At 45.6% G+C, this 59,218-nt stretch overlaps 1 protein-coding gene across 2 annotated transcripts; it reads left to right on the top strand.

Moving 5' to 3' along the window:
* Nucleotides 1–27,587: 27,587 nt before the first annotated feature.
* LOC129204861 (estradiol 17-beta-dehydrogenase 2-like) lies at nt 27,588–41,428 on the top strand. Of its 2 annotated transcripts, XM_054821577.1 has the most exons (4): nt 27,588–28,007; nt 38,472–38,591; nt 39,974–40,077; nt 41,326–41,428. In XM_054821577.1, exons 1-3 carry the CDS (start codon nt 27,611–27,613, stop codon nt 40,072–40,074), a joined length of 618 nt encoding a protein of 205 aa, XP_054677552.1. In that variant the 5' UTR covers nt 27,588–27,610; the 3' UTR covers nt 40,075–40,077; nt 41,326–41,428. The 2 variants fall into 2 exon arrangements, with proteins under 2 accessions (XP_054677552.1, XP_054677551.1); XM_054821576.1 differs by lacking the exons at nt 38,472–38,591; nt 39,974–40,077; nt 41,326–41,428 and adding an exon at nt 29,082–30,015.
* The last annotated feature ends 17,790 nt before the right edge of the window (nt 41,429–59,218 follow it).

Genomic DNA, 59,218 nt, shown 5'->3' with positions numbered 1-59,218 from the left:
ACCCACGCACCCACCCACCCATGCATGCACCAACACACCCACGCACCCACCCACCCATGCATGCACCAACCAATGCACCTCGACACACACACCCCCATGCACGCACCAACACACCCACGCACCCACCCACCCATGCATGCACCAACCAATGCACCTAGACACACACCCACCCATGCATGCACCAACACACCCACGCACCCACCCACCCATGCATGCACCAACCAATGCACCTCGACACACACACCCCCATGCATGCACCAACACACCCACGCACCCACCCACCCATGCATGCACCAACCAATGCACCTAGACACACACACACCCATGCACGCACCAACACACCCACGCACCCACCCACCCATGCATGCACTGGCCCATGCACCCACCCATCCGTGCACGCACCCGCCCATTCCTGCATCAGCCAATGCACCTAGACACACCCATGCACCCACCCACGCATGCAGCAATGTGTGCACCCACCCATGCACTCGTACACCCACGCATCGCCCACCCATGCATGTACCAACCCACGCTCCCATACCCCCAGCCACCCACACCCCAATTTATGCACCCATCCACCCACACGCCCACCCATATATCCATATACCCACCCACCCACGCACCCACATGCCCATACAGCTATCCACCCACTTCCTTCTGCACTTGGACCTCGGTCATTACACATACATACATATATATGTGTGTGTGTATATTTTACGCAAACAACCGTGCCGACGTGGCGTGTTACCTGTCAGCCCAACAGCCAGAGCCCGTATACCCCGTGTAATTCAGGTGTATTACCGCCGGCAATCTGTGCCTGCCTCCGAAAGCTGCTCTAAGCCTACATTTTATGTAAAGTTCCAGAAGAAAGATGAAGATTGCCTTTATTAAAGGTACATATCGGTCCTTCCACGTGCTAAATCAGGAGGGAGATGATGGCGCGTGCTCACGGGTGACCATAAACCGTCCCTGCCAGGAAACGCCGCACGGATGGCAAAGTGTTTCTCGGAGACACCTGCGGCAGAAGATCCCTGGGAAGAAAAAACCTGAAGCCGGCTTGATTGATACAGCCCTGCATGGGAGAGGGGCGATCTCATACCTAATGGTGTCAAATTAAATGTCATTTCTAGTTTCTTTGATGCGCACTCGCATTAAAACGCGCTCCGTACGGCGGGAGCAGAGCGGATGCAACGGGAACGGCTTGAAGGAAAGGGTCTGCCTCGGAGCTTGCATGGGAAGGCCGTGCTGGGATGGGCAAAGTGGCACCCGGCCACTCACCCGAGGTCTAAACAGGTTTCTGCGCGTACAAAACCCCCTACATTAACAACAAAACTCCCCAAATGTGCCCTTCCGTTACCCATCATCTTTGCTTCTCCCTTATTTTCTTTACTTTCCCCGCAATCACTGCTCTACCTAACGCTGCAAGGTGAAAGAAGCTCCCTTTGGTCTTGACAGCACACGGTGTCGAAACCAAACACAAACAAACAAAAAAAAGCCCCAGCAAAAACCAAACCAGGATAAAACTTCAACGTAAAAAAAAAAAAGTTAAAAAAACTTGGGCTTAGACCTCACCGCAAAGCTGAAGCCTTGCGGCGTCGCACTAGAAATAACGTGGGATGAGGCAGCGAAGGTTTCCCTGCTCTGAGTCAGCATGAATGACATGCGTCTGTAACGCAAGGTGCCGCGTGTCGCATCTTGGCATTGTACATGTGGCTTCTGGCAGGGGGAACAAAGAAATCAAGCCTTTGTTCTTTCCTCTTTAGTCTCCGGTGCGATTCGGAGGAAATTGGCTCAGTGAATTGGCAAAACGGGCTGCCGACTGCCAAACTGCGGTGCTGGGAGAGGCGCTGCACCGCTGCAAGAGCGCCGAGGGAGGGAGGGAGCGATAGTCCCCCCGCACCCCGCGTGGTGCTGGGAGAAGGGGTGGCAGAGAGGTTTGGTAACGCAAACCTGCCGAGACTCACACCGAAGGGAGGCGGACGCGTCGATCGGCACTGGAAAACCCCATCCTGGGTATCCCCAGAGAGCTCCGCGCTCTGTTGTGATGGTTGAAGCCAACAAGAAATCTAATTTAGAACCACATAATCACAGAATGGTTTGGGTTGGAAGGGACCTCAAAGCCCATCTAGTTCCAACCCCCCTGCCATGGGCAGGGACACCCTCCACTAGACCACGTTGCCCAAAGCCCCATCCAACCTGGCCTTGAACACTTCCAGGGATGGGGCATCCACAGCTTCTCTGGGCAACCTGTTCCAGTGCCTCACCACCCTCACAGTAAAGAATTTCTTTCTAACATCTAATCCAAATCGACCCTCCTTCAGCTTGAACCCATTACCCCTTGTCCTGTCACTACACTCCCTGATAAACAGCCCCTCACCATCTTTCCTGTAGGCCCCTTCAGGTACTGGTAAGCCGCAATTAGGTCTCCCTGGAGCCTTCTCTTCTCCAGGCTGAACAACCCCAACTCTCTCAGCCTGTCCTCACAGGAGAGGTGCTCCAGCCCTCTGATCAGCTTCGTGGCCTCCTCTGGACTTGCTCCGACAGTATTTCTTGTACTGGGGCCCCCAGAGCTGGATGCAGAACTCCAGGTGGGGTACTTGGACATTAGTTTCTCCAATAAAGTCACCTGAAGGATGAACTTGAAGGATTTAATTCCTTCAATCTGAAAAACAGATGTATATATGCATATGCATACCCCAAAGCCCAAAGCTTTTCAAAATAGGTTCATTTTGGGGTTGGACTAGATAATCTCTAGAGGTTCCTTCCAACCCCTAACAATCTGTGAATCTGTGAATCTATGAATTTTGCTTTTGGCTTATTCTTACACACGATAGTATGAATCAGAAACGTGGACCCTCAACTCATGGTGGCTGCGCTGAGCTAGAGTTGATGCAAACAAAAGGAGGATGAAAAAGGCAAAACATTCTTTTTCCCCAGAAAAATCGGAGCCTAGGATTATTAATTTTTTAAACTTATCTACATTATTTGTTTAAAATTCAATAATTTAAAATTAAAACTGAATTGATGGCACCGAACATTATGGCCTAAGTTTCACTGTAATATTATAATAAATAGAAATAAAGCCCCTACAGATTTTAGATGAAGTCAGGCCGCTGCAGTGACCGAAGTATTTGCCGAACCACCTGGATCAGGAGGTTCTTGGGACTCTGAGTCCATTACGTACAGACCTGTTTCTCCTCGGGATGCACAGAAAAATCTTCCCTTCGGATCGCTCCAAATTGAGAAAACCATCGGGGATTGAAACCAAAAAGAGAAGAGGCTCTTGCACTTTCCCCAGTACGAGACTTTATAAGGATACGGTGATTAGAAATAGCCCAGCCTGCTGTCAAGGGGTAATAATTCCCACGTTCAAAATGTCCATTTCAAATGCAGAATAAGTTTTGATAACTGTACTCTCCCCCTTACCCCGTCTGTCCGTCATATCGAAGATTATAATGTGATTTAAATTAGAGCACGGTAACTAATGTATATTTCTTACTCTGCTCTGCAGTGCACCTTGACACAAATTAACATTAAAATTAAGTCATGTAGTAGAGGCGTCAGTCATCAGTTCGGCACATAAAATGAAAGATGTTAAGTAACTTTAGACTTAACGTGCGGATTCTTAAATAAATATGGTAATAGCATATCCTGATCATAAGCGAAAAAAGAGCACTAGGCTCCAGTGAGGAAATGTCAGTCGTTCCTTAGGAAAATAATTAAAAAGTACAAATGAAGAACAAGATTAATTTAAATAATCAATTTTGTGTTTCCTGTTAGCTGATTTAAATCATGATGAAAATTGTTGATTAAAGCCCCTCATTTAAATCAGTGCCCCTTAATGAGAGTGCAAGCCTATGAACATAAGCCCATAATAGCAATAAAAGACTCTTCAGAGAAGAAATAGCTTTCACGAGAATACTTCCAGGGCTGGAAGAACATCGTCCTTCCTTTGCAAAAAGAAATACGTCTCACCAAGCTAAGTAATTATTCTCCCCTAAGCTCTTAACCCTGTAAAAATAGCAGGAATGGGGCAGTAAGGCACAGAAATTCACAGACACATTCTGTTAGTACGACCAAACTTGTGATCCTTTTCACTGACTGTTGGAGAGGACGATGAAGTATTGCTGGAATAATTTAAAAGATGGGTTTGAATTCCCTAAATATTGCAGACAGACGTCCCGTCCAGCTATCCATCTTGGTGGCCAGCAGCCCTCGTAGGGCTGCGAGGTGTTGCATGGGGAGGACGGCCGAAGGGTGCTGGGTGGAGCGGGACTGTGCCGCCCTGAGAACCACGGTGCTCCCGTCCAGCCCCTGGGATCTTTCCAAAACGCTGTTTTAACGGCCACATCTCTGGCACCAGAGCAGTTATTCTCATAGCTCCACCTTAGATCTTCTCTAAACCGAAGATGTCTTTGCTTTCCTTATCCAAGTCTGAGCACGAAAGCATTCATTTATAGTAAACGTAGAAAACTGGATGTCACTGCGGGCTGTACGCCTGTCATCAGCCTGTACGGGCATTTCCACGTCCACTCAAACGGGCTCTTCCCGGTGGTCATACAATCCACATCGCTTCCTAGTCCTCTTGACTTCAGGGAATTTGGGGTTGCTCCCTGCAGAGCGCATCACTAACTACAGCCCCACAGCCCCTCTATGTGCAGGGGCGGCAGTAACCTCCATTTCTGTGCTGCACTCCCAGCTCCCGGGCTCAAGTTGTGCGTCTCCCGGATGGAGATTTCCGCCCTTTCTGGAAGTCTGCTGTGGGATGAAGGCTTGAAGGTACAACCTTCACTGCATCAAGATGAGACACCAGAAGACAGCTAAAGAGAGCAGGTTTTAAACCTCATAAAGGTAGTTTTAAAGTTATTGTGCATTTTTGAGGCGTGATTTCTGGAATGCCTGGTATACCCACTGCCAATATCCTTATTGTTCAACTACCACAATATACGCAAAGATCTATAACTAGGGATGTTTCTTGTAGATTTACACAGATTTATCCTCACACATCTATGATTCCTCTCCTTCAACTTTTATTTCCGAGGGCAGCAATGGGGCGGTAACCCTGCAACGCAGAGCCCGAGACACCCTGCGGGTTGCATCCTCCCAGGACACCGGTCGCAGGATGTTGCTGCTCCAACACCAGGGATAACCCCACGATGTGCAGGGGCTTCAGTCCTGCAACGTGCCTTGAGCATGGTGCTGTCCTGACCGAAATGACGGCGGTGCCGGAGCTATATCGGGCTCCCATCCCTGTTACCACCCACCGGGGCACAGAGCCCGCAGGTCCCGGCATCCACACGCAGGAGCTGTGCTGTGTCTGATGAGCGGGTGCTGAGCAGATACTGTTTCAGGGACTTCTTGGCCTCTGTGGTAAAGCTAGGGGGATCCAAGAACACATTTAGTTGCTCCTTTTCTTCCCCCAGCATTTTGCAAAAGCAGTATTACACCTTTGTGTCATGCTGCCCAGCAAATCTGCTTCCAAAAGGCTGCCTTGTTTCTTCAAAGAATGTTTCCTGTGCTTAGCAAGATCTCTCGGAGCCCTTGACTTTGCAGCTGGCAAAGTTTACAACATGTTTACAATACCCTGCATAATTTGGCTATGAGATAATGTATAGTATCGTCCTTCAGTGGTGCACAGTGGGAGAAGAACAAGTGGAAAAAAAAACAAAACCAAAAAGGTGATGGAAAGCCAAGAAAAACAGATGGTAGCGAGCTCTCCAAGGGGCAAGAATGAATAAATAACTGCAGATTTTTTTTTTCCCGAGGAAAAACGTATTGTCATATCAATAACACAGTTTTTAGGAAATGCAAACTAGATCAAATGTGCATTTTTTCAGTATTAAACAATGGCACTTCATCAGGACCGATGGTCTGTACTGCACGTGTTTGCCTAAATGAAACAGAGAGAAGTGAAAACAGCATCGCTCCAAAAAGCTCTTGTTTGACCTTAAGATTAAATTTCACACTTCTTGGGAAGTTCTGCTATAGGTAATGGGCCAAATCTTTCAGGTGTAAATCAGAGTGGCCCAGAATTTACCATGCCATTTAGGAGTGTTATATCTTTGACAGTCTAAGTCAGGGCTGCAATTCTTAGAGAGCAGAACTTTGTGATTTTTGTGGGAACTTTCCTGTGGTTGCTATTAGGGCCACAGGAAAATACATTTGCTTAATACATCTGTGCACGCTTCTAAAATGATTAATCGATGCCCTTTTTCTTTTTTAACCACATCAGGTCAAGTTAGAGGGGGAGAAAGAGATGCTTAAAAATAGCGAAGTATACAAATACTCTCACTTTCATCCAGCAAAAGATTTTTTTTCCCCTCTATTTAAGTCACCCACAGGAACATATGCAACATATGGGACGCATGAAAGTTGCTCTCTGCAAATCTGTCAATCGGTTTTAGCGAGGCCGTGCATCAACCCCAACTCTGCTCTTAACGCAGGCCTCCCTGCGCAGGGGCTGCCAACTGGCCCGCAGTCAGCTATTCACCCCGAGACAGACCATCTCCCGCTACGCTCATCTACGGGCCCGAAGAGCAAAAAGCTGCGAGGCATCAAATCTCACGTGCTCTCGCTCTGTAGCCGCGGCGCAAAACCATTCTCTGCAGCGTTGCCGATGCTCGCTTGGTCACGCGTTGATGGTGGCGGGTCAGAGAGCAGAAGGCATTGCAGGCTGGAAGGAGCTGCAGTCTCTGATAGCGGGCAACAACCTCTTGGCCCGACGGCTGTGGAAGAGGGCAGTGTGCCCAAGCCTTCCATGCTGGGTCCTCTGGGCTATGCCTGGGGATGGTGGGTTTGGGGACTAACCCAGACCGAACCCTGCGGTTGTGGAGATCTCCTGGTGAAGCTCCTCAAGGAGTTACATCTGCTTCAGCCCTTTGGGTAGAGGCAGCCACAACCCCGAAGTGGAGAATGAGCAACCACAAGGTCAGAAGTCCTGGAGTGCTTTGAAAATATCGGTCCTTCCTCGCACACATGAAATGGGGAGGCTCCCTTTTAATTTCTGTTTCAGAAGATCTGGACTCATAGGGTTGGCTGACTGTAAAACTTGACAGCCTTTTTCCAGCACGTCAATAAATCAAAGTGCTTGGGGTATTTCTTGGAAGCTAGACGCCAACAGAGGCAACGGGAAGGAAATGCTCAGTTATCATGCTTACAACACTGATGATAATATTTTCATCCAAGCTCCATTTTCTATTCTGCCCATGCAAATTTGAACAGCAAAGTCACTGCTATTACCTCAGTTTTTAACTCTTTCTGCTGAGAGCAGAACCTGAGCTCCTTCTCAAACCCATGAACTCCTATGATCTGGCACAGATTGCTTTTGCTATGTAAAGGGTATCCTCTCTCTAAAAATCAGTTTTTCTTATGAAGCAATGAGCCCGCAGGCGAGCCTCCCAGCTGCCAGGAGCCCTTGCTCCCCACCCAGCAGGTACCAAGTACTCCTCCCTCCCTCAGCGACTCCAAAAGAAAACTAGACCCCAGGGATTTCCAGGGAGCAACCCAGAATTTAGAGCAGCGCAGTAGGGTTCATACATCTGTGCAAGCCGCCATGAAGTCGGCAGAGTCGGAGGCGGCTCCTTTCGAAACTGGACAGGTTTCAAAGGGACGTGAGCTGTCAGAAGAGGCAATCGCTGGGAACGCCTCCAGCTCCAGCCCCAAGCTGCAAACTAAAATACTTCCTTTTGTTCGAGCATATGGCCAAATCCTGAGACCTACACGTGTTTTAATGCCAAGAGTGACTATTAGTTTGGCATCCTACGCAGCAAAGAAGCCAGCAGGAGTTTTGCCCAATGGAGAAGAGGGGTGAAAGCAGGCAGTTTATCTCACTGCCATTTCAGCTTGTTCTGCATTTCCTGGCCACCATCGCGTCCCTGGATTAGTCCGGCTCTCGCCGTTCTTTGCTCTCACCAGTCCCTTCCTCCAGAGAACATCTTTCTGTACCTGACCCTTATATTGCAGGGTACAAGAGACTGCACTAAAAGTACTTTGTAACCCAAAGCATTTTTTGATTACAAACAATTATTTGCAGCAAATTCTAGGTAGGCTCATATTGTAGTAATGTAATTGCAGTCACCTGGTAGGATATTTTTCTATAGCTCCTTTACGAGTATCAGTGCCCGGCCTATATTCTCTCTCTTAAACTTAAGCCTCCAAAATTATACTGATCAAAGCAACCTGCATTTATATACTGATGTGCTCCTGCATTCAAGAGATTTGCCAAGTACTAAATATAAGCTTTCTCACTGTAGTCAAAATCAAATCCAAATTCCAGCTGCCTCTCTGCTAATATGCAGCAAAGGTTTAGCAGTACAAAGCTGTGTTTGTAGAATCAGACACTGAAGATGATTAAATTAAACTGAAAGGGGAATTGGTACAAGCCTGAAATTAGTTTGCTGAAGATACCAGTGTTCATTTCCTTTCTCTGACACAAGGAACCACCTCGTGACCTTTAGCGATCAGAGCAAACAGGATCACAGCTTTGCCAAGGCTCCCCTCCCCTTCTTCCCCAACAACATGCTGACTTAAAACTCAGCTTCAGCCCATGCTGACCAGGGTGGAGGAACTACAGGATGCTCAAACCGGAGAGACCCCTCACGTGGGCTGTGATCCATCTCCTCCCTCTCAGTGGGATGCTCTCCAGTAGACCAGGCACCCGTTGGGACCTGAAGAAAAACTCTTGAGCTTATCTTGGTGATCTGTTTTCAAAGCAAAGGACTGTCCAGTCTTTGGGACTGATTTGATCAAGATGGACAAACCAGGAAGGTGCCCACAGTCAGCAGGGTGCATTGATGAGCTCTTGAGTGCAGGCAGGAGCAGGAAGACATCCCAGGGATGGGCAGGTGGTTTCTTCCTTGGCATTGCTAATCTTTCAAAGCAGCACTAAAATTCCCAATGTAAAAAAATTCCTGACTACGACTATTGCAAGAGAGATGAAGGGATTTAAAGCATATGGGAGCAATAAAAAGTTGTTCATCTTCTCTCTCCCATGCTTCCCCATTAGCTATTATTCTTGGGCATTACCTCCTCTGACCAACCCGAATGCTACAATCATGTGCTGACGGCCACATGCAAGAGATGGAAAAACAATCTGCTGCAAACAGGGATTTCTCTTGGCTGTTACATACCTGTGCACAGGTTTGCCAAGACACCTTGTTCTCTCCCTGCAGCCCTTCTGCTGATACCGTTCTGGGTCGCCTCTGAGCACAGATGGAGAATAGCACCAGGTTGTTTGCTGCTCTTGCCTCGCTAACATCAACCGACCTGATTTAGAAACCAGACTGAGACCACTGCTCCTATTTGGTGTATGATACAAACCACTGCTGGTCCTCAGAGACTTGCACACAGTCAGTTTTCAACAACGGAAAGGATTTTCACCCTTTAAGAGGTTAACACAGCTCCTTGCCAACGTTTAAATTGAAAGGATAAATTGTAGGAGCAGGCATCCCAGAGCAGTGGCACAGTCTCTAGCGAAAAAGCTACCATCCAAATCTGAGTCAATACGACACAGCCCAGGCGGGAGAGAAAAAGGAGCATGTGGCACCTCAGCCCAGCAGCATCAAAGCACGGGAGGGGGTGTCCTGCTGATGGACCATCCTCTGCCAGACAGTACCTGGGGTGTTCCTCTGCCGCGCTCCATGGGTAGATGTCTCCACACTGTCTTGGCAGAGCAGAGTCCCTCAAGACCGGCCATTGATGGCACGCTAACAGAAATCACCCTCTGCATCAGTGTGGCTGAGCAGGTGCAATGGAGGGAGAAGAGAAAACATCAACCCTCAATTCAGCAAGGAATGGCAAAGGCAGAGTTCAAGGATCAGATCTGGAGAGACATTTATTTAATTCCTTTTGAAATCAGGCAATGAATGCCATAAAGATGATCTGGGCTGAAAGAGTTTGTCCAGTGCAAAGTCACACTGGAAATTATTAGAAAATCAGGATCGGTCCCTACCCTTCTGCAGTCTGTTTCGGTGACTTCAGCAAAAGGGCATCAGGCGCTTGGTAGCTCTGATGTTACACAGCTTTCCTCTCCACCGCGCTGTTTATATGTACTCCAGCAGCGAGGTCTCTCAGGACAGATTCGTACAGAAGCAGGAAAGGGCTTTAAACTGAACCACCCCCAGCCAGGAGGGCGTGATGGGGACGAGAAAGACCTGCAAGAGGATCCAGAGGGTCTAAAAACTGAAAGCAAAGGCCTGTACAAAGGGGACTGGTCTGACTGTAGGAGATGGTCGTATCAGATGTGAGAGCGAAGGTGACTGATGAGCCGCACTTGCAAGGGATAGAGCAGCACCAGCCCCGTCACAGGGCAGCGTGCCGAGAGGTGACTCATTATTGCCCAAAGGGAACATTTAAAGAATGCAACCAAGAAGGCAACGTGCAGGCGGGCTCAAAACTCCAGCTCCCAAGCCTGAGGTGGGTGGGCTGGCGCTTGCCCATCTCTGCTGACCTCACCACCCAGCTCAGCTGAGCCCGGCCGTCACCACAGGGTGCAGGGCACACTCTGGGGAGCATCTAGCATGCCACCATCTTCCCTCGTTACTACAGAGGATGCAAAAAAGCATGCAAGGTTTGCTGCCAGAAAATCCTGTCTGAATAAATAATGCAGCTTTAAATTTGAAATGGTGAACCTGTCGGGGAGCTGATCCTCACTTGGTTTGAGGCAACTGCCTCCTGCCAGATAAACACGCGCACCACTGGGTTTGCGTGCCGCTGCAACGATACCTGAGGCCAGTTGGAAAAGCCAGCATGGTCCATTTCTCCTGCACAATATCCTGGGGGCAAAATCCCTCGATCGGAATAAATGCTTCACTTGCACTATATATGTGCAGAAGTCCCATGGTTTAGGGATTTGGTTTCAAATAAATAAACAAGAAAGAGGTTGCATCTTGCTGAAAAGGCTGGGTTTGGCATACGTGGGGAAAAGCAGAGCGCAGTCCGGCTCCCTGACAGCACGAGCGGCAGGGAGTAAAATGAGGGCCACGCTGCCACAAACTCTGCTTTCAGGGCTACCCACACAACCAAGGCAGTTACTACGGGTTTCCTCACGTGGCTGAAGACCAACATGCCTGCAGGCAGCATGGGGATGGCCCTACATCAGTGAGCTTCTGTCAAGTGACAAGCATCTCCTTCTTTTCTTCTTCTGGCTAAAGGATAACACAGTTTGTGGTGGCAGGAGCCTTGCAAAAGCAATAGTAGAGGCATTTGTAAAAAAACAAACACCCCCCCACCTTTGACATTTGTCACCTGCCCCAGGAAACCACCCATGATTTCAGTAAGGAAATTCTCTTTTTAACGTCTTTTTTTCCATGGATTTTGTGTTTTCAAGTGCCCAAGTGCATCTAAGACACAGACCTGGGAAAAGAAGCTGCAAACAAGGGTGAGGACCAGCCTCAGAGTTGGCAGTGCCACGCTGCCCTCTTCTGCCAGGCTCCCCATCAGAAGCTAATCCGGCTGGCTGTGATTACTCTCTCCAGGATCTTTAAATCCGAGCTTTGGGGATTAAGGAGTCCCCCCTTCCCAAATGAGGGAATCCTCCGTTAATCCACTCCTGCTGGCAAAACAACACCAAGGAAAAAACAGCGTTTTCTGAGGAGTGTGGTCCTGGGTCTTTGTATTTCAAGGCCTTTTCAGAACACCACATCCAACTGTCCGTGGCTTGAGAGCCCTTCAGCATCACGTCAGACTCTTGTTACAGATGACACCTTATAGCCAAAACCCTTTTCATTCTCCACTCAGCGCTGTCACGGGGTTCTCTTGGGTCTCCCAGCCCAGGTACAAGCACTATAAACCCTTCTCAGCCTCACTGCCCCGGGTGCTCTGGGGACATCCCCTCCACAAAGGATGGAGCCTTTGGGCTTGACCATCACCGCCCAGTGCCCAACAGTTGAACCAAGTAGAAATAAGAACTGAGGAAAAGTACCAAAACACAAATAATCTTTAACCAGCACAAGAATGATATGGTCTTACTTGACCTTTGGCTGCATTCACCTCGCGGAGGTTTTCACCAGTTTCAACCCGTTTCAATGGCTGCTAAAAGCTGCGCAAAGCGAGGATGTTTGTTTCTGTATTTGTAATTGTCCACAGCCCCTCGCTCACTCATCCTAACTTTTCACTCTATTTTTAGGTCAACAGGGCTGGCTGAAAGGGCCCCCCCAGACTGTGCCTGTGCCAGCCATGGTTCGTGGGACAGATGATGGGGGGAAAGAGAATTGACAGAGCAAAGCTGTGTCACCCTCAACCTGGGAATTCACTCCCCCAGCTCCCAAGGTCACGTGGCTCCAAGAAAGTCAGATTCTGTATGTAAAAAGTTAAAAAAAAAAAGAAAAGTTGAAGACCTATATAAGACTGTTTACAACCTACATAAGACTTATTTACACAGGGGAAAAAACCTAATTCTTTGTAGATCTAAAAGCTAAAAAGAAACAACCTGTCTTCCAACATCAGCTATTAAAAGCATCCTGAAGTATAACCTGCTTTCATCGTTTTGGGGTCTGACTTGTGAGGGCTGGGCCACAACGTAGCACTTTTGCTGTCTCAGGAGCTCCCTCCAGCATGGCGAGACGCAGCTCTGGCTCGTCCCGCGCTCCTGGACTCTCACACCCGCAGCATATTTGGCCACTGCCCTTCTCGGCCCGTTGGCGTTACAGGTGCAGAACACAGAGGAGGGCTCAGCAGATACCCCAGGTCCCCCCGATCATATTGATTTAAGCCCCTCGTTAGCAGTGGTGAGTACCAGCCCTGGGGCAGAGCACCCTCCATCTCGCTGATTTATACCCTCTTCATCTGCTGCCACAAGGATGATTTTTCTTTTTAATCCGTTTTCGCTCTGGCGTGCTCCAGCTTAGTGTGAGCTTTGCTGGGGGAAGGGAGGCTTGATTTGATTTGTGCCGGAGCTGGGAACAAAGAGGCAGAAAGCAATCGCTCTCCCCACTGCTCGAAGCCCGAGCGGGGAAGGGACCGCAGCACCAGCTGGCTCTCCCCCCACCCCGCCCCTTTATTTTCCCAAGGCTTTGCCCAGCTCTGTTTGCACGTGGCATTACGAAGCATTGGGAGGCAGCAGCATCGCTTTCAGCTTTGAATTGCCGTTCGCAGAAATGTTCATCCCGACAGGCTCGTTGTCACGGCAACAAGAGATTCTGTCCCCACCTCTTGTAAGGGTACCGCTGCTGGAGAGGCGATGCGCGACGTGGCTTGTCCCGGGGGATTTAGCCCCGCTGAGGGCAGGTGTGCTGGCAGCCTGCGGTGGGAGGTGGATGGAGGCAACAGGAGAGGCACGTTCCGCCCAAGGAGCATCTCTAGGGCAGGGTGTCTCCATCATACCACCGACCCAAAGAAAAGATGGGGATGGCTGAAGTTTTGCTAGCTCTGACAGCAGTACATAGCAAAAGGGGGATGATGGCAGTTACACCTTTGGATAATCCTAGGTAATACCTGCTGACTTTAAAGAGTGACTTGGATTGATAATGTTTTCCTCTGAATTACGTTTTCATCTAGCCCATGCTGCCCAGGCACAGTGATGCTGCATCACTTGCACACTCTGGCACAGGGTAAAGCCTGTGCTAGGAGATCATAGCAGCGCCATAAAATTAATGCATTTTCTCTTCCAGTCAACAGTGGAGAGCCAAGGCTGGGCCAATTTGGTTATTTAGCTTGCAGAGAAAGTCTCTGGAGCCCTGTAGGGGTTGCAGGCTGCAAAGGTACGATTTTACAAAGGTAAAATTTTGGAGAGCTCAAACGTTTCTGACTACTAAGAAATTATTTGCTAGGACTTTTTACCCCCCCTGCTGTGATGACAATAAGCAAGCAAACATGATTATCACCTTCTACAGCAAGTGATTCTCCCCTCTGCCACATGCCAAGGCATTCATCAGAGCAACGTGGACCTCATTAATCACGAGGTGGAAGTGTGAAAAGCATTACAGAAGAGTTTGAGCGCTGTGGCTCCCACCACGAATGCCACCCACTGTCCCCAGGCAATGCTCAAGAGAACCCCAAAGTGCATCTTTTAAGGATGCTGGTGGTATTACTTATTAGCGCTTCAGTACCTGGAGGACTTGTCTCTCCAGAGCACAGGGTGCCAAGGGTACAGCTTTGCTGATTTACCTGCTGATTTGTGGCATGTAGGTGTCCTTGAGAAGCTCATGCAGAGGAAAGCCATCATATAGAGAATGCACAGACAGCAATTCTTGCTCTCAGGAGCTTCTTGCTCAAAATTTGGATCATTTTCATGAGGAAGCCAGACAAGGGCCTAGAAGCAAGTTGGGAGCAAATGCTACAGCAATGTTCTGCCTGGAAAACACCATTAATGCTGGAAAATACACAAATACTCCTGGCAATGCCAAACATTAAATGGAATCAGTCACAAGTTAAAGTCTACCATGGCCAGCTCTGAATCAGCCCCATGGAGAACACAATGCAATAGGCATCTACTTCCTCCATCTAGTCGTCTTGGCAGTGATAGTCAATTTTTCCTGGCCACCAGCTTTCAGCTGGAGCAGGATCCTCCGTTCCCAGGGCTGCTCAAGCCTGTCAGCGAGCAGGTAAGAGCCAAGGTGACAAATTCTTGATAAATTAGAGAAGAGCCATCACTTGCTGCATTGATTTTGGATGGCAGAAGCTCACCTGACCCAATATAGACCCAAAAGGTCCTTTTCTTTTGGAAAACCATGCAAAATTAACATGTCCTCTTCTTTAGTGGATAGGCTGCTGGTGTCTGCTCTTCATTGTGGAGATCCTTGCAATACCGCTTCCATGCCAATAGTGGGAAGGGAAGAGCCACGTTTTCTGCTCTTGGCTTGTTTTCTATCACAACATGTATCATCAAACAAGCACTGAAATGCTGCCTATTTCACACAGAATTATTGCCTGTGGTAAGATTTCAGTAACTGCAAATGAGAGTGGGATTTGGCCCACACAGTGGAGGTAATAGATGGTCCCTACAATTGAAAATTAAATGCACGTCCATTGGTTTACCCACAGTATTAGAAAATAATTAGGCTGGCACAATATGCCTTAGTCTCTGTGAATTTAATATCCCAGTAAGCATTTAAAGTTTTTCTGGTTTTACCTGCTTTGTGAAATGCTGTGTTTCTCCTGCGATTCACTGCTAATGCAACGGTGATTTAGTAAAATCCAGTGAGGTATGCATTGCATGCTAAAGTACACATTTTTTTTTTTTCCTGTTTCCCAGGTGAACAGTTTTCAGTGTTAGACCAGTTCTTTTTCCATATGGCTCCTCAGATTTACTTTCCTAAAGAATTTTTATTCATCCTTTGAAAAGTCATTAAGATGTCATAAGCAAGAGGGGAAGCTTTCAGGAAGACCGAACAAAAAGTTTTCAAGAACACTTAAAGCACCATGGAAAGTCAACATGAATTTCCTTGGTCTCCATTCCAAGGCTATTAAATACAGAGCCACTGTGAATGGTTAACCTTTACTGAATGTATCTGATTTCTGCCTTTATAAAGCCAGCCTTTAAGAATTCTGCCTCAAGGAGGAAAAAATAGAGAGGCATCTGATAAGCCTCTAGCACCGGAGCTTGCTGAAGTACAAGGAACTTGCAGCGTTTTCTTACTTTGCTGGTTTAGCTTTGAATGAACAAGTTAATCTGGAGTTAGAAAAACAGGACACATTTCCAGTAAATAAAATGAGAGACAAGGAAAAGAGCTGCTGGTTATAAAATCAGAACATGGAGACTATAAAACAGTTCAATTTGCTGGCTTCAGGTAACATGTCCTTTGCTTGATAAACCAGCACTGAATGCAAAACATGCTCTGATAAGCCTGGGGTTTTTTAATGTATCCAGCACACTTAATATTATGTCACTCAACTAAGGTCCACTTCTTCGCATGTTTAATTGCATTCTTGTTTCTACCCAAGAGCTATTTGACTCAAGTTGCCAGGAAAACAAAATGGAAACAAAACACCCAACCCAACTAAATCTTATAGTTAGAGCATCAGACAATGAAAAGGCAACATGAATAAATACCTACTCAGCTCTAATTGCTTACGTGTACGTGGTATGTCCTAATATTTAGTGGAAAGGTTATATTTAATTACACGTGGACATGTTTGAAAGGTTAGCAAATAAAAACCAGCTTTTTCATTAGACAAATGGTAAATTCAGCCAAAGAATCTTGGTTTAATTTCACCCACAACAGAGTAACCCTCCTGTGAAGTCCACTGCTTACAAATCCATTGATGAAACTGAGCCTCTGGCATCTAGGTCATTTTGCGAAGCTTGCTGAGGCTGCTGGAGTTCAAAAATGAACAAATTCTTACGTAGTGGAACATGGCCACTGGTTATGGCCTGGGCAAAGGGCTGGAAAATGCAATGTAGTGATTTTGCATGGTTTTCAGGCATAAACATTACCAAGAAATTTTGGATCACACCTAAACAATCTTCAGGGAACATGAGAAGTTCTAAAAGAAGAGCCAAGAGAGCCCAGTCACTTCCTTGGCTCTGCTCACGCTTCGTACACATTGCTAAGACTGGCCCTAAACAAATGTCCACTTACGTACTGGCTCCTCCGTGAGCAACTATAATTATCTTTCACTGATGCTCAGCTCAATATTAGCCATGGTAATTAGGAAAGGCAGAAGTTACCAGCTCAGTACTTATTAAAACAAGGGCTTTGAGGTGTGTCTCCAGGAGGAGCAACCCAGAATTAACTGGGGACAGAGCCTGAATTCAGTTTGCCTTTCCGCACTACGACTAAGGCCAAGAAGGACCGAGATATGCTGGCTCATGGAGAGGCTTACCGTGCCGTCACCTCCGTAGCGTTACAAAGCACGGACACAGCCTGGTCTGGGCCATACCACCTTGCTAAAGCAGAGCCCTGCTGCCAGGTGGGGTAAATAGGAGGGGGTGGGAAGGGCTCAGCTTTTCCTGGCTCTGTCATCCCAACAGCTCTGGCTCTCTCAATGCCCCGACGCCCATCCCTGCCCTGACACAGATTCTGCTTGTGCTACCACAACCCCAAGCTTCTTCCTGAAATTGCTGCAATTAAAGCACCCCGGTGCAGGCTGCCCGCGGAGGATGTATGGGCTGCAGCACTTTGGGACCCTCTGCACTAGAGGTTGTTCGCTCCCAGCCCAGCTGTAGCAGTCCTCTCTAGTATTTCCATAGCACCAAGCCAGCTGGGTTACCTCAAACCCCCTTTGCTGGGGGTGTGAAGTCGCTGGTGCTTTCTCTGAAATCCTTGATGTAGGCCAGATCCAATATCTTTTGATATCAATAGGAGCCTGCCCGCTGACTTCTACATACTTTGAATTAAGCGTTGTTTACATAGATTTTTCAATTAGGGCAACTAAGCACTTGGGCATTCTGTGCTTATTAACACTGATGGGATTTGGGCATCCAGATTGTTTGGGTAACTTTGGAAATGTCAGCCATAAAGCACAAAACACTCACGCTCAGCATACATGTCCTTTTCTTTGCTGGGATGTAGCAGGAGCTATTTCTGGTTATAAAAAACAGTTATTGGTGGAAACAGCCCTCACCCCAAAGCAATGATGAGACAGTGGAATTTATTCCGTCGCATAGACCTGTTGATTAACACCATCATTCATATCACTGAAAAATGAACTGCCATAGAGACAAACTACCCTGGAGCTTGCTCTTTTATTCTATAGTAATCATTTCACACAACATAATTATCTTGAAAAGTTGCTGATGACAAGGCTAAAATACAAAAATATTCAAGAGTATCTCCATGAACAGTTTATTGATGTGCTTGCTAAATTTTCAGCACATGCAGAGATTGGGAGAGGTCTTTGTCTGCTTGTCTACATTAACATTTGCATTTGCTGTTCATAAGAAAATATGGGCTTGCTCGTGTTAATTGCAGCTCTTTCATCTTTTCTTTCTGCTTCAAGCTGTATTATAACTGACCTAGCTTAAATATGCAGTGCTAAATGGATCCAGAAACAGAGGGATACACATGCCACAATCCTGTCTACTATTTCATGTGATGTTCCAGAAGATGACCTCCAATTTGGGCTGCAAGGCAGCTAAAAGACACCAACGCCCAAGCTCTCCTATGTAAAGGCAGTGCTGGGTTAGCTCGAGTAATCTGGGAAGAAAAGGGGCACGGGGACGTATTTTAGTGTCATTCTCCTGTGAATGGCACACTCACAAGAAAAGCAAAACTTGTGATAGATTCTGGGGGCACTGAAAATGCCCACGTACATCGTACCACAGCCGCACGTTTGCAGCAATTAAGGTCTGAATCCAGCTACTGTGGTTTACAGTTAATGGCATAATATCGTGGCATAACATCATGCACCGTCTCAATAGGCAGGGAAGGTTTGCTTTGAAGGTAAGCCAGGTAACAGAGCAAAGTTGAGCTACTCAGTTTGGTTGCAGTGCAATGAAAGATGTTTTAGGAACTACCCAGGTGCTGGTTGAGCAAAGCCTGTCGGCCGTAGAGCCTGGAGAGCAGATTTGCCTCTGGGAGTGCGCTGAACACTGCAGTAATGTGAACTCTGAAAAGATGTTGAGAGGAGGAACGGAGCAGATAAAAGGCTGACGAGAGCTGCATCCTTATAAAAACGTGAAGGACAGCTAGAGACAACTTCAGCAGCACTTTACCTGGGAGCAGACCCACAGAGAAGGGAAGGACGGCAGCATCAGTGCGATTAAAGGCTTCTCAGCATGTTCTGCTTTACACTTCACCCCTTCTATCAAACGGATACCAGAAAGAGAGGAAGGCAGATAGAGAGGCCTTATTTCTGGCTTTGCGGCAGCTCAGGAGATGCGTGCCAGGCAGGAGTGGGATTTGTGCTCCCTGCAAGAAGGAGGCAATAGAGCAATATGTTTTTAGACAGAAAGTATAAAAACAAAATGAAAATACAGAAGCGTTTGTAACTTATCCGAGGCTACGAGCTGTATCTTGCAGATTCAGGAAGGCAGCTTGGCTGGTCCCTCTGGAGGCGCCAAACCCTGACTGGGAGCTGGGCCAGAAAACTCAGCACTCAGGAAAACACTGCTGGAAGATCACAATTCATCCATACAGGAGCAATTAGGATTTTCCAAGTGAAATAATTAAGTCCAGGCAAGTATATATGGAAAACACACAGTACTCTGATGCCTCCTCCTTGTATGGCGGAATCCTTTGCAGCAGCTTATCCAAAGCAGAGCGTTTATGTTACCTGCTCAGTTCACTGCAGGGGGCTTCCTTTGTTTTCCTGCATAGACAAGCCTCTGTAACAAACAGACACCACCAAATATTTCTGATATACGCTGGTATATATAACTAGAGAATGTGTTGACAGGCAGAAGCAATTTAATTTCAGTCAGGTTTCATTTTTAAATCCTCAGCCCCTGACCTTCGAGAAAAGCTTGGCTATGGTGAGCACAGAAAGCACATCTGTCATCGTGCTGGGGAAAAAAATGGGAAGCCAAAAACCAGAGCGTGCCCATTTTGAAAATTAGCTGTTTGTACTTTTTGCTCTGTGTTTAATAAGCTTCTGATTAAAGAAGATTTTCAGAGTTTCCCAAATATGGTTTCTTCTCCAGCTTAAGTCAATTTGGCATCTGTACACTCAAGAAAAGCCGTGTGCTTAAGTCAGAAAATCTGCATTGATATTAACGTTGAACAAGAAAGAAATTTGGGAGTTGGACTATTTGGCAGTTTTAAGAAATGTATTTAAAGGTGTGCTTAACCCAAGAGATAACCCATTATTGCCATCACCCAGCATTTTCAAATGACAAAAAGAATTGATGCTACTGGCTTTTTCCAGTGTGGGAAGGATGCAGCAAACATCCGGACGTGACTGATTATCCCTGGGCTCCTCCACCTTAATCGTCACTCTGAAACAGACTTCCCTGGTGGCCTCCATCAAGTCATTTCTCCTGTCTGACCTAATTTTGTCAGCTGCAGAAGTGAGATAATACTGAGTCATATAGGATTGATGAATAGATGAGGATGTATGGGTTTTGTACATTTTTTTTCCTTACAAATATACCCATTTTGTTCCACTCTGTAAACTGGCAATTGATGACAGGGTTACCTAAAACTTGGAAAACGTTTACGGGTGGGACTTGTTCTACTGCTCAGGTTTCCCAAACAAGACAGATCTGCCAGGTAATAAGGTCACCTTAAAAATGTGAAAGGATTTCTGCCTGTAGCATTCCCGCTGCTCTCAAGACCTGTGCAAAGTCTTCTAGTTTTCTAGAAAGAATCATTAATGTCGTGTCAAGTGAAACTTGATAAATCTCCACTGGGGGTCTCTGTTCTTCAGAGTTTTCAGTTTTTAATGCCAACTCTATGTCCTGAGACTGACTCAAGGTTCTTCAACAGGAAGGAGCCCTGATAGCCTCCATGAAGCGTAGGAGGGTTGTAGATAAAACCTGTGCTGACTACCCAAAGGGATGTCCTGATTGACCATCCAAATAAGGTGGTTTACAGAGAGCACTGAAAAGCATATTTAATTTTCCCAAATAATCTCCCATTGGATAATTTCCAGTAATTGAAAAAGAGCTCTTTCACTCACACGCGGAGAATACTTGATAGCCACGAACACGATCCTTAAAGAATCACAGAATGGTTGAGATTTGAAAGGACCTCTTGAGATTATCTGGTCCAACCCACCTGGTCAAGCACAGTCTGCATCCAGTTGAGTTTTGAATATCTCTACAGATGGAGGGCTTCCGAGACCCACAGCATTGCCACTGTAGTAAATTCATTGTGAAACTCCTGATAATTAGACCAGCTCCAATCAGGAGATTGGACTAGATGCCCAGCAAAGATTCCTTCCAACCCAAATTATTTTACAAGACCATAACAGCTGCGATCATAATTCTGGCAAGATGTCTTCTGTTTCAGAAGAGCTTTCACAGCTATAAGGAAACACTTGAAACACTGACTCCTTAACGCATGGATCAAACCTAGAGCTGCAGTTCAGAGAAAGGGAAAAATGCAGATCTACAGGTCATCAGGGGACTGCAGAGGACGCTCCAGAGGAAGCCAGGGGTGGATGCCAGAACATCTGAGGCATATTGAGTCTCTGGATGGAGGGAGTCCCCTGGAGTATGGATCAGCCTATGGCTCTGTCCTGAGGAGCTCTCTGTCTAGAGCAGGTCTTGGAGGCCAGCGTAAACCTCGGCTGGGTGTTCATGTCAGGGTACGGCCCAGGGCTGAGACACTGAGAAAGGCCAGAGCTACAGCCGGGTTGTGAGAATGCCGGCAATCAACAGAGACCGTTTCTGCCAGCAATAGTGTTTCAGGAGTAGCTGACCTTTTAAAGGATTTGAGATCCAATTCAGAGAAGCATTTAAGGAAAGGCACCAACGCGCAAGATCTACCATTAAAACATTACCACAAGTCCTCAGTGGCTAGGAAACCCGCTGCCAAAATCTGAGACAAGAGTTTTCTATTGCTGGCAATCTATTAGTCAAGTTAATTAACACAGGACTTTGTTTTAACTTAAGGATCCCAAGCTGGCTGATTATGTTTGTGAAGATTTCAAAAAAATTCTATAGATCGTACTTTTTTATAAAGCTTAAGAAATTATATGCATTTAAGACATAAAAGAATATTTTAACTGGAAAGGTCAATGCTTACAAGTTAACAAATTAATAATTTAATGTTGTCTGTGGCATATAAGTTTGACCCTGTGATACACGTGCCTTATAATTACGTGCTCACGCACTGGTTTTCAGACCTTGAGGACTACGTGTCCTTAAATTTCTCTTAGTGCAGCTGCATGTGACACAGACACACTGCCCATACATTATAGCTGGGTACTGCACCGCTCGTTATTAGTTGCCTTTTTCATTTTCTCCTCTCTGCTCCCGCTCAACTCAATTAGCAGGCTACAACTGAACAATATTTAACAGCGAGCAAGAAGCCTCAAGTCAAAGACAGGAAATTCGCCTTTAGAAAAGAAAAATGGGAAGAGTACCAGAGCATCGAGTGAGATATATAAATAAATAGGTCAGTATTTTATTGAATCGCAACGGAATATCTGATAGTTTTCTTCTTTAAGTTCATGACCAGAATAGCAAAGTGGTGTCAAACATCACAGGACATTTGGGTGCCTCCATTAATAAGAAACTGGGACCTGCCAGGTAAGAAGTGAAGGAATTATATTATTACCATCAACTCTTGCTACTGGTACCAAACTGGAAAAAAAATGCATTGGATAGTCACTGTTTTCACTTCACTTTAGGAAGTCTGAGGGATGAGGTAAAAATCACATCAGAGCACTGCAAGAGACACAAATATTTGCGTATAGGTTCACTACTTAATGCACAATTCTCCAGACTAACTGAACTGGGATCAAAACAGCATCTGAACTTTTCTAGCAATAAAAGATTTCAAGAAAGGAACTGGAAGAAATAACAACTTTTTTTCTCCCCCCTTCTTATTCTTTCCATCTTTTTTCTCCTTTCAAGTCTAAATTTTCCTCTTTTCGTGTTGCTACCCGAAAAGAGAGAAAGAAGGAAAAGCAAACACGAAGGAATAAAGCAAAAATTAGACTCTGTTCCCACACTTGGGAACAAAACAATGCTTTGTGGCTTTAAACACAATTTGCATTCAGTGAGGAACTGAATTCAATTTTAATCTCGTGAAAACTGAATTTTCTGGTTATCTTTCATGCAGGTATAATGCTTTGCGGTAAGGATTTCAATTCAAACAGAAGGAAAAAAAAAAAAAAGCAGCAGCTTCAATAGTTGTTTCCTGACAGCTCCCAAAGGCCGCTGGAGTGCCTGCAAAAAGCTGCTGACCACCGAAGGGACTCTGGTGGCTCTCACTGCACTTGTCTTTTAGCTCTCATTTCTCTGAAACTCTCCTGAGCGCAGTCCAAATCACAAAAACTAAATTTGTACCTCCGCTTCCTCAGCAGAATAAACCCAAAGTGTAGGGAAACCATTGTAAAGCTAACATAAAATTTAACATTATTGAAATGATTTCATTTATAAAATTGAAATGCATGCTTCCTACTCGGGTATTACCTTTTCAAAGAGAGAAAAATAGGCCAAGCCCAGCATAGAGCACAGCTCAACCAACACTCACGACTAGCAGCAGAATAAACCTGCCCCAGTAGCAATGCTGCCAGGTGCTGAGGGCACTTAGCCCCTCAACTCCTGCTTTCCAGCTCCAATTTCTCCGGCCTTAAGATGCCCATCATTCTGTCCGCAGTAATGCAGGCAGCAAAAGGAAGACCAAAAGACGACTGTGCTGGCCTAAACCCCTGGTCCCAGCAAGTGCCTCAAAGCCCCGTGGTGCCCCTGTAAAGCTTCCAAGTCTTTTGGTGATCTGACTTCAGGATATAGTTTTCAGGAAAAACATTACTTTTTATCGCTTGGCTAGTAGCGTCAGGACCACAACGGTAGTATTGATCAGAAAATAAGCAGAGCTTTAGGATCTGCTTAAAAGTGGTTTAAGATAAGTCTTTCTAATTATACAGAGTTTAGCTGCCCTCTCAAGATTTTAGGAAAATACATAGCTCACTATAACAGGCATTTTGAACCACGTGGCCAAATCAAGTCACAGTTGACAGGCACTGAACCTCCACAAAGGTGTTGTCCGCTCTTCTGGTGGCCAGCAATTTTGGCAAGCCCCAAATAAAGTCTAATCTAACCTTTCTGAAAGATCACTGTTTATATTCCTAAAGAAGCATCGAGCCCAGCAGCAAAAGCAGATGCCCGTTCTCCCACGACAACAATTTCCAATCATCCTGCAAGGAGAGCGAGCAGAAGTCAATTTTTGTCTGGAAACCTTTGGCAAAGCAAAGAGCCTACCTTGCATCAGAGCCTGTCTCTCCCTGCAGCTCTCCCGGTGCTGTGGTCACCACCACACTGGCAGGAACCCCTTGTCCAGCACCAGTAGAAAGGCCAAGCTTGCTGCACGGTGGAGTGCTACAGCAGCAATATTGCCCGAAATCACTGCTCCTCTGCATGGGTCTCCCTTTCCTTCTCAAGCAGCTGCCATTGAATTCACCTGACCCAAAGACAGACTGTTTGGTTGACTTACTCTCCACTTCTTCTAACGCACCAGTTTGTGCAGGAAGCTGTAATCAGATGGACTCAAGCCCACTGCGAGACCTCCAGCATGCAAACCCCTCTGCCCTGGTGAAAATCCCAAATCACGCTGCTGAAAGCAACCAGATGTGTTCTCTGAGAGGAACAGCAAACCTGAGGGAATGACTCAATAGCTCAGCTCACATTGCAGATGTATTAATTTAATCTTCTTGCTTAACCCGAGAAACAGCAAACCCCGTGCAGAAGTAGAGTTAATCAGTAATTTCTTGAACAGACCTGAGAATAACAATCTGCTGAGTAATATGATGTAGCATCCCAAGGGTTAATTACATTTAGGAAAGGATGCAGTGGAAACCCTTGGAGGAGTTAGCTTAGTAATTATAGTGCAAAACCCAAGTTGGGTGACAGCCAGCAGTGGAGCTAGCGGAATGTCACTGCTGCCCCACAGGTCACCTACTGGCAAAATATCTTTATGCTTATGAATATGGTAAGATGAAACTCAGGGCAGGCCTGAGGTCTTGACTGTTCCCAGACATCACAGTAGCAGGGGAAAAAAAAAAAAAAAATCACTACTTTTGAAGTGTTTTCTTGACCCACACTGGAGCCTCTCATTTTAATGTTTATTCATTGACTAAGAACCACTGAACAGAGAAATCAGTCTTTGAAAAAAAGGAAGGGAAAAAAAAAAAAGATTTTTGCAGTGGTTCTGAACAGCTGGTAGTTTGCCTCTTTTAAAACCAGATAACTGAATTTCTGGGAAAGATCAGAAGAAATTAACCGAGAAGGATGGAAATACTGTCATCCCCCATCTCATGAGCTGCTGGTGTCGGTCTGGCAGCGGAAGCAGCCAATGAGCTGCTGCAGCCACTGCTGGCTCCAGCGGGGTCACCCAGGGCTGCGGGTAACCCCCAAACGAGGAGGGGGGCAGCCGGGAGGGGCGGCCCGGCGGTGCCAGCGCCAGCACCCCCCCCCGGGCTTCCTGCCCAGCGGCGTCCGACAGGTGGCGCCATTGCGCCGCGGGCGGTGCTGCGCGGGGGCGGGGCTCGGCCCGGGGCACCGCTCGCTCCTCCCTCCGGGGCGGGGCTCGGCCCGGGGCGGGGCTCGCTCCTCCCGCGGGGGCGGGGACGCGCTCGGCAGGAGACGAGCAGGGCCCGATACGGGTGGCTTTGCGTCCCCGTGGGCGGGAGGTGAGTTTTCCCCGTGGGCGGGAGGTGAGTTTTCCCCTTCCATCCTTTGAGAAGCCCTCAAAAAGTGATATTTACTAGGGGGGGGAAAAAAAAAATCTGTTTTTTAAAAATTCCTTTTTTAAAAACAAAAGACCGAGTACAACTGTCATTTTTTAGAAAAGGGACCCCAGAGCGGCCATGAAATCAGCGGGTTTTGGCTAGCCGGCGAAGGACCGTTGAAGCCCGTCTCACCAGTGGCACAGAGCTCCCCTGCCCTGCCTGTTAGGCTGACCTTAAGGCTCCAGCACTTAGAGGAGCATGGCGGCTTTCCACACTCAGTCAATACACCTAGCAAGGAAGGGGTGCAAACTCATCTCTTGCAGAGACAACGGTTTGGGTTTGTGTCTCTCTTTTGGCAGCAAAAAGGACCACAGATGACTTCTGGCCAAGACCACGAGGATACAGGCGGCTCAGGCTGCCAGCTCGAAGTTGCAGACAGGAGCGTGCCCTGCTCGCACCTCGAGCTGGTGAGACGCACACCAGCCTGGCCAGGGCCACCGGCTCCTCCTAACCCACGGGTGGAGAGGGCCAGTGCCCGCCCTCCAGCACGGCACCCAGGCCGCGGCACCCACGCGTGCCCACAGCTGCTCTCGACCGAGCAGGCGGCTGCCCTGCTTCACCACACACCCTCCCTGCCATCCTCACCCACGGGCAGGGACTCCGTGTGCCTTCCCGGATCAAAAGACGCCTCACGCCTGGTCAGCACCAAGCACAGGCGTTTGCAGTTGTGGCTCCTGTGCCAGGAATAACGATGGCACCCGCTTTTTGCTAAATAAGCTGTGCTGGTAGTCCTCTTCCAGCACAGGCTGTTTGCAGGCCATGTCCTGTCCCAGTCTTTTGGTTTGAAGAGTTTGAAAAGCACTTTGTGAATAAGATGAGCCCCCCCCAGTACACACAGCCCCACTACCTCTTGCTGCTTATGAACCGCTTAAAGGCCAACTGGCTGCTTGCATCCCTTTGTCCACTTCAAATAAAGCTCTGCGTGTTTATACACGCGCTGGGTGGGGTGCATGGGGTGGTTGTGGGGTGCAGCTATCAGCAACTCTATCCCAAAAGTGCCTGGGGCTGGATTGCTCTGATAGCACAGTGCTACCGATCCATGAGATGGGACCCGCACGTTCGCACAGAGGATGAACAAGAAGGACCAGTAAAACCCGGGTGCGTTGTGTTGACAGCCTGTCTCACACTCCCAGTACCTTTCCAGTTAAGAGTGGGGAATAAACACAACACCCACCTGCAACGTAACACACCTGGCAGCACACAGCTTCTTGGGGGGACCCTTTACATCGACCCACATTAAAAATAAAATTTAAAAAAAAAAAAAAGGAAGATACTATTTAAAGAGCAGGTTCCGACATTGAGGTTTTAGTGATGATCAGCAGCACCTCCACCCTGACCAAGAAGGGAAGGGCCTTCACTCCAACCTCAGCGGCTGCTTCAGAGAAAGCAATAAAAGAGCTGGCAGCCAGGAAGCTGCGAGGTGACGTGGGAGCTTCCCTCCTGACCCCCTGCTGCAGGGTTTACCTTTGCCAGTCTTGTTCCTAAGTCTACCAGGCTCTTCCCCATTCTGCAGAGGCTACAGCTATACCACGGAGCCGTGCCGGGCTCCATGCGCAGAGGGCATCGCTGCACTTGGGGATAAATACATCCCTTGCCACGGCACTGCTCTGCCTGACCCTCTGCCAGCCTGAGAAGTAGCAGGACCCTCCCTAAAAATCTCTGTCCTTGATCAAATAAGCTCTCTCTCCAGCACCCAGCTCGTTTCTCTCATCTGACACAAATGAACCCGCCCCAGACTGACGCAGTCCCTCCGGCCAGGCGGCACAACGCTCCTGGCATGGCAGGTTTTACAGCAGAGCAAGAGCTGGTTGCGTGGGGCAGGGTTCCCAGGTCTGTGCTTGCTTGGGTCCTTTCCCAGACTTACTGAAACTGCCTGCTTCACAGCAGTAGCCAGAGCGGTAAATTTAAGAGTCGTAGCGTGCCAAGCAGATACAGGGATTATTTCTACTCCATGGCTTCCCAATGCCATGGACACACTACTTCAAGAAATCCCTTAAAAACAGCTGCTTCAAAATAACCTATATACATCACCGGCCCTAAAGATGACACATGATAAAATACCCTTATAAAACAAATCCTTACATTTCAGCCTAGCAGAGCATTCAAGTGCACAGCAAAGCCGAGACAAGCACAGCACTGCTCTCGCCTGAAAATATACGTGGTCTGAAAAATCTCCGTTGTTGCCCTATCCCAGAAAATGATTCATCCTCCCCACGGGGTTTTGACTTGCCTCCGCACATTTCGCAATGCTGCCTGGCTTTATAACAGCGTGGTTGCACGCGGTGACTCCTAGCAGATCTTGCAAGCGAGGAGGTGGCAGCTAATCCTTCTAACGATGATTTTCCTTTTGCAGCGTTTCTTCTTGCTGGCCATAGACTTGTTACTCGCGATGACCCTTTCCTGCCTCTTTTATGCCTTCGTATGCATTTCCATCGCATTTTTGACCTGCTTCATTATAATCTTCTCCTTTGGCATCATGGAGAGGAATATTGATGTGAAAGGAAGAGCGATTGTAATTCTCATGTCCAACAGCTCCATTGGGAGGATGTTTGCAAGGAACCTGGATAAAGCAGGTTTCAGGGTGGCTGCTGCACACTGGCCTCCTCGAGAGGAGAGGACAGCTACAGAAGAAGAGTGCTCTTCAAGCATGGAGGTAGCCCAGCTCCACATGACTGAAGATGAGTATCAGAAGACAATGAAAACCTTCATAGAAAGCCACTTATCCCTGAAAGGTAATCTTTAGGGCAAACTTGTGGATTGTGCCCAGAGTAGAAATCAAAATGCACGACGTTGTGAGATTGTTGTAGTTCATCAGCAAACGAGGGAGGCAAGAATGCTTTAGGAAATGGGATGTAACACTAACTGCATTGCATTTTGTTGTGCAAAACAAAAATTTTGCTTTTTCCAGGGGAGAGAGCCTGCTCTGGTGGCTGTGAAAGGCCCCAGTAGACCCCAGTCCCTGGAGGAAGGCAAGGTAGGCCAAGGAAGGAGGGGGAGAAGGTCCCACCAAGGCACAGAGGGCTGGACTCACCCTGGGGAGAGAACACAGGGCTCAACGAGGGGAAGCAGAGGCTTGGACAGTGACCCGAGATGAAGGAATATGTCTGATTTTTAACCTCTTCTGGATTAAGAAACCTGAGGTCCTTCTTGGCTTCTTGCCTGCTGTGGGATTCATAAGAAACAGTCAGGTCAGAGCTTTGGCTGGCAGGTCGGGACTGTCTCTCTGAACCACACTGCTGTCATTTCTGTGGGGATACGGGACTGAAAGCAACCTGCAGAGCTCACCTGGGACAGCACGAGGCAAGCGTCCTGCTGAGGGGAAGGCCATAAGCACTTCTGCTGGGGAATCTCCCCGGTTCTTTCCAGGTGCAAGATGAAGGGTGCCAATGGGCAGACTGGCTTACGCCCTAGCTGAATTAGCTCTGCTCTCCAGGACACTCTGTCCTCACAGCCATAATTTTATACCTCTTGGGAGTGACAGAAAATTCAGCCCCATCCATCAGGGCCTGTAACGTCACTGCCTGCAGGGCTACGGGGTTACAAGAGATGATGCCAACCCTCTCCTCCACTATGAACCTACCTAAGGCACATCTGAGCAGGGAAGTGCTCTCACTGCTTCTCCATACCGCCTCCTTCCTTCTCAAGCTTCTCAATCCCTCTCCTCCTTGCTCTTCTTTCTGTGGCTCCCTTTGGGTCTCCCCAGGGCAGCCTCTCTGCTTGCTCACGCTGAGCCAAGATCTCTGAGAGGATCCACATCTCACCACGACATTGCTACCCAGCCCTGAAAGTTTTCTTTGTGCTCCCAGGCTCTGCAGAGGAAGACCATTTTGGAAGTCAGAGCATGCACCACGAAGCCTCGCCTTCTGCAGACACCCTTCAGAGAGGCGGTAGGGAACCTGACCAATACTCGCTGCTAGCTGCAGCTATTCAGGACCCCATGGCACAGGTTCTCTCACATCACTTTTCTCCTCAGAAGCATCCAGCAGACCAGAAGTGCCTGTGGTCAGATCCTGTGCGACTCTATGGGGCCCAGGATACATCCCCCCATTCACTAGCAGCCTGCAGGCTCCAGGAGCAGGTGCCCTGCACACCAACAGAGGGTTTCAGAGCAAACGCTCAGCTGCCTCCATGAGCATTTAGGCTAGTTTATGCTAGTAAAATTATTCCGGTAAAACTTGCCCACGTGGAGAAGGCCTAAAAGCTCACAAAACAGAGTATCAGCATACTCCTGCTCTGGAAGTGAACAATGGAGACTTTCTTAGCCAGTAATGCTCTGTGGGAGCTGGTGATTTCCGTGGGCCTGTCCTGTTTGAATTAAACGAGGATCTGGCCCAGTGATACTGTCTTTTTTGCTTTTGCATACTTTGCTCACTGTGCTAGTTAAGGGCTTTTGCAGGTTTGGGGTTTTTTTTGACAGGGTACTCTATTGTAGAATCCATGAGGTTTTACATTTACGATCTTCTGCATAGTATTCACATCACAGATGGGGATGTTAAGATGTATTTTCCAAGCGCTGACCCAATTGCATGGCAGATCAAAGCACTGCGTCGGGGCGGGGGGGGAAGAAAAGAAACCTCACAGTTTTCTTGGATTTCTTTGTTAACAGTTTCGAGTGAGTGCTGGTATTTATTCTGCAAGATTTGTTGTAATATTTTTGGCATGGGTTGGGTGAACACGAACACCTGCCATCAGCTGACTGATAATAAAACATTTTAAACCAAATCACAAGACTACAGTGGTAGGTCCCTACATGCAACATGCAGTTTGGTCAGCAGGATCCAGACAAGGAGAAAAGAGAGTTTGTGCTGTAGGGACAAGAAAGTTGTATAATGGTTCTGCCATGTCTCCATTTAAAAATTTCTCTTATGGACTTTATGTGTATGCAATTTTTAGTTTCCAAAGAAAGGAACTTCTATGCTAGTTTTTATGAAGTTGTTTTAATAACTTATCCCCATAGGAATTTTTTACCATTATATCTTTGCTTGTGTAAGTAAAAGAACACTTGTTTGATATAAACACATCCTGAATGCCTTTCAAAGTAACACAATGGAGACAGAACCTCCTAGTCATGGTTCCTTCTAGTATTAAAAGACTTATGACAACTAAAATAATCTATTTTTTATTCTAGTACAGGCCCAGAGACCTAAATTTTCAGGTAGGCTACCACCTTTATTTTGTGGTGGCAGTACAAATGAGTAAGGTGCTATTGGGTCTAAGGAGACTGTAACACAAAGATACAGAGAAATGCAAGTAAGGCCCCTTGCAAATTCATAATAGGATTTGTGATAGCTTAACTTGGTTCATAAAAAGTCTTGGGTTCTTCTGGCTTTTAGCTTTTGGTGCCTTTAGATCAGATTTTTTAAACTTTCTCTGTGACCAGGAGGTCAAAGAGATAGAGTGAAAATTGGGAGAGGAGGAGTCTTAATTGCTCACCTTCCAGCAGCTGAGCTTGTACTATCAAATATTGCAAGAACTCTTGGCATCATGTCTAAGTGCTCTGGGACCAATCTGCTTGAGAAATTGCTGTGCCGTGTTGCTCATTGGGCATGTTGCCTGGAAATGCTGGCAATTGCTTCATGATTTTTCAGGACTGACTGTACGGAGGGTGGGGCAGGGTGAGGAGGAAAAAATGTGGAGATGGGCAAGACCCAACAGACAGCAACCTGACCCAACTCAAGATGACTTCAGACAACCAGAGCACCAGTCTGATTAGTTGCTGTAGCCTTCATTGCTGCAGTACCTTGGGGTTCACCTAATCACACACAGACACGGGGCTAAGTGAAATCAGTATTTACTGCGTCATGCCCAAAGACTGGCTGCCTCTGGCTTTGCCAAGAGCAGCAAGCCCCAAAAAGCTGTCAAGTGACCCTGCCCTGCCAGCCTGCACAGAGCTCAGCTCCCTGAATTAAACTGCCAGGATAAGACAGAACAGAGAAACCACTGTTGCACAGCTAGTCTCAGCCTTTCTGATGGTTTAGAGATGTTTCGAACTACATTTTTTCTTTAGCTGCACCTAAAACACTTCCAGTGTCTTGAGAGATCTTGTCTTCTCCTTTTGGTGTCTTTAATGTCTTTCTGCCCTCCAGGCTTAGCTCTGCCCAACTTTATAAGATCTGTGGGTTTGCAGGTCACCACTGAAGTGCACAGGGCAACCACAATGGCAGAGCACTTGGGGGACCTGACACCCTTCCTTCCTACCCTTACTCCAGGGACCAAAGTTGGTTTCCCACTACCCTGTCACACTTTTCTCCACTCTTTCCACTCCTCACGGTACAAAATACTGTGCTACCAACCATCACTCATCCCAGTTGTTTCCACTTAATTTCTCTTTCCTTGTTTTCCTTCCATTCCTGTGTAATGCCTCAGGTTTCTGAAGGGGAGATGATACTCAATGTGAGCAATGCCTCTCAGTTCATTCAGATCCCTGCTGTGCTGAAGTTGCTTGCAAAAGTCCTGCTGATTTTCATAGGGTCAGGATTTAATTTCTTGTACCTGAATCTCAGGTAAGGTGCGACCACTGCTAGATTCTTTGGTACTTGATCAGCTTCCCTCTGTCCCTTTCTGTTAAATAGGAAGGGCAATACCTTTTTCACAAACAGAGAAATAACTGATGCAAATTAATAACATTAATTCCTAAATATTCTTAGGTCCCATCTCTGAAAGACTCTCATCATGGTGTTTCAGACCAATGAGAAGTGCTGGTTTCCCAGCCTTGTTCTGAGGACTCCAAAGGGCCTGGAGAAAGCTCCCCATGCAGACAGCTAGACCAGTGGGAGACAAGGGACTGTCATCCTCAGCCATCTGTTCTCATCCCCCATGATGCTGCTGGCAGAGTGGCTCTTATAACCTCTTCCTAAGTTAGTCCAAGGCAAGATCACCTGGATCATTCGATCAATTTAAATAGTTAGGTTTAGTGAATCCAGCCGATTACTTTCTTCTGTGCATCCCGGGACACTCATGCAATCTCTTTGTTGCTCAGAGCTGTGAGGGCAGTAACACCAGCAGCGGCAAGTACAGCTAATCCTGGGCAAGGAAGGGTGTCCACAGCTGAAGCCGCTGGCTCAAGACTGTGCACTGAGATGCTGGCAGAACTATAGAGAGCACTGAAGTACCAAGGCTTCTAGCAGCCCCATGGCTTCTTGGACGGTGTCCACCTCTTCTAAAGGTCAAGCTCTTTTTGCAGTTCTGTTCTGTAGTAGGTAGCAGTGATAGATGCTCTCCCAGTACTTTGACTTCAGCATCCGGTACTTTGGTTAGTCATACAGTTTAGTCCATGGAGGCACTCTTGTGACAGAGATCCAGAAAGTGAGACCCTATGGTGAGCCCAAACAGGAGACAGAGACATTTGAACTGCTCCCTTGTGTGGTGGACACACTGTAGAAATTCTTTTGCTTCCTAAGGATGTCAACGTGGTCGATCAAATTACATTATCAGAAGGTAACCCTTCCTCAGTCACTTTTCCATGCTACACTTACCTTAAGATAAAAAGACTAGGCCATACGGTCATTCCTAAACTCACAACAGAGGGGAAAGTTCAGCTTTCTTTTGCAACAGTATAGCCTAGTGCATGGCATGAGCAAGTAAGAGTCACAACAACCTGCCATTCCCACTCCCTTCAGAGATGGATTGAACAGATGTGATAATCATTGACTGCAGTAAACTACGAGGGAGTAGGAATTATGAATGAATAAAGCAAATGAAATCATATACTCATGCAATTTTAAGGAGTACTGCATTATTTAGCTTCACTCAGCTACAACAACTGCAGGCCACCTTGAATAAATCAGGCCATTTTCCGGGCTGCAAGTGACTATGCTTGGAGTTGTGAGTCAAGTGATTAATTTTTGTAGCTATGCTTTTGTGCCTTTAATACGGGTTATCCAGAAGCCTTTGAAAAAACTAGCTTGCGACTGTATTGCCTTCCTGTCTCTCGGGAATTTATCAAAAACTAGAGAAGCACTTGGACAGAGCAACCATCAGGGCTACAAAACAACCCAGACAGAAGACTGATCTCATTCTGAAACTACAGGTTGGGAGGAGTTATTTATTTTAGGATGAAGGGAAGCTTCCCATTCAAAGCTTCTTTTAAAAAATAAGAATCTGTGCATCATCTATAGTCAATGTCCTTTTTTTCTTTTTCCAAAAGAAGCTATGCATCAACAACTCTGGACATTTTATGGGAGGCAAATTTTCACTTCCCTGAAGTGCTTTTGCAATTCTCTTGTTTCAACAGACAACTTCTCTGCCAAGAGCCAAGCACCCTGGACGTACACATAAAACCACATAATTAAAAAGAGTTACACAATCCAGAAAAGCTGCAGCAACATTTCTCCTCCTCCATCTCCGTCCCTTGCTCATCGCCAGTGGGCAGAGCCCGTTCGGGTTCGAAACCTCCGTCCCCCACATCCCATTGCTGCTGCCGACACTCTTGCCTGCTGCTGCCGGACCACACGGGAAGGCTGCGTGCTGGAAGGGGCTGGCACTTCAGATCCCGTGCAGAGTCCTCAGGACTCTGCGTGACCATGGTTTTTAATCCTGGCAGGGATCAGTCTGGTCAGCTAGCCTGACCTGTATTTTATAGGCCAGAGAACTTCATCAAGGTTTCAAACGAACAAACCAGGCAGCCAGCTGTGCAGAAATACGTGGGCAGGGAAACCGGGAGCAAAGCTGTGAACAGCGAGTTCGGTTTGTTGTAAAATGCAGCAGGTACCTGTGAGCCCCGCTGTGCACATCAGTGCTCTGTTTATCTGTCTGTTGCTGGCTGGAGAATTTCTGTTTGCAAACCAAGATCTTTAAGCAGTAATTTAAAAATGCACATTGGTCTGCCATATAATAAAAGTGGGTTATTTTATTTACATGCATTCAGAACACGTTGCCATGCTCACCACTAGCACCAGCCATGCGTATAATATTACGGAAAGAGAAGGAGGTGAAAGAGCCATATGCTGCCACGACCTCTTTTAGCTTTCTTCCAAATCTTATGTTTGCAGACAACATGAAGAGAAATGAATCATTTCTCAGAAAGAAACCAAACAAAGCCCAGGTAGTTGGATACTTATGTTATACCAGCTCCTAAATTCTGCCAGAAGCTTTCTTTAGCATCCTAAAGCAATACCCTCCTCAGACTGCCCCTGCTTAGCTCATATGAATTTTACTCCCATGGTATAAGTTGATCTTACAACAAACCCCCTACAAGAGTTTCATTTCCAATCCTTAAACCACACAGAGTATTTTTGGAGATCACTAGAAAGATATCTATATTTATGACATGTCATTCTTGAAACAAAGGATCAACACATTTTCATGCAGTTGCAGTGGTAGGATTAGAGATGCAAAGTAAAATAAAAACAAAAGTATCTGGGAAACTATTTATCAGTCATGCATGATGCTAAACCAATCTCTGACTTCAAGTCATTGGAAATACTTACAGATGTACCATAACCTTTACACTAATTTAAAAATGTCCCAAACGAGAGCTTAACTTTGTACCAATTTAGAAATACTGTCTTTCATTAGCCAGATTCTAACAGCTCCTAACCAGACAAATATTTTTGAAAAATGCCAGGATTACAGCTCGCAGAGTTCCACAGATCTATTTCTCCCTTCAAAATAATGCAGTTTGTTGGAAAGGTTATTTGGAGTGTGTGTACATCTGTATTTTTTTTTTACTCCACCCCTCACCTCAAGCCTTCAGGGAAGTTTTCCAGAGGTCAGTTTTGAGAGGGAGAGGGAACCAAGTGAAAGAAAAGGCTTCTGCAATGCTGGCTTCCCATGTTACGGTGTTTGGAGACAGAAGCCTTCTGAAGAGTTGTAAGACATATGCTTAGAGACTTAATTTAAATTATGTAGTAAGACTGAACATGCATAAAAATTGAATGCTTCTGTATATGATAAATACTTCCTTGATACATATAAATAAATTATCTATTTTATTACAGAACTTCTGAGTAGATTATTTATTTATTTTAAATCTATTCTCTTGAAATTTCCCGTCCAACTGACAAACTGTTCTCCCAACTTATTATGCTGCAAACTCCCAGGTAACAGAACAATTGCTGCGGCGTTTTCAGCAGGAAAAGGTGGGCAGGAACAAACTCTTCTACAGAGTTCTCCTTGCTACAGGACAGAGGACTTGGCCGGGCCTGTGGTCAGCTCAGCCCCAGGAGCTTTGCTTTGGCACTAAATTGTTCCCCTGGTTCCCCGAGGAGGCTCTAAGAGGAAGTGTCCAGCAGGTATAGCCTGTGGTACCAAAGATCTTAAAAAGAATCCTAGCAGAGATTAATTTTACCCCACAGTAGGTTGACTTAGTAATATTGTCTTCAAAAAAATTGCATCAGTTTAGACCAAGCAACAGTCTGCCACCAGAGGTTTAAAAATCAACCTGTTTTTCAGGTTATTGAATTATAAATGCATGTGGTGAAGACCTCATGCTTTGTTATAGTTAGTCAAATGATTTGTTATGAAGATATTGTCCAAAAATCCAAGCCTTCCTTCTATTCTTGGGTGATTTTTCCCTAGTTTCTAGGACAACATTTATTATTCTTAAGTATTCACTGCTCTGGTTTGGTCAAACAGTTTGAAACCTGAGCTGTCTGATAGGAAATTATCCTGCCAAATAGCTGTGCCAGCATTCATATCTAACCCCAGACTAGATGGAATTAAGTTTTTAGAAAACAGGCTGATGAATAACAAATAGTTATTTTCAATAATGAATCATAATTGTATTTCCTCCTGTCAAAAGTTTGTCATTCCCAGTGGTTAAACCAATCATTCATGCCTATGTGTCTAACTGGCACTACACCTAACTTTCTCCATAGGTCGCTATTCCATTTTGCCTTGTCCTAAAGGTGGAAACACAACATACACACAGCTCAAGTCCATTTGAGCCTTAGATCTGTGCCAAAATATAATAGCCCAGGAAGTTTTGATTTTTCTAGCCCCTGCAAATCTGTTTTGTATTTGAACTGCCCTTTTACTGTAAAAGCTCAAGTGCCTGTCCTACATTAGAGCCTTGTTTTCCCCACTCCCATTTTAAGTGGTCATCATTAAATTAATTGACATGTCATCAGTATAAAGCTAAAACTCCTTTCAAGTTACTTGCCTTCCACTCCTTCCCTCTGGACTACCTTTGCGGTTTCATATTTACATATATTAAAAATGCATTTTCTCTCTTTTCTTGCTACCCGAGGCTTGCACAGAATCAGGAAAGCTTTTAGTCCCCATCAGAGATTCTAATTTCCATTCTGCTTTCAATTTATGGAGACCACATTTTCCAATGAGTAAATACACTGATGGAAAATTCCCGAGCAGTTCCAATAACATACATACAGCGTTGACTAATTTACCAGGTAGCAAACTGTAAAGGGAGGGTCTGCGCCCTTCTTATCCATCCATTCAAGAACAGTAGACTTCAGTGTTATTTATATAAAGGTCCAGAAAATAAAGATACAGGCAGGAATATGAGAATAGACTACAGCTTTTTTTAAAAAAAGTCTATAATACAACAGAAGCAAAGTCCCCAAATGTTTAGTTGCCAGAAAGAGAGGTGGCAAGAGGAACGCTACCGTCATCCATTTGCTCTCTGCATCTCTCTTTAGACCTCTCTAGCAGATTTTTTTATTCATGCCACCAGCTCCGGGGCACAGATCACGTCTGTCTGTCAATCACGTGGATTCACACTGTCTGATGCAAAACAGGGCTATGCATTGACTCTGTAACTAATACAAGGGAGCAGATAAAAGGAGATTTTAAGTCTCATCACAGTTTTCTGAGAAGCAAAGTCCTGAAGCAGAGAGGACTGGGGACAAGGCAAGTCTTTTTGCTCACTCCCAGAGGGATGTGCCACAGACCACGATTAGCCCAAGTAGAGTTACCACCACACATCTGGCACTGCACTGTATTAATCAGATACAATAAATGAGACATATCAAATATTTATCATATATGAGAATGACATAAGGAGTTAAACCATAGGACAGAGAATTGGGTCCAGGATAGATGTGAATCAGAGGATTAGTCCTAGTCACTTTTCTCTGGGCCAGCAATACAGACAACAGGAGCCGAGCATCACCCACGGTGCCTTTTGTTACAGCTTTCAGATATCTTTACAGCTCTCAGCAAACATGGCACAGAGAAGGACGATTCTTGGCCAGAAAAATTCACCCAGAGCTTTCCCTGGGCTCTCCGTAGGGCACTAGGGAGATACTTTCCTCAATACCCCATTCCAGCCCTCTTTCCCTAAAGCAAGGCAGGTCTCTTCTTTCCTCGAGCAAGAAGTCACCTTCTCCTCAACCAGCAGCCACCCTCTCCCGCACTGTCTGGAGACAACTTGGAGCAGCCACCAGGCTTAAAGGAAATATGCTCCCTTAAGTAGACAGTATGTTTTTATGGGTCAGAGCCCTTTGGCACCCTGCTTTGAGGCTAGGTAAGCAAACAGATAAAAGTCCCCTCTCTAAGATTAATCACTGCACCACAGACAAACAGGCCCCAGTTCTGATTCATTTGCACTAGAGAGCAGAAAACTTTTGAAGCTGAATTTGTCCCTGTATGATATTCAGATGCAAGGGCTTACCATTACAAAGGGAATAAGTGCCTTAAAGAGAACAAGTCCCGGCCAGTGATGGTTTCTAATAAATGCCATTGGATTTTTCCTCAAGAGTATTTCTTGGAAAATACTTTGCTTCTAAGAAAAGTAATTTGCTAATGTTTGCCTGATCATAAAGTTGATTTGACCTTCTGCAAATAACCTGACATCATGGCATGTTGCTGAGCCTTTTGAAGTGCATTAGGTTGTTCATACAGCTGGGCTTTTTCCTATTTCTTCTGCACGGCCACTTTGTATAACTGACAAGCATTTCTGAAGGTTTCCTAAAAATAACTGCAAGCAACTGGTTAAAAAAAAAAAAAGATTTGAAATTCCGATGGAATTTCAAACAACAAATTTCAATCGACACAGGGAGGAATAACTGTCTTTTGACCAGCTCTACTTCAAATGCTTTAAGTCTTCCAAACTATGGCCTCCCTCCTCCCCAGTGTGGATGGCTGCTATAGAGCTCATTACATTCAGGTTTTTAATTACAATTAGTTGCAACTGTCAATATTTCATCTGTACCCATTATGTCTTTGAGAAACATCATGATGTAATTCAAGAATGAACTGTACAAGTTCACTTTGCTCATACCTTGTTAATTTGGCAGGCATGTATGGGCTGATGAAGAAGCCATCAATCCTGATATGGGAAGAAGAGGAACCAGACGCACACAGGTTACCTGAGGAAAAAACCTCTTATAAATGGAAGAACATTTTCAAGGCTCCAGGTAGGAACCACTTACAGCAGTCAAGTACAATTGAACATATTGCATTTCTCTGACAATGTCTAGATGAGAGGGAAAGTGTCTTTAAAATGTTTTAGACAATAAGGTTTTTTTCCTTAACATGCTTTTTAAAACTTCAAAAACAAAGTCCTTGTTCATGGCCCACTCCTCACCAGGGTCAGTCACTGACAGCTTAAAATATGTGTTCAAAGGTATTAGCTAGTATTCTGGAAAACTCTGGCTCTCCCAAGCTGGGCTTGTAATTGAAACTACCTGGGTAGGACAGAGCCAACATGTGTAGAATCAGCTTTGCAAAACCCTCGCTGTCCCAGGAACCATCTGAGCTCTCTCCCCCTGGGATGAAAAAAACCCCAAACCCCACATCTCCCATCAACAAAACACAACTCAGTAGCTGGCAGCACCAGAGTTTTATCATGAGGCAGAAATTCTTCTCCTGGTTAGCTCTTCACACAGAAGTTACTGCTGCCTTAGCATTCACTGAGAGAGGTTTGTTGTCAGGGCTGGCTGTTTATAGGAAGGAAGACTTCCTGATTAGAAATAACCTGCTAATTAAAGCATGACTTTATTTACATGTCACATTCATTTATAGCTACTTATTTAGATTATAAATTTGTTTGCATCACAAGTGATATTATTCAGTTGCATGGTAAGTCTCCTCTGCAAGACTTGTCACCATGTGAAGGTGTTCTTCAGGCTTGTAAGAGCCTTGACACTGGAGGCAGACTCTGACCCTGGGGAGGGGATGACTCTAGCTGTAAAGCCCCAGTGCACTTTCTTAGTAAAGACAGCAATGGCAAAAAAAAAAAAAAAAGCTATAAAAGCAGGCAGCTAAGCTCTCCTTCATGAAATAGCAGAAAAAAATAGGTATGTTCTTTTCCCAAGTGATATGTATTAGATGTGGAGTGCATCACAGAAATAGATGGGGTAAATAACCAAGAAACAAGAAATCTGTCGCCCACCTCCCTGAATCACCACCTCTACCATTACTCCACACAAGCCCCTGCTCCAGATCCCAGACAGCCAGCACCAAGGAGTCCAGCATTCATGGCCACCCTGCTAACCGCCCGCTGCTGGCTACCCTTACTTAGTTCACATTTGAGGGGTACGGTGCTCACTCACACAGTTGGAGGCAGCTCAGCTTGTGAGTGGCCCCTTCCCCACCCAAACCCTCCTCCTTGTCCCCACAGCCCCTCTGCAAAGGGCACTGGTAGGAGCTGGACGGGGAAGCAGTGCCTCTGGATTGTTTGCTCTGGGAATCCAAGGCCCATAAAGGCTGTGCTGAAGATGCATTCCTTTTTTTGGACACAATGTTCTCTTTTGCTATGGGGTTAGTGGTTGAAAAAGCGGTGCTTCTCTGTTTGCAGCCCTCTGTGTCGCAGTCCTCTTTTGCCCGCTGAACTGTGTCCTGACTTTCCTGAAGAGAAGCCTGCAGCTCTTTGTGCCTCTGCTGAAGTCCAAAAACTGAGAGGTGAGACAGCACAGCACGCTCACAGCTTAGTTACATGCACCTGACAGAGCTAACCAGCAGCTCCTGCAAGGGCAGCTCTTACCTCTGCTGGGACAAGGAAGGGTGACCCAGCCAGGAGGAAGAGGGCCAGGAAAGCAGCCTGGGAGCAGCCTCCTGCCCCCTCCCACACTATGATGCCTGAAGGATGCCATCTTTCTGTGCCAGTCTGGCCCCAAGGAATCCAGCCCAGGGCACAGCCACATGCAACCGGCCACCTGAGGGACAAAGACAAACCAAATCTGGCTTGCGTTCCCTTAACTGGTAAATGCTGTCCTACACTATTCTAAACAGCTGTAAAAACATAGCTGTCAACACTAGTGGATGTTCATGTATATAGAAATCTCACATCATATCAAGTAATGCGCCCCAAATGTGCATTAAATAATTAGCATAAATACCAAGGAGGCACAGGCAGTGCTTCAGAGGGTGCTGCTGTGCAAGCAAATCTTCCTCTGAGCTCTGCAGCCAGAGCTGCAGTAGATTTAGGATGGTAGCAAACAGAAGACTAGTCAGCACAGACTCCAACACCAAGGTAGAGCGTTAGCTGCTGTCCAGCATCCCACTGGAATTTAAGAGGCACAGTAGTTGCTTTTAAACGGCAAAACCAAAAATATTCTGTAGCTTGTTCATTGCTGGATCATCTCTCCCCCATTCCTGTATTCTCACTGCTGCAGGCTGTGATGATTCTTGAATTACATTTACTCCAGCACATGGCTAGGAGAACAACTGAAATGGCATATTCCCCAACATCCCTGCTCGAGACAAAGCACCTACAGCCTGCTGTGATTCACCCTATTTATTGATCCAGGCTTTAGGACAGGGAGAAAAAAAAAGAAAGGAAGGAGTAAGACAGCAAATGAGATGGATCCCCAGGTGTCCCCACTTGGTCTGATCTTGCTAAAGGGGAGAGGGTCCCTGGCTCTAACATTCTACCTTCAGGTGTCTAGTTCTCAGTAGCATCTTTGCTTTGACCTTTCTGAGTTTTGGATCAGGGCCATAAAACATGCTGTAGGTATTACGTTGAACATATAGGTGAAAATAAAATCTGCATTTCCCACTGCAACGTGTTCACCAGCGGCTGCTGTAGCAGCAATGATACAGTGCAGGTGTGATGAGGGAGGGAACACAGTAAAATGACAGAGTCTGAATGAAATCAGTTGAAATGACTGAACAGCACCAAAGAGCTAAGCCTCTCCCGATGTCTTTCAGCCGGGAAGGAAACCCACGGAGCGCTACACGTTAATACTGTCATGCCACAATGAAAAGATGCTACAGGAAGGAGCGTAGCTGAGATCAGAAGTGACAAACTCCTGGCAGGGGAGGATTACAAGTGGTGACTTCAATTGCAGGACAATGAAAAACTGTGGATGAAGACAGAAAACACCTCCTGAACCATGAGACAGGTCTCAAACTCCCTTGCAAGTCTAATCTGTAAGGAAGAAGACACTGAAATTTTGGGCTGTACAGTATAATGCTGTATTCTACACAGGGATACGTGCATACAGAGAAAAAAAACATCTGAGGTGAAAGGAAATAAAGGAAGAATTCTGCTGGGAAGAAAAATGCTAGGGCTTGGTTTTCATTATCTAAAGCCACAACTCAGAACTGTCCGACTGATGATAAGACATGTCACCCACCCAGGGAGCTGGATCCAGAGAGAAAAAGGAAAGCTTTCAAAAAAGCTTCTAAAAGACACTAAACCAGCTTAATATCAAGCCAGACCGAAAACAAACATTTTAATTCCAGAACATCAAAGCATCGGGAGAGAACATGCTAAAGCAGAAAATTCCTGAATGAAAAGCTTGGGGTTTTAGTCTTTATATATTTGGCAAGTAATCCATTATGTGGATAACGCCAAACCCATATATTGCGCAGAACGTGGCAGGAAAGGTTTCCTTTAGCCAGAACCCAGTTTTGAGCCAGAGTTCTCAAATTCTTAGTGTGTGATCCCATTCTGTGCACATAACCTTGTGCAATTTCAGCTGATAACCACCATTTTCTCCTCCAAACTATTGCAGGGGACGTGTGTGGGCTGCCACAGGGCTACTGCTTTTCCCCCCAAAGTGACCTTCACTCAAAGGATGACGCCTGCTCACATATACAGTATTTGCATGGTCTGAAATTAGAGACATTATGTGAGCAAAGCTCCTGAAGACTTCACTGGAAGTTTTGCTTGCCCAAGGACTTGGGGATGGCCTATATTTGTTTATAAAGCTTTCTGGTCCATTGGGATACAGAGAACAACTGCACACAAGCATAAAATTATGACTGGGAGGCAATACCACCATGAGATATATTATAATATAACTGTACCTAAAAGTGTGTTTAACACAAATTAGCTGTATCAAACTAACACTGAAGTAAGTTCTAGACTGCTGAAGCTGACTAAGGGATCTGAATACCTAGTTGCTTTTAATTTGAGTGGGAACGAGGGATTTGCATTCCTTAAATAGTCTTGAATGTCTCATCATTGATTTATAACAAAAAAGTTAAAGAAACTTGCTTTTAAAGCCTACAAAGCTAGCCAAAAGATTTTGCCAGCATCTTTTGGGACAACCCTACCTCTACCACACTAATTTCTTCTGAAATTAGAGATTTTCAGAAATCCCTGAAGATATTCCAAGTTTTGATGAAAATTTTTAGGAAAAAAACCAATTCCAACAAATGTTTTTCAATAGATCACTTTGAGCCATTAAAAAATTAATTGGGCTATAAGGCTATTGAAAGAAAAACTTTAACACCAAACCCTTTGCCCTATTCTTTCCTGGATATCTGTAAGCCTGTCAAAAGATACTAGGACAGCATCCCCCTGGGTTAAATACTCCTCAGCATTGTCATTCTCTTACTAGCAGTCTCTCTCCATTTTTGGGGGCACTTTTCTCCAGACTTTCCTTTCCTGAGCAGCGGCTAGCCACAGAGACAGCTCCACCGAAGCCAAAGCACAGTCTGCAGGTTCTATTCACCTCCACAATGAGCTCTGGGCAGCGTTTCAGACAGCCAGGGCCTCTGAGATGAGAAAAATTTCCCTATGTGTTTATTGCATCCTAGGAAAAACATTCAAGGGAGGAGAAAGAAGGAATAGAGGGCAGGGAAGCAATATAATAATGATTAGTGTAATGGGATTTGCTATTCTTGTTAACAGTTTAATTGATAGAAACGTTTACTGAACCCTCTTATGTGCTTGCCACGATCAAGTCAATATTTAGCTTAACACTCGTAAGCCCTGGTTAGCATCGTCTGCGTGTCTACTACCCACATACTCTGCAACAAAGTTAGTTGTGAAGTATGGTGTCAGGACTGGAATTTCCCAATGCCTAAAATCCCAGCCATGCACAAACGGCCCCCTAAGCCACACGCCACAGTGTGTCCCCCAGTTGCACTGGTTCAGCCCCAGCTAAGAGTTACAATAGTAATATACTATTACAAAACCAGCAACTATTTAGCTAATAGAATAAATGTGTATAATAAATTTGTTTTAACATGCTCAGGTCAGATCTGTCGTTATGTCAACCTTCCAAGCCCCACATTGGGCACCAAAAAGGAATGTCATGGTTTAGCCCCAGCCAGCAGCTGAACGCCAGCCAGCCGCTTGCTCACTCCTTCCCCTGCCAGCGGGATGGGGAGGAGAATCAGAAGAAAAACGTAGAACTCGTGGGTTGGGATAAGGACAGTTTACTGGGACAGCAAAGGAAGAGGAAAATAACAACAATACTTATAAAAGAATACACCAAGTAGGCGATACACAATGCAATTTGCTCAACGACTGGGACCCAATAGCCAGCCTGTCCCCGAGCAGTGGCGCCTCCTACCCAGCCAGCGCTCTTTATACACATATCATGACATCATATGGTATGGAATACCCCTTTGGCTAGTTTGGGTCAGCTGTCCTGGCTGCATCCCCTCTCAGCTTCTTATGAAGATGAACTCTATCCCAGCTGAAAACCAGGACAACCAGGCACGTGATGCAGAGGTGATGGGTCTCAGGACACGTGGAACTTGCTCTGTATGAGCAAGTTAATTGCAGAGGTGTTGTGCTCCAAGGCACCACTTGCATCAGACTTGGAGCCGCACGTGCTTCTCACCTGCACTGGAGACAGCCTGGCACCTCTAATGTTTTGATCACACAGTTGGATCCTGTACTTCTCACACAGTCTTTCCTTGAACGAATGACTTATGAGCAGTGCCTCTTTAGAGAGTTCATGAGACACTGAAGATATGTCAAAAATATAGAAGCATACACATACGGACGGACAAGGCACAACTGGTGGCAGGGTAGGACAGCACCACAGAGGTCACCATGGTGAGGGTGGTGGTGCCACAGTGGCTTTGCAGGGTTTTTCCCTAGAGCAGTTGTATTTGCTATTTCATACCATGGCATTTATGATTTATTATTGGTATCGTACCATGGGACATAGCATATGTTCTAAGGAGCCACAGGCCTTTCTTAAAATCCTTATTTTTTAGCTTGATTCTAGGCAGAGAGAGAGAAAGAGAGAAAGATTGCCTTAAGTTTTGCTTTCATCTCTCTAAATAGCTAGTGCTTAAAGCATCTAAAAACATCCTATTGGTATATCAGTGTAAACCTAATTTAAAAGGCTTAAAACTGGCTGCGAAATAAGCTGAGAGAATCTCCAAACTGACAACTGCGAGGGAAAAAAAAAAAGAAAAAAGTCTACTAAAGGCAGATTTCCCTGCAGAACAGCCCTCCCCTTTGCAGAGCTCGAGGGGAAGGGAGGGCACTTTCCCCCTCCAAAAGCCTGCCCCCAAGACCTCACGACAGGGAAAGTTGTGCCATTTATAGACGCTAGCCTGTGAGCAGACATGCATTGCTGTAACAGCAAACGCCACAGGCAGCATCTGTCCAAGGAGCCCAGATACCACGTTCCAGAACACAGGAACTCTGAAACCCGGAGCCACAAGATTAGTTTGCTATAATGCATCTAATTTATTTTGGCATTTCCTAGGGACAAAAAAAAAAAAAAAAGTAAAAAACCAACTACAGGCAATGCTGTTGAATCAGCTCCAAGAAGCACAGAAAAATACAACTGCAAGAAACATGTCTTTTGGGTTAGTGGGGGTTTTTTTGATTTTTTTTTTTTTAAATAAGAAACAACCCACAATTTTCCATTGTGCCACTTGGATGCACTTTGCACTGCCTGGTATCACAGGTCAATTCATGCCTGAGGCAAAGCCCAAAAATACTACTTCCCATCAGAGCTTCATGATTGTCACCACACAAACATATTCAGACACAAATACTGATAACTCAGCAGCATGGAAAAAGTTATATGCTTCTAACTAGACTGTAGGAAGAACAATCCTATCCTGCCTACAGCCACACTGGAGCCACAAACCTCAAACACTGATCAAAACCTTAATATCCACTGCTCTGGCTGCTTCTTTGTGTTAGGAGTAGAGGTCTCGGACTCTTTTGTCTCTTTTCCAAATGATGCAAGAACCGGCGCCCCTGGATAGGCAGCACAGTTAAACTGATGGGAGCATTTTTACATTACAGACTGTGACACAGGGAAAAGAGAAAGCTGAGGGGTCTGGAGTCCTACTCCAGTGTTCTGGGAGCCATTTATGTGCCAGACAAGCTTTGGGTAACTCTGTTGCCATCGTCTCACAGTATTTGAACTTGATCATCTCCATTGAGGCTTACATGGAAACCTGAACCCTTTCAAGAGTCTGGATTTAGGAAACTGAGGTCAAGCCCAGATGTGGGTTATTCCGCCAATTAGTCAGTTCTCCTAATGAGAATTCAGTGGAACTGCTTTCTTGGGAATTTGTCCATAAAGTGAGTTCAAAACCCGAGCAAAAAGTCAGTTGCCTTTGTTTTGCCATATTTGTAGTACTCCTCTTTTTGAGTGCAAGAATGCATTTTCTTAATCAAAAGACTAACAAATGCTCTGTGATAGATAAATAAAGGAATGAAGCAAGAAGTAGCTGACTTAAAATGTCCTGGTAGATTTTAATATTTCTTTTCTTAAGAATAAAGTAGTGACTAGATGAAGAGAATTCCCAATTCCTGCAGGTAACGGGAAGGGGGCTTTCAAAGAGGGCACAATCACAATGATTACAGTATCACATGTGAAGTGAAACATCACTCACCAGTTTCCTACTTGCACATTTAATGGAGCTGTTATGTGCAGACAGCTGTAAGGAAGAAATTACCTTTGAGTAAAAATAAAAAGGGAGCTCGAGGATCCAGAAATTAACTACAGAGAGAAAAAAAATATGCAAAACCTTCAGCAGAGTCTACGAAGACTTGTAGATGAAAGGAAGAAGGGCCCAAATGCAATGAACATCAATAGCATTCAGTGGACCATTAAATGCTGAAAATATCTGTGTAGTCAACTTGTCTGCAGTACATAAGGCTGTCATCTTCTCTGTTTGGAGAGCTGCAAGAAGCCTACTCCACATTACATCTATCGGCCTCTGAAACCACCAGCATTTAGGGGCTGAGACCCCTAAATGTGGGATGGAGTGGGATGAAATCAACAACTCTTAGCTAACACAATAAATAACGAGCAAGTTTCAAGTTAAATATGGTGATTAGTTGCTTTGCGCACTCTCCTACCCTGCTCCTCTTTGTGCTTACACATTTAATACTTCTCAGTGCCAAAGTGGAAAACCTCTTGACTTCTAAAGCTGTATTGCTGAGAAGACAAGATTCCCTTTCCATCAATACCAGACTCATGGCACATAGTTAAATAAACTTGGATATACACTGGTAGGTTAGTGTAAATTAACCCCTAGCAGAACCTGAGGTCCAAAAGGGATTTCCAAAGGTCATTTAGTCCATCCACCTGTGCATAGGTCATTCCTGACAGACAGAGGTCTAGCTTATTTTCAGAGACTTTCCTCTCCCAGGGAATCTGCTCCAGTCCTTCACACTCCCTTAGTATCAGATTAATTACTAAAAATAAAACACCTTAATTATCCCTTGAAGTAGTTCAGCTCACAGCTTCTTGTCTTAACTGCCACAGTGAGGAAGACCAAATAATTCCCCTTTTCCTTTGCAGCTGCTGACAACGTTTTGGAAGGGATTTAGTCTCCCCCTCAGTCTCTCTCTCCGGAGGATGAAACCCCCTCAGTCTTTCCTGGCAGATCAGGTCTTCTAGACCTTTGCTCGATCTTACTGCTTTCCTATTCATACTCAACCAGCTCAGTCTTGAAGTACGCTGGCCAAAAGCAAGTGCTGTGCTCCTGCTTGCTGGCACAGAGCTGCCTGCAAGGATTACAGCACTTGCCATAGCAGCAGCAGCCCTGCTCATACATTTGATGTGCCCTTTCTGCAACAGCACGGCATCGTTTATTCACGATCAGCTTGTGAGCCATCAAAATCTTTCATCCTTATTGATAAATCAACTACGCACGTAGTTGTTGTTCCCCAACCTGTTATAACTATATAATAACCTATATTAACAGTTTATTGCAATATAAGTCTACGCTCAGCAGAGGGATGATGCACTGTCCCAGCTGAATGGCAAGCTGTTGGGTTTTTTTTAACCACACCTCTAGCTTGTGAGGATCATACCAAATTCTAATCCTGTCCAGTGCGCTCACAGCCTTTTCCAACGCAGTCAGCAGCAAATTTAAATTGCATACCTTCTCTTCCATCAGCCAGATCACATACAGACACAAAAGACACGCATGCAAAACAGCCCCCTCAGAACCTCTCTCAAAAACATCCTTCAATCAGTTCTGCACCCAGGTATTTTCATCCACACAATCCTTAAAGAGTGTATGTGAAACAGCTCCAAAATTCAAATCAATCTCAGGATATTGCCCTATTTTATTGATAAATTAGGTTGGTTTGAATCTCTTGCATCTCAAAAAAAAAAAATAATCCACACTGCCTGTTACTCATCCCCCCATTTTCTTCTAGGTGCTCACAAATTGTTTGGTTATTTGTTCTAGTGTTTTTCCAGGAACTGAAGCTAAGCTGACAGGTCTATAATTCGAGACCTGCTTGTTGGCACCACTTTTGTACTGATGAGCTCAAACCTGCACACAGTACTCCTGGGCTCTGCTCCAACAGACCACTTTAGCACATACTTAACTGCAAGAGTGAGAGACATCTGTGGCAGTAGAGGGGATGAGTCACATGCTTAATGTTACACATGTGCTCAGATGTTTTTCTGCTTCCTAAGAATGGGTACATTTTAAAAAAAAAAACAAACACAACACCAAAACCAAACAAAACAGAGACATGTTTTCATACAACGCTTATGACTTTAAAAATGCAAATGCCAACAAATATTGAACATTGATCTCCATGGATAAACAGAAAGTAGGAATCATTCTCTGTTACCCTGTGATCATCTCTGCTGTTATGGCTTCTTTTGAGATTGTATTGCTTTATTATCTAGCTTTGTTATATCTTTCTCAAATCTCCCATATCTGAATATCCATAACATTATGCCTCCAGCAAGTTTTTCAACCTTATTAGTCCTTTCTTCTAGAAAGTTAATGAATTGATCAGATGTCAGTCTGTCACAAACTGCTATTGACACCTCTCAGAGCAGCTTTCTGTGCATTTCAAGTGTATTTTTATGCTCCAGAAAGACAGACTACTGACAGCTCTGGAGAGCTAGACCAATCTCACTCCTAGGTAACCTCTGCCCAAATCAGTTCAAACCAACAAATCTATTAAACCCCAAAATTCATCTCCCAAGTTTAGGATTACCTGTAGCAATACCCCAGGAGGAAGCAGCATATTGAAAACAGTCAAACATACGATGGGGTCAGCACACAATGGTGGGACTCAACAGAAGCCCCCTGTGCTCTCCAACCTCTCCTCCAACTTCAGGAAGGCTTTGCTGATAAGTCAGGCACTTAGCTTAAATACAGCCCTGGATCTGACTGATGCTGCTTTATCAAATGAACAGTTTACACCTGTTGAGCTGCCTGTGGGCTTGGCTCTCCACCCTGTAGTCACCTGGCTCTACTCCATGGGACCACCAGTCCAATGGCTAATTGCCATTTGAAGAGAGTGTGGTGGGTTGACCCTGGCTGGAGGCCAGGTGCCCACCAGAGCTGCTCTCTCACTCCCCTCATTCACTAAACAGGGGAGAAAAGGCATAACGAAATGCTTGCAGGTTGAGATAAGGACAGGGAGAGATCACTCACTAATTACCGTCACGAGCAAAACAGACCGAACTTAGAGAGGGAATTCATCTAATTTATTACTAGGCAAAACAGAGTAGAGGAATGAGAAAATAAAATCAACTCTTAAAACACTTGCCCCCACCCCTCCCATCTTCCCGGGCTCAACTTCACTCCCGGCTTCAACCTTCCCCCCCTCAGCGGCACAGGGGGACGGGGAGTGGGGGTTATGGTCAGTTCATCTCACGGTGTTTCTGCCGCTTCTTCATCCTCAGGGGGAGGACTCCTCTCATGGTTCCCCTGCTCCAGCATGGAGTCCCTCTCACGGGGTGCAGACCTTCAGGAGCAAACTGCTCCAGTGTGGGGTCCCCCACGGGGTCACAAGTCCTGCCAGCAAACCTGCTCTGGCGTGGGCTCCCCTCTTCACGTGTCGACCGGTCTGGCCAGGAACTTGCTCCAGCGTGGGCTTCCCACGGGCCGCAGCCTCCTTCAGGTGCCTCCACCTGCTCCGGCGTGGGGTCCTCCACAGGCTGCAGGTGGAATCGCTACACCCCCTCATCCTTCCTCCATGGGCTGCAGGGGGACAGCCTGCTTCACCATGGCCTTCACCACGGACTGCAGGGGGATCTCTGCTCCGGCGCCTGGAGCTCCTCCTCCCCCTCCATCTGCACTGACCTTGGTGTCTGCAGAGTTTCTTACATCTTCTCACTCCTCTCTCCGGCTGCAAAAGCTCTCTCTCTAAGTGTTTTTCTTCTTCTTAAATATGTTATCACAGAGGCGCTGATTGGCTTGGCCTTGGCCAGCGGCGGGCCCGTCTTAGAGCCGGCTGGCATTGGCTCTATCAGACACAGGGGGAGCTTCTAGCAGTTTCTCACAGAAGCCACCCCTGTAGCCCCCCCAGCCACCAAAACCCTGCCACGCAAACCCAACACAGAGAGTCACCTGGATAATCAGGGGCTGAATAGCACCCGGCTCTCATCTAAGCTTCGCTCTGCTCAGTCTTCCCTGTTTCTGTCACTTGTTGCTTGCTTCTGAGCCCAGGATGGATGTGGCCAGGCAGGATTTCTTGCACACCTCTTCTAGCCAATTCCTTCATTCTCTCCACACAAACCATTTCCCCAGACCAGCAAAGAGACCTCAAAGCGCACTGCTTATCCCAGACTAAATTTATCTTATGCGTACAGAATCGGGGAGGAATTCCAGCTACCAGAGCTCTCTTGCAAAAGTTAATTATTCTTCAAAGAAGTTTTAGGCAGTCCCAGGGAGCATCTAACTATTGATTTTCTACTCTGTATAATTTCCCTGCAAAATGTAATCATTCTCCTCCTGTCTCACAGTGTCACTTGTCTCTCAGAGCAACCTGGGAACAATAAAAGAACGGAATAGAGGGCACCAAGAAGGGCGCTGTCAAAACAAAATCTCGGTACAAGCAGAGTCTGTAAAAGCAAACCCAAGAAATGTATACAGACCTTGTTTAATATTCACCAGCTAGCGTACTGTATAACTGAAACCCAAATGTAACTGTTATGAAAATTCAGGCTAGATGGAAATCAAATGGAGACAGCATTCTAAGGACTCTGGCATTTCAGTTTCTCATTTCTGGATTTCTAGCATAAATGTACCACAGAGGGAAATGTTATTGAATATATTGGTTGCTTACAAATGGCTACATTTGTATATAAATTCGCCTCTTAAAAAAAAAAAGGAAAATAAGTTGGCAGTAAGAGACTCCAAGGAACTGGCCTAGTATGAATCTTATTGTTAACACGTGATTTTAAGGAACAGCAAAGTAAAACTGGAATCGAGACCAGCAAATCTAAAAACCCTGTTGTGCAATATTAAGCTGTTGTTGTTTTTCTTCAGCTCCCTGCACAACAAAGCGCTTGGTGCAAACGACAGTTCAAGAGGGGAAATGAAATGCTATGCAAAGTAGAATACACAATTACAGTTCATAGTTTGGGGGTTTTTTTCTAATTTTCTTCAGAAATTTTCAAGTCCTTCCTGTTTCCCTTAGGAAAATAAATTCTTGCCAGAAGCTATTTAATGAAAGAAAAGAAAAAAACTATTACTGACTTAAAGAAAAAACAGCTAAATTGTGTCCTGCTGCTGCTGCCAGGCAGAGAAGTTGGTGCTCAGAAGACAGCTTCTTTTGTACGTCAACACTTAGCTATGCATCCTGGCATTCATTATTTAACAGCCTCCATGTGACATAGCTTTCAGAAACAAGATATTCTTTAGCAACCCAGATAAGAACTCAGCTTCAAAATGTTCCCATTGCTAACTGAGCAATGGCTTCGATTCTCACTGATCTGAAACACGACTGTGTGGACATGCCTGTGCACTGTCGGAGCACTACCAGTGGGCTCTGCTAGAAAGGAAGCTGCTTTCAGAGGTAGAATCATCATCACAGAACTGAGCTGCTCTGTGGCACGTTGTCTGAATTTGAGTCAAATTCCTGTTCCCTGTTCGTCTGGCACCCTTGGAAATCTGCCCAAAAAAACCCCCCAAAAACCAAACAACCCAAATGCCAGAGGAAGGGAATGGCCAAAATCCACATGCAAAGTTTATCATTAAACCTTTAAAGCTGAACTTCCAAATCCAAGTGCTTAAAGTTATGCTCTGAGCCCACTGTGAGGAGCATTAAAAATTAGAGTGCCTGTGAGCAGCTGGAGCCTCGAACATTCACTGTGCTGCTCCAAAGCATCTCCCTTTCATTTGAGGGCCCATTCAAAAAGTGGGCATTTGCACGATGGCAAGAACAAAGCAGAAGGACCTAAGCAAAACCCAGCCCTTTAGGATTTAAAATACATTTATTTTCACTTTCCCAACATTAACACGAGCGCTTTCTTCTACACCTTCGGGCATCTACGTGCCAAGAGATGAGGGCAAGATGCACAGATGCTGCAAGCCAAAGGAGAAGACAAGCTGGGAAGAATCCAAGCTTCACCCAGGAGCAGAATGACATTTCAGTACATTATGCTTGGGAGGGTGCCAGTCCAAATGATCTCCTACGCACCGCCTAGGCTGGAGAAATGAGCCCCCGTATTTCTGTAATAGTGCAGTTACAATTTCTTACCAGTGATGCAACCGTTAGAGGAGGCAAAGGTCCTGAGTCAGGGAAACCGCACAGCTGAGGGGTATGGGTAAACGCACAGCTTCTGAAAATTGGGTCCTGTATTTTCTCATAAAAGTAGGACTATATGAGGAGGCAGGGAAAAGGGGTTAGAAACTGCCCTGCAGAATAACATTTACCTGCTGTTATCTACAAAGACCTGGTCCTGCCAACCATGTACTCCCCCTCTGAGCCCAGAAACTGGCCTTACGTGCTGTCTCAGTTACTGAAGGGCCAAAAAGGTAACCCTGCGCAGTTGCTCACAGACACCACACTTGACAGCACTTGTAGCAGCTGGAGATTGAACCGTATCAGAGAAGCTAAGCCTTTTTTTTTTTTTTTTCCTGTGGACTTTTACATTCCAGGAGGAAACCAGACCTATTGCTTACTTCTGCATAATGTAAGTGAGGTTTGGGACCAAGCGCAGTTGGGTGAGTAGTAGCTGCTGTCTCTTGACTCATTCTCTGCAGGGTTCAAATTGAATCAGTGGGCTTATCAGCAAATTTCAGTATCTCTGTTTCTTCCATTAAAAGCCTCTCGACAATCTACAATACCTCTCCTCCTCTCGCACCCCTCCAACTCTACTAGGGCGTTGACTTTTGACTTCTATTTTAAAAAATGCAAACCTTCCCGTATTTCCATGCTCTGAGCTTTTCCTTTTTTTTTTTATTTGGGGGGGGGGGGGGGGGAGGGAGGTATTAAGCTTGTCCTGCACATGGGGCAATTCAGACTTGTAAGGAAATCAGACTTCTCTGTCACAGTCAGTCTCTGACTTGCTCTATGGACTTAGACCACTTCTTCTCCACTTCCTTACCCACCCTTGTGCCCTCACTACCAGCTGGCACACTGCTAAGGAGACACAAATGGTGCTCAATACAAAATTGCAGAGTAATTTCCATAGAGCTATTTCCAGTAGAAATCGGTGTCTAGACTCCTCCAGTTTGGACCAACTGGCAAATTATGTGCCACATTCTGGGTTGTCCTTGAACAATCGAGCACAAGGGCAAAAGTGCCTTAAACCACCAGCCCTCCGTTTTGTGCCCTTAGCTAGTGAGGGATGACAGTAGAATTATCCACACCTTCACCTGTACCAGCATTAAGTCCTTAGTCTGGGATGAATGAACACATGCACTGCTGAAGCCTGTAAGCTGATGGCACCAAGGAGCAGAGAAGAGAGATGCTTTATGCTAAGTCAGAGAAAGAGCAGCACCCTCCTGTGCTCATGTATATTTATTGCACTGCAAACTCGGAGCTCTTTTGCCGCTAATCAGCACAAAGTATTTTTTGGCTGTCTGCCTCCTAGGTCTGTTTCATTGCATTCCCCCTCCAGAGTCTGTTTTCAGGGATGTAACTTCCCTGCTTATCCCTCTAGCTTGTCTGGTTTCCCTGTGGCATTTCCACGCTTGTTGGCGTCTCACCTGCTTCTCACCCATCAGATCCTGCGGCGCAGGTGAGAGCAGAGCTCGCACATCCGCGCGGCATTATCCGAACGCTTAAACTTTGTGCAAAGTGTGTCGGCTGGGACTGCAGAGCAGAGGCCACTTTTGCCTGCAGAGGGAAGGTGGCACATATACAGGATAATCCTCTTTTCCTGTAGGTCTAAACAGGGCCCATTTTTCTACTGCACAGGCTGCCATCTCGTGGGCATCGTCAGGCACATGCATTTTCCTGGAAATAACAACTCCCAAGCACAAATAACACAGTACTGTCAATATTCTGCTCTGCTGATGTAAGCAAACTGCAAACCTGCAGTCCCCTGGCTTTGGAAGATTATAGAGGAGCAGAGATGATGGAGTTGTTCAGTTTGTAACATGGTTGGTGGGATAGATTTTCCATAAAAGTAACAGCTTTAACAGGGAAATCTATAGGTGCCAGTGTGGAATACTGAGGTCAGAAACAGCAAGCTCAGCATACTTCTTACACAAAAGCTAAAACCCCGCTGCCTATGTCACCGTATGAGCTCCAGGCAACTGCTGTTCTGTCATTGCATCGACACGGTGCAATCAGGCATCCCAAAGTAATGGAAATCTTTGTATTGACTTCAGAAAGTTTTGGCTCTGGTTCAGATGTGAGACAATCAGAGCTAGCTTAAAAGTTGCTAATGGACCCTGGTGCTTTCATGAGCACCCTGTCCTTACGGGGGTAAGCTACACCCTCGGAAAGGAGGGAAGGTCCTGGCATGTCTTATCGATCTTCTTTTAGGATGTTGCAACTTGAGTCAGATTTCCCGTTTCTACCTCTTGCATTGTGAAATTTCTACAGAGTCAAATCAATGTAAATGTGTCCTCTGCTTTTTCAGGCGCTTACTATACAATACTAACTGAGATTACTGAAAGTTAATTCTGGGCAGATTTGGAGTGGGACATTTGGGGCTTGGGTAAAACGCTTAAAATTTGCTAATGCTTATGCTGGATCAGTTTATCACCATTGAACTGATTTTGTATCTATGCTGACACCACTGGTATTACCCAACAATGCAACAGCGTAAGAGCTTTTCATCATATGGAGATGTTCTGGAAGAGCCACTGTGTTCCAACATACGCTCTTTCTCAAACTGAATTAACTTTTAACCAGAGATAAATCCTAATCTCATAGTGTTGTGCCTCTTTGTCAGTAACCCTCAGGTTCAAAACAGTTTACCTGATGAATCTAACTATGCCCACATTGCATGGCTAAAGTGAACAGAAAACCACTTTGATTTCAGTGCTTTCTAGCTCTGGTCCCTAGGAAGAGAAGGAAACGTGATCTCCCCTCATCCTTATTCTCCACCTCCACTTGAAGCTCTCAATTTGCTACACTGCAGCAATCCTTCCATGGTAGAAATGGGTATTAGCCTGGGTGGAGAAGCAGTCTAAGCATTTTTACTCCCTTTGGGTCATGTTGCAGTAGCATTTTCAAGTCAGAATCATTCAACACTTGTCTTGCAAGTTAGAAATGAGACAAAACAGTGTTAATTTTTTTGTCTGTTTCTGGAATATAATAATTGGAAGGTATAAGGTGTCTTTTCACTTTCCACACTGCCCATGCCCAAAAGGATACACCAGCTGAACCCTGAGACAGGAGTGTTCCGGTTTAAAGAGGATCAGTCACTTCAGGTTAGAGAGAAGGCAGATTTTCCCGCTTCTAAGAGAATTTCCCTCCCATCTTCCTTTCTTTGTTTGCTGCTACTCCAATACTGCCAGAAAGGACTTAATCCTAGAGACTTAATAAAATAACTTCTGACAAATGGAAGACTTCATCTCTGGAATAGACTGGACTTTTTACACACTGACAGATACTTGAAAATATTTCACGGGTAGAGATATCCCTGCCTTGCTCTTTAAAAGGAAGCCATCTCCCTTTTATGACACACTGAGCAATACACGTGGCGTCCTAAATCTGTTTCGTCAACTGAGTCCGGGGTTTTTAAAAATGTGCAATAAGACTTTAGTACGGCTCATCACATTATACAGAACCAGACATCCTGCTTAGCCTTCAGAGACTTGATATTCCCCATGCACAGCCCCCATGCAACTGCTCCTATCTAATTACATGCAATGACAGCCTTCAGTTGGCTCCCTTCCTTTGACACCACAGCGGAGCGTTCACTGGCTGAGTCCTGAACTAGGACGCACAGCTTGCCAGCTCTAAAAACTGCAAGTGTTTCTGTTCAGAATGTCTTTGGCTGTCTAACTGCACCAAAAATACACTATTTTAATTTTCTTCCTGGAAAGCTAGTTTCCCCAGTCCTGAAACGCTTGCCTGCAGAAGCAGACTCAATTTCAGCTATTTGGATAGTTGCACTAAGCAGTGTCATTCGCTTATTAGCGTTAGAAGGCAGGAGTGTATTTTGTTCAACTTCTATCCAGATGGGCCGGTCAAGATGACTTTCATGTTTCCTTCTATTAGATAAGCATAATTTTCACTGTACCAGTATTACAAAAATCCCAGCTAAGGTTAGCAGCATATTACGGTATTCGCTGTGCAATAGCAAGAGGGAAGCTAAATGGTCTGGGGCCTGAGCCGACAAGACACAATGGATGGCAAAGAGAAGAGTCGCATTCGCGGTGAATTGTGTGTAACACAGCCAGATCCTATGGGTCAGAAATCCTGATCCTGCACCCCAGAAATCATGAAACTGGCTTCAAAAGCAGAAGAATGTAAAACAAAAGAGGGGTCTGTGTTTATTGTTTCCTAGGTTTGCTTGGTTATTTGGAGCTTTTGGGGGGGCACTCTGTCACATTCTCAGCATTTTTCTGAAGCTTTGAAAATATTTCCCAGGTAGAGAGGTCACTTGGCACCAAAAGTGACTCCTGAGAAACCAAGGATGGCTCTGCAGTTACCTGAAAAGTCATCAGAGTTTCATCTTTGCTTCAGAAAATAAAATCACAATGACTTCCACGTGACGTCGGAGAGTTGAGGCTGTAAGACAGACATCAAATGTCATTAGTCCTCCTACCCACCACTGAGAGTGCGTACCACTGAGCATGACAGGTGACAAATTTCAAGCTCCAATTTGTGATAAGACTGCCAGGAGGGGTAGAGGGATGAGGGGCTGAGGGAACAGGAACAAGAGAATGGGTAAAATAAACAGAAGTGAGTAGACATGAGAAGACGCAAAAAGATAAGAAGGAGATTAAGGGCAGAGAAAAGCTACACTACCTCCTCCGCTCCCTTGTATCTTGATTTCTATCATCGGAGCTATGCTGGACAAAGATCTGTGCATATGATTTAATTGTCCTGTAGCAAGCGCTGCTCCTCACAGTCACCGACCCTCTGCTCAGGAACTAGGTAGAAAGCAGATCTTTCTTCCCTGAAGTCAGGCTGGAAGTCCTGGGGTGCGCTGGAGGAGCACAGCCCATGCCAGCTCTCCTTTATCGTGGTCCTTTCCAGCCATTGCCTGAGGACAAACTGACAGTCCTTTAGAAATGCACTCTTGTTTTGAGGGTAGGGACAACATGGCAACACTTCCCTGCTCAACAAAATGGTTACAGCATCATTTTTTCCATCTAATTTGCTTTGGAGCAATAACTAACAGAACTAGTAAGATCTGAGCAGTACTTTTTTCCAAGAGGAGCCTAATCTTAAATACCTTAAATCCATAGTTTGGCACGTCCGGAAATGGCCTGATTTTCCAAGGTGTGGAAGAACTACAGCCACTGTGGTCTGCAGGAATGCAGCACTTTTGAATATCTGCTTATCTAATGACCTAAGAAGAGATTGTGGTGCCTCTGGAAAGCTTGTTCTTCAGTTTTCAACCATAGCAAAGGCTTTCAGGAAGAATGGAAGAACCCCAGGCATGTTCTAGGTGCACACTTGTTCAGATCCTCATCAGTACCAGCCTCCTCACCTCCTTCCTCAAAATCCAGACCTTTGCTTAAACTTGCCAGACAAAAACCACAACTGACTTGAAATACATATGAGGTAAAACAGATTAAGATAGAGATAAAAACTGAAGAGTTTTTATTTAAAATGAGTTCTGAAGATGAAAAAGGGATTTCAGAAACTAGATAAAACATAGAGTCATAAATTCAATATGACCATTAACACATATGCATGTTTATCTACACATGTATGTATGTACTTGAGTTAGGAACAGAATAATATGAAGCCTGAGGAAAATCATTCTAACAAATAGAGAAATTCTGCTGCACATAGTCTGCACTGTAGACCTAAGTGGCCTCATTTTCTTGACCAGGTAGTCATGAAGTTGTTTCTAACTGTGAAGGATACAGTTCTAATCCTCAACTTTCAGGCTAAATTATTCTGTTGCTCTGACAACATACTGCTCCTGTTCTCAGATGGGAGCGTGCCACATTTGTGTGCCATATTTTTAATATCTTTTGAAGTTTATTTGGAATAGAGACAGAATAAGATTCAGAGGTTAGTTGGGTCACCTTTTATTCTTTGGGAGAATGATTTTGTCACTGCCTGTGATCTTTGTGTTATTAGCAGGACACAAAAGCTGAGAAAGTAGAGACTGGCAGACGTGGAGGAGAGGTGGGTAGGAGGCACGGAGGAGGTGAATCTGGAATCCCTCCCCATCTTTTTATGCCACAGGGAACCAGACAGGGAAGCTGGCTGGAGGACAGGCTGTTATCAGCTCTCATGATTTTGAGGGCTGCATAATATTTTTTAAATGTAAAGACAAAGCTTTGTGACTCATGTAGTTGCAGAAGGCTGAGTGATCTTTTGAAGGCTAAAAAAGGGCAGCCTCTCCCAGTGTGATGGAGCATGATCAAATATATCCTACTGAGGACAGGTATCTGGATATCTTCTTTTGGGTTTAACCATTCCACTTCCTACTTTGTCTCCCAGCAGGAAAGCAAAACCTCCTTTTCCAACCCACTTGAGGCTTGAAGTCCTGCTGCGCAATGCCTGCAGGAGACCTGAGCACTGTAGAAGATAGAGCACTGAACAATTTAAAGCTAAAGTAAATATAGACAGATGGGCAGCTGACAAAAGTAAAGACACGTGAATGCCTTGGCCCATGGAAAAGAGATTTAACAATAATTGTTCCCTTTCTCCTTAGAATGTCATTCAAAACACTCTGTGTCAGTGCAAAGGAATCCTCACGCAAACACAGATGATTGCAGGGACGTGTGCCATTTATGGAGAGTCATGGACACCCGGGCACCACCAGTTCTGAAACCCCTCTGCCACAACCATGTATCTGGGGGTATTTCAGACAAACTACTAAAAGTGCACAAGGCTGACTGTGGAGCTACAGTGACACATATTAAGCAAATATTTAGGACCATCCTTGTGCCTGTTAAGTCCTGCGGCTTCCTCTGCTGCTGGGTACATGTCAATGAACGACTCTTGCCCCTTTGTAATTTTCACAAGCCAACTTTAAATTGCAATTAATAAAGACACCTGGTTCTTTCAACCTTTTCATTT

The sequence above is a fragment of the Grus americana genome, chromosome 3 (genome assembly GCF_028858705.1).
Source record: "Grus americana isolate bGruAme1 chromosome 3, bGruAme1.mat, whole genome shotgun sequence".
NCBI lineage: Eukaryota > Metazoa > Chordata > Aves > Gruiformes > Gruidae > Grus > Grus americana.
Note: the sequence above shows the minus strand (reverse complement) of the source record. Positions and strands in the feature narration are given on the sequence as shown.

Excerpts from the sequence above, each read along its gene's own strand:
- LOC129204861 (XM_054821576.1), top strand. The coding sequence starts at position 27,611 with ATGATTTTCCTTTTGCAGCGTTTCTTCTTGCTGGCCATAGACTTGTTA. Across the intron at positions 28,008-29,081 it reads AAGCCACTTATCCCTGAAAG|GCTCTGCAGAGGAAGACCAT; the intron begins GTAATCTTTAGG and ends TTGTGCTCCCAG.